The sequence below is a fragment of the Aotus nancymaae genome, unplaced genomic scaffold (assembly GCF_030222135.1).
Source record: "Aotus nancymaae isolate 86718 unplaced genomic scaffold, 86718_ANA_hifiasm-v0.15.2.pri h1tg000020l, whole genome shotgun sequence".
NCBI lineage: Eukaryota > Metazoa > Chordata > Mammalia > Primates > Aotidae > Aotus > Aotus nancymaae.
In genome coordinates this window covers 52,231,915-52,300,542 of record NW_026988432.1, presented here as the reverse complement: position 1 = coordinate 52,300,542, position 68,628 = coordinate 52,231,915, and the positions used below count along the sequence as shown (strand labels likewise).

The window sequence follows — 68,628 nt, the reverse complement described above, 5'->3', positions numbered from 1 at the left end:
CTGTTTTGGTTCCTTTTCTAACATTTTGTTTGTGAAACTCATCTGGGTTGTGTGTAACAAAAGTCTTTTTTTTTTTTTTTTTTAAATTGCATTTTAGGTTTTGGGGTACATGTGAAAAACATGCAAGATTGTTGCATAGGTGCATACGTGGCAGTGTGATTTGCTGCCTTCCTCTCCTTCACCTATATGTGGCATTTCTCCCCATGCTATCTCTCCCCAACTCCCCACCCCCCGCTGTCCGCCCCCTATTTCCCCCCAACAGACCCCAGTGTATAGTGCTCCCCTCCCTGTGTCCATGTGTTCCCAATGTTCAACACCCGTCTATGAGTGAGAACATGTGATGTTTGATTTTGTGTTCTTGTGTCAGTTTGCTGAGAATGATGGTTTCCAGGTTCATCCATGTCCCTACAAAGAATGTGAACTCATCATTTTTGATGGCTGCATAATATTCCATGGTGTATATGTGCCACATTTTTCCTGTCCAGTCTATCATCGATGGGCATTTGGGTTGGTTCCAGGTCTTTGCTATTGTAAACTGTGCTGCAGTGAACATTCGTGTGCATGTGTCCTTATAGTAGAATGATTTATAATCCTTTGGATATATACCCAGTAATGGGATTGCTGGGTCAAATGGAATTTCTATTTCTAGGTCCTTCAGGAATCGCCACACTGTCTTCCACAATGGTTGAACTAATTTACATTCCCACCAACAGTGTAAAAGTGTTCCTATTTCTCCACATCCTCTCCAGCATCTGTTTTCTCCAGATTTTTTAATGATCGCCGTTCTAACTGGCGTGAGATGGTATCTCAATGTAGTTTTGATTTGCATTTCTCTAATGACCAGTGTTGATGAGCATTTTTTCATATGCTTGTTGGCCTCATGTATGTCTTCTTTTGTAAAGTATCTGTTCATATCCTTTGCCCATTTTTGAATGGGCTTGTTTGTTTTTTTCTTGTAAATCTGTTTTAGTTCGTTGTAAATTCTGGGTATCAGCCCTTTGTCAGATGGGTAGACTGCAAAAATTTTTTCCCATTCTGTTGGTTGCCGATTCACTCTATTGACTGTTTCTTTCGCCGTGCAGAAGCTGTGGAGTTTGATTAGGTCCCATTTGTCTATTTTGGCTTTTGTGGCCAATGCTTTTGGTGTTTTGGTCATGAAGTCCTTGCCTACGCCTATGTCCTGAATGGTTTTGCCTAGGTTTTCTTCTAGGGTTTTTATGGTGTTAGGTCTTATGTTTAGTCTTTAATCCATCTGGAGTTAATTTTAGTGTAAGGTGTCAGGAAGGGGTCCAGTTTCTGCTTTCTGCATATGGCTAGCCAGTTTTCCCAACACCACTTATTAAACAGGGAATCCTTTCCCCATTGCTTGTTTTTATCAGGTTTGTCAAAGATCGGATGGTTGTAGATATGTTGTGTTGCCTCCGAGGCCTCTGTTCTGTTCCATTGGTCTATATCTCTGTTTTGGTACCAGTACCATGCTGTTTTGATTACTGTAGCCTTGTAGTATAGTTTGATGTCCGGTAGTGTGATGCCTCCCGCTTTGTTCTTTTTGCTTAGAATTGACTTGGCTATGCGGGCTCTCTTTCTGTTCCATATGAAGTTTAAGGTGGTTTTTTCCAGTTCTGTGAAGAAGGTCATTGGTAGCTTGATGGGGATAGCGTTGAATCTGTAAATAACTTTGGGCAGTATGGCCATTTTCACGATATTGATTCTTCCTAACCATGAACATGGAATGTTTCTCCATCTGTTTGTGTCCTCTCTTATTTCGTTGAGCAGTGGTTTGTAGTTCTCCTTGAAGAGGTCCTTTACGCTCCTTGTTAGTTGTATTCCTAGGTATTTTATTCTCTTTGTAGCAATTGTGAATGGCAGTTCATTCTTGATTTGGCTCTCCTTAAGTCTGTTATTGGTGTATAGGAATGCTTGTGATTTTTGCACATTGATTTTGTATCCTGAGACTTTGCTGAAGCTGCTTATCAGTTTCAGGAGATTTTGGGCTGAGATGATGGGGTCTTCTAGATATACAATCATGTCATCTGCAAATAGAGACAATTTGACTTCCTCCTTTCCTAGTTGAATACCCTTTATTTCTTTTTCTTGCCTGATTGCTCTGGCTAGAACTTCCAGTACTATATTGAATAGGAGTGGTGAGAGAGGGCATCTTTGTCTAGTGCCAGATTTCAAAGGGAATGCTTCCAGTTTTTGCCCATTCAGTATGATATTGGCTGTTGGTTTATCGTAAATAGCTTTTATTATTTTGAGATACATTCCGTCAATACCTAGTTTATTGAGGGTTTTTAGAATAAAGGGCTGTTGAATTTTGTCGAAGGCCTTCTCTGCATCAATTGAGATAATCGTGGTTTTTGTCTTTGGTTCTGTTTATGTGGTGAATTACATTTATAGACTTGCATATATTGAACCAGCCTTGCATCCCCGGGATGAATCCTACTTGATCATGGTGGATAAGCTTTTTGATGTGCTGTTGTAATCGGCTTGCCAGTATTTTATTGAAGATTTTTGCATCCATGTTCATCATGGATATTGACCTGTAGTTTTCTTTTCTTGTTGAATCTCTGCCGAGTTTTGATATCAGGATGATGTTGGTCTCATAAAATGATTTGGGAAGGATTCCCTCTTTTTGGATTATTTGGAATAGTTTCAGAAGGAATGGTACCAGTTCCTCTTTGTATGTCTGGTAGAATTCAGCTGTGAACCCATCTGGACCTGGGCTTTTTTTGGGTGGTAGGCTCTTAATTGCTGCCTCAACTTCAGACCTTGTTATTGGTCTATTCAAGGTTTCGACTTCTTCCTGGTTTAGGCTTGGGAGGAGGCAACTGTCCAGGAATTTATCCATTTCTTCCAGGTTTTCTAATTTATGTGCATAGAGTTGTTTGTAATAATCTCTGATGATGGTTTGAATTTCTGTGGAATCTGTGGTGATATCTCCTTTATCATTTTTTATTGCATCTATTTGGTTATTCTCTCTTTTCTTTTTTATTAATCTGGCTAGTGGTCTATTTTGTTGATCTTTTCAAAAAACCAGCTCCTGGATTTGTTGATTTTTTGAAGGGTTTTTCGTGTCTGTATCTCCTTCATTTCTGCTTTGATCTTAGTTATTTCTTGTCTTCTGCTAGGTTTTGAGTTTTTTTGATCTTGCTCCTCTAGCTCTTTCAATTTTGATGATAGAGTGTCAATTTTAGATCTCTCCTTTCTTCTCATGTGGGCACTTATTGCTATATATTTTCCTCTAGAGACTGCTTTAAATGTGTCCCAGAGATTCTGGTATGTGCTGTCTTCGTTCTCATTGGTTTCGAAGAACATCTTTATTTCTGCCTTCATTTCATTGTTTATCCAGTCAACATTCAAGAGAAAGTTGTTCAGTTTCCATGAAGCTGTGCGGTTCTGGGTTGGTTTCTGAATTCTGAGTTCTAACTTGATTGCACTGTGGTCTGAGAGACTGTTTGTTATGGTTTCCGTTCTTTTGCATTTGCTGAGGAGTGATTTACTTCCAATTATGTGGTCAATTTTAGAGTAGGTGTGATGTGGTGCTGAGAAGAATGTATATTCTGTGGATTTGGGGTGGAAAGTTCTGTAAATGTCTATTAGGTTTGCTTGGTCCAGGTCTGAGTTCAAGTCCTGGATATCCTTGTTAATTTTCTGTCTCGTTGATCTATCTAATATTGACAATGGTGTGTTGAAGTCTCCCACTATTATTGTGTGGGAGTCTAAGTCTCTTTGTAAGTCATTAAGAACTTGCCTTATGTATCTGGGTGCTCCTGTATTAGGTGCATATATATTTAGGATCGTTAGCTCTTCTTGTTGCATTGATCCTTTTACCATTATGTACTGTCCTTCTTTGTCTCTTTTGATCTTTGTTGCTTTAAAGTCTATTTTATCAGAGATGAGAATTGCAACTCCTGCTTTTTTTTGCTCTCCATTTGCTTGGTAAATCTTCCTCCATCCCTTTATTTTGAGCTTTTGTGTATCCTCTCATGTGAGATGGGTTTCCTGGATACAGCACACTGATGGGTTTTGGCTTTTTATCCAATTTGCCAGTCTGTGTCTTTTGATTGGGGCATTTAGTCCATTTACATTTAGGGTTAATATTGTTATGTGTGAATTTGATCCTGCCATTTTGATGCTAGCCGGCTGTTTTGCCCTTTGGTTGATGCAGATTCTTCATTGTGTTGATGCTCTTTACCATTTCGTGTGTTTTTGGAGTGGCTGGTACTGGTTGTTCTTTTCTATGTGTAGTGCCTCTTTCAGGAGCTCTTGTAAAGCCGGTCTGGTGGTGATGAAATCTCTGAGTACTTGCTTGTTCACAAAGGATTTTATTTTTCCTTCACTTATGAAGCTTAGTTTGTCTGGATATGAAATTCTGGGTTGAAAGTTCTTTTCTTTAAGGATATCGAATATTGGCCCCCACTCTCTTCTGGCTTGTAGGGTTTCTGCTGAGAGATCTGCTGTGAGTCTGATGGGCTTCCCTTTGTGGGTAACCCAACCTTTCTCTCTGGCGGCCCTTAGCATTTTCTCCTTCATTTCAACCCTGGTGAATCTGACGATTATGTGCCTTGGGGTTGCACTTCTAGAGGAATATCTTTGTGGTGTTCTCTGCATTTCCTGGACTTGAGTATTGTCCTGCCTTGCTAGCTTGGGAAAGTTCTCCTGGATAATATCCTGAAGAGTATTTTCCAGCTTGGATTCATTCTCTTCGTCACATTCAGGTACACCTATCCAACGTAGATTAGGTCTTTTCACATAGTCCCATATTTCTTGTTGACTTTGTTCATTCCTTTTTACCCTGTTTTCTCTAATCTTGCCTTCTCATTTTATTTCACTGAGTTGATCTTCGACCTCTGATATCCTTTCTTCTGCTTGGTCAATTCGGCTGTTGAAACTTGTGCATGCTTCGTGAAGTTCTCGTGTTGTATTTTTCAGTTCCATCAATTCACTTATATTCCTCAAGTTGTCCATTATCGTTAGCATTTCATCAAATCTTTTTTCAAGGTTCTTAGTTTCTTTGCATTGGGTTAGAACATGTTCTTTTAGCTCATGGAAGTATCTTATTACCTACTTTCTGAAGGCTGATTCTGTCATTTCATCACATTCATTCTCTATCCAGTCTTGTTCTCTTGCTGGTGAGGAGTTGTGATCCCTTGTAGGAGGAGAGGTGTTCTGGTTTTGGGTGTTTTCATCCTTTTTGCGCTGGTTTCTTTCCATGTTTATGGATTTATCCACCTGTCGGCTTTGTAGTTGTTGACTTTCTGATTGGGTCTCTGAGTGGATGTTCTGTTTATTGTTGATGAAGTTATTTCTGTTTCTTAGTTTTCCTTTTAACTGTCTGGCCTCTCTGCTATAGGACTGCTGAGGTCCACTCCAGGCCCTGCTTGCCTGGGGATCACTTGCAGGAGCTGCTGAACAGTAAAGGTTGCTACCAGTTTCTTCTTCTGCTTTGTCCCAGAAGGATACCTGCCAAATGTCAGTCTGAGCTCTCCTTTATGAGGTGACTCTTTGGGGGTTGGGAGCTGCTTGAGGAAACAGTCCTTTATATTAGCTCAGGTGCTGAGCTGTGAGCTCCATTGTTCTTTCATAGCTGCTGGGCTGGTAAATTTAAGATTGCAGCAGCAGAACTCATAAACCCCTGCCTTTTTTTTTTCCCCAGGTGTTCTGTCCCAGGGAGTTAGGGCTTTATGAGTTTCCGCTGTACTGCTGCCTTTTTTTTTTTCTTCAGGGCTGCCCTGCCCACAAGGAGGCAGCCTAGTCACTCTCAGCCTGCAGAGGCTTCGCTGAGCTGCTGTGGGCTCCGCCCAACTGCGGTTTGAACTTCCCTGCAGTCCTGTTTATATGGGTGTAGTTAGAGCTGCTTCTGCACTGTTGGCCCGCCTCTGTAATCACGGACTTTCTCTGTAATGGCAGGTTGCCACAGCAATGGCAGGCTGCCTCAGTAATGGCGGACGCCCCTCCCCCACAGAGCTGGACCGTCCTGGGTTCAGCTGTGCTTGCTGCGAAACTCTCAACTGAGCTTTTCCAATTGCTGTTTTTTTGTTTTTGTTTTAGTTTTTGTGGAGGGTGGGACCAGCCGGGCCTGATCTCCTGGCTCCCTGCCTCAGAGCCTTTTATTTTTTCATTGAACGATCGGCTCTCTACCAGGTGACCTGGTCGCCTGTTGAATAGGCGCTGGGATCCGTGTGATTTCCCCATGCGGCGACCCACTGCGTCGCTGAAACCGCGGCTCTGAGATTTGTGGTGCTTTTTTTGCCTGGGAATCTCCTGGCCTGGCTCCCTGTTTCAGCTCTCCTTGCTGCCTAAGTGGGAACACAGTCTCGTTTACTCTGTACCGGGAGCCGCTGTGCCGGGACACAGGCAAAACAGCCGCGCCGGCCAAAACAATGGCGCTGGCGACCCATGGGGCTCCTCTGCCTGTGAATCTCCTGGTCTGTGGGCAACAAAAATCCGTCTGGGAATGCGGCGTCCACTCACCCTCTGCACTTTCACTTGGAGCTGCAATCCTGAGCTGGATCTAACCATCCATCTTCTTGGTTTTTTTTTTTTTTTTTTTTGAGACGGAGTTTCGCTCTTGTTACCCAGGCTGGAGTGCAATGGTGCGATCTCGGCTCACCGCAACCTCCACCTCCTGGGTTCAGGCAATTCTCCTGCCTCAGCCTCCTGAGTAGCTGGGATTACAGGCACACGCCACCATGCCCAGCTAATTTTTTGTATTTTTAGTAGAGACGGGGTTTCGCCATGTTGACCAGGATGGTCTCGATCTCTTGACCTCGTGATCCACCCGCCTCGGCCTCCCAAAGTGCTGGGATTACAGGCGTGAGCCACCGCGCCCGGCCTTCTTGTTTTTTTTTTAAGAGTTGGAGTCTCACTGTGTCACCCAAGCTAGAGTGCAGTGGCATGATCATAGCTTACTTTAGCTTCAAACTCCTGAGCTCAAGCAATCCTGCCTCAGCCTGACAAAGCACTGGGGTTACCGGTATGACCCCAGCTTGTACCTGGTCTAATTATTTTTTTCTTTTTTCTTTTGGTACAGAGTCTCTCTATCACCAAACTGGAGTGCAGAGACATGATCTTGGCTCACTGCAACCTCCCCCTCCCCGGTTCAAGCAATGCTCCTGCCTCAGCATCTTGAGTAGCTGGGATTACAGGTGCCTGTCACCATGCTGGGCTAATTTTTTTTTTGTATTTTTAGTAGATACATGGTTTCACCATGTTGGCTAGGATGGTCTAGATCTGCCTACCTCGGCCTCCCAAAGTATTGGAATTACAGGTGTGAGCCAACGTGCCCGGCCAATTCTTTCATTCTCATCACTGCATAGTTTTCCATTGAATGAATGTGACAATCTATTTACCACTTCTATTTACAGATATTTGGGTTTCCAGTTTGATGCTATTACAGTTAGTCCTGCTATGAACATTTTTGTACATGGCTTTTGGTAAACAGGTACGCATTTCTATAGGATATATGCTCAGGAATAAATTTGCTGAGTCATAGAATATGTGCATGTGGAGATTTGGTGTATTCTGCACAGGCATGTGCTGGGCTGGGTGCTGATTTGTAATGTTTGCCTAGTTTCCATGTGTAAATACTCCCATTCTCTCCACTTTCAAGCTACCAAAGTGAACTCAGTTGGTTTACAAAATAGCTAAAAGTGTTAACAGTTGCTTCTGTGAGCTAGTACAAACCAGCTCCAGGACATCCCTCATACTGCCAAGCAGTTTTCCAAAATCATTATACCAATTTACACTTCTGCCAGTAAATGAATGAGAGTTCGAGTTGCCAGACGTGTACTTTTGGCATTATCGTTTTATTTTCATCATGCTGTGTGGTGTGTAGTGCATCACTTTGTGGTTTTAATTTGTATTTCCCTGATGACTAATAAAATTGAACACATTTGGTTACTACATTTTATACCTGAGGTGACTGAATAATCTGAAACTAACATTTTTTCTCCCAGGGATAGAAAGATAAGAGCTTGTTATTGAGTGTGGTTCAGATACAGAGAAATAAGATTACAATTTTGCATGTCTTATGACCTAGTCTGTAAATTTCAACACTTCATCACCATCCCACTGGTATACTGTCCGTGAATTTATCTGGGAACTTCAGCTTTGTTTTTGCCCTTATTTTTCTAATTTGTAAAAATGTGGGTTATAATTCCTTCCAGTCTGGGTTAGTTATGGGGATTAAATAAGATTCCTTCTATGGTGCTTAGTATATAATAAGAATTAGATAAAGTTGTACCTTGTATTTGAGATGAGCTATTTCTGAGGATTTTAACAGTACCTAGAATTTTTTTTTTTTTTAGGACAGTCTCACTCTGTCACCCAGGCTGGAATGCAGTGGCACCATCTTGGCTCACTGCAGCCTCTGCCTCTGGGGTTCAAGCAATTCTCCTGCCTCAGTCTCCCGAGTAGCTGGGATTGCAGGGGCACTCCAGCATGCCCAGTTAATTTTTGCATTTTTAGAACAGATGGGTTTCACCATGTTAGCCAGGCTGGTCTTGAACTCCTGACTTCAGGTGATCCATCTGCCTCAGCCTCCCAAAATGTTGGGATTACAAGCACGAACCATCACGTCCAGCCAGTACCTAGAATTCTAAGTTGACATTGGGGTTTCCAAGTTCTTAGCCTCCTTTAGGGAGACAAGATAGTGTAAGAGCCAGGTCTCTGACTTAGGTTTGAATCCCGTGTCTGCTTTTTTTTTTTTTTTTTAATTCTTTAAGTTCTGGGGTACTTGTGCAGAATATGCAGGTTTGTTACATAGATATACACATGCCATGGTGGTTTGATGGATTAAAAATTTAAACATAAGACCTAACACCATAAAAAGCCTAGAAGAAAACCTAGGGAATACCATTCAAGACAGGCATAGGCAAGAACTTTATGACTAAAACATCAAAAGCAATGGCAACAAAAGCCAAAATAGACAAATGAAATCTAATTAAACTTAAGAGCTTCTGCACAGCAAAAGAAACTATCATTAGAGTGAACTGGCAACCAACAGAATGGGAGAAAATTTTTGCAATCTACCCATCTGTCTGCTTTTTAGTAGCCTTGCAAGCTTCGGCAAGTTATCTCTCTCCTCTGTACCCAGTTTTGCAAAGCTTATGAAGGAGTTAGGTGGCTACTATTGATGACACTTGTTTGCAAATGTCATCTTTGCATTTTTCTTTCCTATTGTCCTGCTAGGCTGATAGCAGGACAGAACAGATCACCGGTAGGACTGGGAAGTTATTGAGGATGTAAGACTTAGCACGCATATCTAAGCAGGCCGTGGGTTGGTACTGAGACTACTTAGGGAGAAACAAGGGAGAACTCTGGATATAGTCAAGAAGCATAAACCAGGGATTGACACATGTTTTCTGTTAGCATCTAGATATTAAGTATTTTTGGCTTTGTGGGCTGTGCGGTTTGTCACAGCTATTCAATTTCTTTCTTTTCTTTTCTTTCTTTTTTTTTTTTTTTTTTGAGACAGAGTCTTACTCTGTTGCCCAGGCCGGAATGCAGTGGCACAATCTCTGCTCACTGCGACCTCTGCCTCTCAGGTTCAAGCGATTCTCTTGCCTCAGCCTAATTGGGATTACAGGCGCCTGCCACCATGCCGGCTAATTTTTGTGAGACAGGGTTTCACCATGTTTGCCAGGCTGGTCTCAAACTCCTGACCTCAAGTGATCTGCCCACTTCGGCCTTCCAGAGTGCTGGAATTACAAACAGGAACCACCATGCCTGACCATAGCTACTCAGTCTTGTTGTAGTGTGTTTGGATGTTCCTTTGAAATGTTATGTTGAGCTGTAATCCCCGATGTTGGAGGTAGGGCCTGGTGGGAGGTGATTGGATCATGGGGTGTATCCCTCATGAATGTCACCAACCCTTTGGTGATAAATGAATTCTGGCTCAATTCACACAGTGTCTGATTGTTCAAAAGAGTCTAGGACCTCCCTATTCTCTATTTCTTGCTCCCTCTCACCATGCAACTTTTTGCCTGCTCCCGCTTCACCTTCCACCATGATTGTAAGCTTCCTGAGGCTGTCACCAGAACCCAAGCGGATGTTGGTGCCATGCTTGTACAGCCTGCAGAACCGTGAGCCAATTAAACTTTATGAATTACCCAGTCTCAGGTATTGCTTTCTTTCTTTCTTTTTTTTTCTTTTTTTTTTTTGAGACAGAGTTTTGCTCTTGTTGCCCAGGCCGGAGTGCAATGGTGCTGTCTTGGCTCACTGCAACCTCTGGCTTCTAGGTTCAAGCGATTCTCCTGCCTCAGCCTCCCAAATAGCTGGGATTACAGGCATGTGCCACCATGCCTGGGTAATTTTTTGTATTTTTACTAGAGACAGGGTTTCACCATGTTGGCCAGGCTGGTCTCTAACTCCTGACCTCAGGTGATCCACCCGCTTTGGGCTCCCAAAGTGCTGGGTTTATAGGTGTGAGCCACCATGCCTGGCCAGGTGTTTATAGTAACACAAGAACAGCCTAATACACATGGCTATGTTCTAATAAAACTTTTTGGAAATGTTTGAATTTCGTATGATTTTCATGTGTCATGAAATATTATTCTGTGGATTTTTCTTTTTTTGAGACAGAGTTTCGCTCTTCTCGCCCAGGCTGGAGTGCATGGTGCGATCTTGGCTCACTGCAACCTCTGCCTTCCAGGTTCAAGCAATTCTCTTGCCTCAGCCTCCCAAGTAGCTGGAATTACAGGCATGTGCCACCATGTCCAGCTAATCTTGCATTTTTAGTAGAGACGGGGTTTCACCATGTTGGCCAGGTTGGTCTCGATCTCCTGACCTCAGGTGATCCGCCCACCTCGGCCTCCCAAAGTGCTGGAATTATAGGTGTGAGCTACTATGCCCAGCCAGGTATTTCTTTATAGTAACACAAGAACAGCTTAATACACATGGCTATGTTCTAATAAAACTTTTTGGAAACATTTGAATTTCATATGATTTTCATGTGTCATGAAATATTTTGCTGTGGACTTAGTTTTCAATTACCTAAAAATGTGAAAGCCATTCTTAGCTCATGGGCTAAACTGTGTCTGTGGGCTGTAGTTTGCCAACCCCTGGTGTGGACCATGAAGGAGGAATGTTGGCTGTTCAGCCATGGTTCTCAACTAGTGGGATGTGTGGCAGGGTGTGGAGGAGAAGCCTCAGAGGAATCTTGTCTCCTTTCAGTGAGATAGACATCTGTAGAGTCATACAATAGCACAACTTGAAAGCAAGGGATAATTTACATTTAAGACAGGAAGGGACTGTCAAAGAAGGAATGCTGGCAGGATTGAATAATTTGACAGAGCTAACACTCTAGAATGTATAGAAGAAAAATAGAGTTTTGAAGCAGATGTTCAAATGGTATCATGGAGAAGAAAACAGAAAGGCTAGACAGCTGAGACCATAGTATGGATAAATTAGACATCAGTATTGACTCTTTTGGGAAACTTTTAAAAAAATTGAAGTTTTTCCCTTTTCTTTTGATTTTTATCTCTGGCTTGCTGTAGCAAAAAAAAAAAATGCTTTAAAAAGTAATAGGATCCATTTTGGATCCTATTTGGTGTCTGTGACACCAAAACCACGGGCCAAGAAAAGTAAAAATACATAAATTGGATTACATTAAAATTAAAAACTTCTGTGCATCAAAGGACACAACAGAGTGAATAGGCAACCTATAGAAGGGAAAACATATTTGTAAGTCAGATATCTGATAAGGGGTTAATATCTAGAATAAATACACAATTCCTACAAGTCAACAACAAGAAAACCTTTACCCAATGAAAAATTGGGCAAAGGACTTTTCTGTGAACAAATAAACATTTCTGCAGAGAAGATGTACAAATAGCCAATAGGTACACATGCAGATGTTCAACATCACTAATTATTAGGGAAATGCACATCGAAACCACGAGATACCACCTCTACCCATTAGGATGACTATATAACTAGTGTTGGCAAGGATGTGGAGGACTTGGAATCCTTGTACACTGCTGGGAATGTAAAATGTCCAGCTTCCATGGAAAATAATATGGAGAGTCCTCAAAAAAGTTTAAAGTAAAATTATCATATGATTCAACAACTTCATTTCTGGGCAGATACCTAAAAGAATTGAAGACATTCTTGAAGAGATATTTGTATACTTGTATGCCTAGTAGCATTTATTTATGATAGCCAAAAGGTGGGAGCAACCCAAGTGTTCATGGACAGGTTATTAGATAAACGTGGTATCTATACATGAGATGTTATTCAGCCATAGAAAGGGAGGAAATGTGGACATATGCAATAAACCTCAAGGACATAAGTGAAATAAGTCAATCATAAAAAGACAAGGACTCTGTAGTTCTATTTACATGAGTTATCTAGAGTAGTTAAATTTATGTATAGAGAAAGTAGAATGGTGGTTGCCAAGAGCTGTGTTGAGAATAGAATAGGGAATTATTTAATCGGTATGAGTTTCAGTTTTTCAAGATGAAAAGAGTTCTGGAGATTGATTGTATAGCATTGAGTTCTGGAGATAGGTTGTACAGCAATGGTAGTGATGGTATTAACACTCCTGAACTCTATACTTAAAAATGATGAAGGTGATAAATCTTACATGTATTTTACTACAAAATAATAATAAAGTGAATAGGACCCTGAATGGTCTAAGGTAGAAATGGCTTTGTTCTAGCAGTGGTGAAGTGATGTGGCAAGCAGGAAGAAAGCTCTGGTGGAAGTAGCTGATGGAAATTATGCAAAGTTAGGGGCTAATGAGTGTGGAAAAAAAAGCCCCACATGAAATACAAGATCTGAGGAATTGCAGTGGTGGAAGGACCCACCTTACAGTTCATTTCTTTCACTAAATTTATGAAGAACGTTTGCATAAAGGAAATGAAGGGTGGTTGTGGTTGGAGTGCAGGAGGGAAAAGGGAAAGAATCTCAGATTAAATGGAAAAGTTAGGCAGCAGGTCAGTCATGCAGGGTGATGTAGATCCTGATGAAAAGAGCAGAGTGAAACAACAGAAGGATTTGACGCAGAAGAGTGACACAATCAAATCTGTATTTTAGAAAGTTACCTCTGGTTGCTAGGTAGAGAATGGATTGAAAAGTAACAAAAGTGGAGAAGAGGCTATTGCAAAAATATGGCAATTCCATTCTTCAGTATATAGTCAAGAGAATTGAAAGCACATATAGCAACATTATCCTAGTTTAGACTAGGATAATGGCAATGGAAATGAAAATATATTGATGGATTTTAAAAAATGTTTAGGAGGCAAAATTAGAGTCTGGCAATAGATTGGATAACAGGGTGAGCCATTGGTATAGATCTATGTTCTAATATTCTTTCATATCTGTTGAACTTTCTTGGTTTAATTTAAGGGGTTTTCTTGATCTTCCTATTTCGTAGCCAACAAACACATGAAAAGTCATTCATTAGGGAAATCCAAATCAAAACCACAATGAGATACCACTTCACACCCACTAGGATGGGTATTATAATAATAACAATAAACAGAAAATAACCAGTGTTAGCAAGGTTGTGAAGAAATTGGAACCCTTGTAACATTGGCTTTTACATTAGAATAAAATGGTGCAGCTGCTTCAGAAAACAGTTTGGCACATCCTCAGAAAGTTAAACATACAGTTGCCATTTGACCCAGCAATTCTACCCTTCAGTATATAGTGAAGAAAGCATGACCACATAAAAACTTATACATGAATGTTATGGCAACATTATTTATAATCACCAGAAAGTGGAAACAACCCAATGTTCATCAACATATGAATGATAAACAAAATGTGGCCTATCCCTACATTGGAATATTATTTAGCAATAAAAAGGAACGAAGTCCTGATTCATGCTACAACATGGATGAACCCTGAAAACATGCTATGTGAAAGAAGCCAGTCATAAAAGACCACATGTTATATGATTCTATTTATACGAAAGGTCCAGAATAGGCAAATCTGTAGAGACAGCAAGTAGATTTGTGGTTACCAGGGCCTGAAAGGTAGAGGTGAGGGAAAAGGGAGTGACTGCTAATGGATATGGGGTTTCTTTTGGAGGTGATGAAAATGTTCTGGAATTCAGTTACACAACTTTGTGAATATATAAAAGTCACTGAATCATATATTTTAAAAGAGTGAATTTTATTGTATTTGAATTATATGTGAAAAGTTAAAAATCAAAGATCTATTTGATTGTCAGCATCTTGGACAATGGTTTTATAAAACATAGATATGAAACTTCTTGAGTCATATGTTTCCAAATAATTTGCAGTATGCATCCCATAAAGTAGCTTTTTAATTAAATTATAAATCAATCCCCAAAACATACTGAAAAGCATATAGAAATCATATATCTGATATTTGAAACATGAATTTCTGAAAAGTTTCCTTGTTGAAATGATCTAAATGTTCAGCTTAAATAAGCATCTAGTTTTACAATTTCACATGTAAGAGAGAAAAATGATTACATTCACATTCCAATGAAGAATTTATTTTAAAATACCATGTTGGGAGTTACTCTGGTTTCATTTCAATATTTTGAAAACAAGAGACAAGTGCATGTATTTGTAGTTGCACATGCTACTGAGTGGCTACTGTTTGTATTTTTTGTAGAGGTGGAGTTTTGCTGTGTTGCCCAGGCTTGTCTGGGACTCCTGGGCTCAAGTCATCCACATGCCTGGGCCTCCCAAAGTTCTGGGAATTACAGGTATGCACCACTACTCCTGGTCATTATAGGTTTTAACAGTTTGTTTCAAAATCCTTATTGACATACTCTTTTATATATATAAATGCAGCGTGTGTGTGTGTGTGTGTGTGTGTGTGTGTACACACAGTATATATGCATTATGTGTGTATATACATATACACATACACATACACATATACACACATACTGCATTTATTCAGCTGGAAGGCTTATGTGCAGGATAGTACTTGCAGTTTTTAAAAATGTGTGTTATAGGGGCTGGGCATGGTGGCTTACGCCTGTAATCCCAACACTTTGGAAGGCTAAAGTAGGCAGATCACTTGAGGTTGGGAGTTCAAGACCAGCCTGGCCAACATGGTGAAACCCTGTCTCTACTAAAAATAAAAAAAAAATTGCCAAGTGAGATGGCGGACATCTGTAATCCCAGCTACTTGGGAGTCTGAGGCATGAGAATCTCTTGGACCTGAATCTCTTGGAGGTTGCAGTGAGCCAAGATCATACCACTGCATTCCAGCCTGGGTGACAGAGTAAGACTGTCTCAAAAAAAAAAAAAAAGTTTGTTATAAAATATATACATATGTAGACAGGTATGACTTAAAATTGGGTTGATTTTTATTCTGACAGTATGAAAATTGTTTCTCATCTTTTTAAGGAAACCCGAATGAGTAGGAACTCATTTACCATTCTCCTCCACTATCACTCTTTTTTGCATCACTTGTTAATAATTTAATAAGAGGTGCTAGGATTTTTTTTTTTTTTTTTTACATTTTCCCACAGTTACAAAGTTCTTTTCAAAAATAGCCAATATTTATGCTTAGTCAACTTTCAAGATTGCTTTTGCTGTAACACAAGCAGCACAGCAGTTGTTTTATGTAATTTTATAATTTCAGCATCTAAAATCAGAGACTCTACAGAGCATTTGGTGTGAAGAAGGAAGGAAAAAAAGGCTGATAAATACATGGCTGACTTGTCCATAGTGTCAGATAAGGTACAAAAGTAAACATTATGACTGCAACCATTGTAGAAAAGATTATGAAGGGGCACTGAGTGCCTCAGCCCAGAAAGTCAATAGGGATTGGTTCTCTGTACTGTGTGTGATAATCTGTACTACTTTTTGTCATTTCCTGTAGGAAGAGAAAGCAACCAGACAGCTGTGAGGATCTTGCCTTGTGGCCTTAGGTTGTGGGGAATTGTCTTTATGAAAGCTGGCTGCCAGATAGATAACATTCAGGAAAAAGAATAATGAGGAATCATTTTGGGTCAGATATCATTCTCTCTTACATTATGTGAAAATAGACCTGGTGTAGCTGCAGAACATTCTAGATCTCTGTTTGAACTTACTTACGTGTATTGAATCTTACTTGTAAGTGTCAAATCTTTTTCTATTTTTCTAACTTGTGTGGCAGCGTTCCCCCACTGCCTTCCTTCTCTATCACACCTAATATTCCTAACTATTATTTTAAAATACTTATGCTACCTTTTTTTTTGAGAGAGAGAGAGAGAGGGTCTCTCTCTGTTGCCTAGTCTGGAGTGCAGTGAACAATCTTCCTACCTCCACCTACTGAGTAGCTGGGACCACAGGTGTGCACTACCATGCCTGGCTAATTTTTAAATTTTTTTGTAGAAATGGGAGTCTCTGGCTCACGCCTGTAATCCCAGCACTTTGGGAGGCCAAGGCGGGTGGATCACGAGGTCAAGAGATCGAGACCATTCTGGTCAACATGGTGAAACCCCGTCTCTACTAAAAATAGAAAAAATTAGCCAGGCATGGTGGCGCGTGCCTGTAATCCCAGCTACTCAGGAGGCTGAGGCAGGAGAATTGCCTGAACCCAGGAGGCGGAGGTTGCGGTGAGCCGAGATCGTGCCATTGCACTCCAGCCTGGGTAACAAGAGCGAAACTCCGTCTCAAAAAAAAAAAAAAAAAAAGAAATGGGAGTCTCCTTGTGTTTCTCAGGCTGGTCTTGATCACCTGGGCTCAAGCAGCCCTCCTGACTCAGACTCCCAAAGTGCTGGGATTATAGGCATGAGCCATCATGCCTGGCCCTCAAATTCTGTAAATAAAAATAAATACATATAATTTAACCCCATCAATTGTCTATTATCAGTTATCTTCCTAAGTGAATTCACTATACAACATAATCTGTTTACATAGTCTGTTATATAATCATTGACATTAATGTTCAAAAGGTCATGATTAAGCCCTTTTAATCAAGACTATTAAACAGTTACAGGCTGATATGGTTTGGCTGAGTCCCCCACCCAAATCTCATTTTGAATTCCCATGTGTTGTGGGAGGAACCCGCTGGAAAGTAATCAGATCATGGGAATAAGTCTTTCCTGTACTGTGCTCATGATAGTGAATAAGAGATCTGATGGTATTACTAGGGGTTTCTGCTTTTACATCTTCCTCATTCTCTCTTTGCCTGCTGCCATCCACGTAAGACATGACTTGCTCCTCCTTGGCTTTTGCCATGATTGTGAGGCTTCCCCAGCCATGTGGAACTGTAAGTCCAATTAAACCTCTTTTTTTAGTAAATTGCCCAGTCTCAGGTATGTCTTTATCAGCAGTGTGAAAATGGACTAATACAGTAAACTGGTACCAGTAGAGTGGGGCGTTGCTGAAAAGATACCTGAAAATGTGGAGGCAACTTTCTAAGTGGGTAACAGGCAGAAGTTGGAACAGTTTGGAAGGCTCTCAGAAGACAGGAAAATGTGGGAAATTTTGGAACTCCCTAGAGACTTATTGAATAGTTTTGGCCAAAATGCTGATAATGATGTGGACAATGAAATCCAGGCAGAGGTGGTCTCAGATGGAGATGAGGAACTTGTTGGGAGCTGGAGCAAAGGTGACTCTTGTTAATGTTTTAGCAAAGAGACTGGGGGCATTTTGCCCCTGCCCTAGAGATTTGTGGAACTTTAAACTTGAGAGAGATGATTTAGGGTATCTGGCAGAAGAAATTTCTAAGCAGCAAAGCATTCAAGAGGTGACTTGGGTGCTGTTAAAACATTCAGTTTTATAAGTTCAGAACATTTGCAGCCTGACAATGCAATAGAAAAGAAAGTCCCATTTTCTGAAGAGAAATTCAAGATGGCTGCAGAAATTTGCATAAAAAGCGAGGAGATGAATGTTAATCCCCAAGATAATGGAGAAAATGTCTTGAGGGCATGTCAGAGGTCTTCATGGCATCCCCTCCAATCATAGGCCTGTGGGTCTAGGAGGAAAAGATGGTTTTGTGTGCTGGGCCCAGGGTCCCCATGCTGTCTGCAGCCTAGGGACTTGGTTCCCTGTGTCCCAGCTGCTCCAGCTGTGACTGAAAGGGGCCAACATAGAGCTTGGGCTGTAGCTTCAGAGGGTGAAAGCCCCAAACCTTGGCAGCTTCCACGTCATGTTGAGCCTGTGAGTGCAGAGAAGTCAAGAATTGAGGTTTGGGAACCTCCACCTAGATTTCAGAAGATGTATGGAAATGCCTGGATGCCCAGGGATAAGTTTGCTGCAGGGATGGATCCCTCATGGAGAACCTCTGCTAGGGCAGTGAGGAAGGGAAATGTGGGGTGGGAGCCCTCATACAGAGTCCCTACTGGGGCACTGCCTAGTGGAGCTCTGAGGAGAGGGCCATAGTCCTCCAAACCCCAAAATGGTAGATCCACCTAGAGCTTGTACCATGCACCTGGAAAAGCTGTAGATAGTGGATACCAGCCTGTGAAAGCAGCCAGGAAGGAGGCTGTACCATACAAAGCCACAGGAGCAGAGCTTCTTAAGGCCATGGGAACCCACCTCTTGCATCAGCATAACCTGGATGCGAGACATGGAGTCAAAGGAGATCATTTTGGAGCTTTAAGATTCACGGTCCCACTGGATTTCAGACTTGCAGGGGGCCTGTAGCCACTTTGTTTTGGCCAATTTCTCTCATTTGGAATGGCTGTATTTACCCAATGCCTGTATCCTCACTGTAGGTAGGAAGTAAGTAACCTGCTTTTGATTTTACAGGCTTATAGGTAGAAGGGACTTGCCTTGTCTCAGATGAGACTTTGGACTGTGGACTTTTGAGTTAATGCTGAAATGAGTTAAGACTCTGGAGGACTGTTGAGCAGGCATGATTAGTTTTGAAATGTGAGGACATGTGATTTGAGAGTGGCCAGGGGTAGAATGATATGGTTTGACTGTGTCCCCACCCAAATCTCATCTTGAATTCCCATGTGCTGTGGGAGGGACCCAGTGGGAGGTAATTGAATCATGGGGGTAAGTTTTTTCCTGTACTGTTCTCATGGTATTGAATAAGTCTCATGAGATCTGATGGTTTTAAAAAGAGGAGTTCCCCTGCACAAACTCTCTCTTTGCCTGCTGCCATCCATGTAAGACACAACTTGTTTCTTTTTGCCTTCCACCATGATTGTGAAGCTTCCTTAGCCATGTGGAACTGTAAGTCTAATTAAACCTTTTTCTGTAGTAAATTGCCCGGTCTTGGGTATGTCTTTATAAGCAGCATGAAAATGGCCTAATGCAGAGGCTTTTATATACCAAATAGCAATTTACGATTAAATGATATATTAAAATAATTTTATTTTAGTCCAAGATCTATTGGTATTGCTTGGAACCTTTAACTTTAAGCCCTTAAGTATGCTTGAACTTTGAGTTAAAGATTCATCTTGCTAGTGTCAAGGGGAACATAGCAAGAGTCTTAACCTCCCTCATCAGGTATTGGACTATGCCTACTGATCGCCAGCATGTTCCATCTCCTTCAACAGACAAGGGACTAAAACCATTACCATACAGAAGCTTTTTGGCAGGTTTACACATAGGGATGAAGAGGAAGTAGAAGGATCAGGCTGTTTGACCAGGCTATTCTTTTCTGGTTTTTCTTTTTTTTAGGACAAGGTCTTGATCTGTCACCCAGGCTGCAGTGCAGTGGCATGATCATGGCTCACTGCAACTTCAGCTTCCTCAGGCTCAAGTGATTCTCTGACTTCAGCCTCCTGAGTAGCTAGGACTACAGGCATGTGCAACCATGCCCAGCTAATTTTTGTGCATTTTGTAGAGATGGGGTTTTATCATGTTGCCAAGGCTAATCTCAAACTCCTGGGCTGAAGTAATGCTCCTACCTTGGCCTCCCAAAGTGCTGGGATTTCAGTTGTGAGCCACCATGCCCAGCCCAGGCTGTTTCCTTTCTGAGAAATGTTTCATTTTCTATTGCAGCTATTTTTTATTTTCTTTATAAATTTTCCCTTCATTCTTTTTCACATTTTGATCTTTTGTCTCCCTTTTCTTCTTTACGTGGCCTTAGCCTTACTTTTTCTGAGTGATTTTCAGTTTTGTGTATTTAATCCTTTTTGCATTTCTAAAGGAGCAACTACTAACACTTTTTTGTTATGTAATGACATCAGGTTTTGCCACTGCCTCATGACTCTAAACCTGGTAGAGAGCTTTGGGAAGACCATGTAGAGAACAAAACAGCTGAAAACAATGATCACCCATACATACACAGGAAGGAGCCCACTGTGATGTACAGAAGGCCCAGCCCCTACATCTCCAGGGCTGGGAGCTCTCCTCAGTCTACTCTCTCTCTAGTTCCTTGGCAGCTTCTTTCCTGGAGCTATCTCTTTATCTCTTCATCATTCATCCAGTTTTGGAGAATCATCAAAGGTAAATGTGTTACTAGTAAAGAATTGAATGAGCAGGCCTGGATTGTCCAAACCTTGCACATTTCAAGGAAAGTTTTGGCCCTGAACCAGCACGTTGGAGATAACCTCTAAGCTCGTGATATATCTTGCCTGTTAAAAATGTTAGCATGGGACCTTTGCTAACAACGTGATTCATAGTGGGGGCCTTGGCTTTGTGATTGCAGTTTGACCTCTGAGGGGGCTGGTAACTGAGTAAGGTTACCCATGTGGGCACTGCATACCTACAATACCAACCTGCAATAAAAACCCTGAACACTAAGGTTCAGGTGAGCTTTCCTGATTGGCAATACTTCAAGTATGTTACCACATGGAGAATTAAGGACTGTGCATATGACCTCACTAGAAGAGGAAAACTGGAAGCTTGCACCTTGTTTATCCTTGACTCTGCCCTATGCACCTTTTTCCTTACTGATTTTAAGCTGTAACCTTTTGCTGTAATAAATCATAACTGTGAGTATAATGGCTTTTCTGAGTTCTGTGAGTCCTAGCAAATCATTGAATCCGAGGTAGTCTTGGGGTCCCCCAGTAATAGTAAGGCAGCCCAGTCAGTCTTTCTGGCCCCCTCTTGAGCTCCTTTGTACTGAAATGAAGTAGTGGGAGCCTGACTAAGGCCCATACACTCACTTGTTACCTACAATACTGCTTTGACACTGTGAGATGTAGAGTTAGTTTTGATCAACACAGTAATATTCTTGCCATACCTAAGGATGTGGGTAACCTGTCTCTTACCCCCAACGACCTCTGCTAGAGAGGTTTACCCTAATCTACCTTAACCTGTGTATGAGTAAGCCACAGATTCTGCATGCAAACATGTATATGATACCAATTGTAGACTGACTGGACAATTAATTACTAAGATATGGCTTTTGTGTATGACCCCAAACCCATCTCACATTTTCTTCAACACCAGGGAGTGGTTTTATAGAAGCTTGCTCTTGCCATTAAATATCTACTTTGCACACATTGGTCGCAAAAGCTAGAACATACTTGTCAGCATGTGAGCAGGACCCGAGGCTTCACTTGCATTTCTAAAGGAGCAACTACTAACACTAGCTGTAGTGTCTGGGCTTTCAAGATTCTTAGTTCCCTTAGCCTTTAGAACTTCTACCAAGCGTCTAACCCAGGAGTTGGCAGGCTTGTTCTGGAAAAGGGTCAGATAGTAAATATTTTAGGCTTTGCAGGCCATTTGGTCTCTGTTGCAAGAGGAAGCAATCCTGCATAAGCTTTCTCAACAAAGTTTGCCCTTCCCTTTGGAATATCCACTCAGCTGGCTCACCACATCATCAGCTGTATCACTGAGGGCACAGTGATCTCTGTCACATTGCACTTACTCTGTGAAGATGTTCTGAGCATCCTTATACCTTGAGTTAGTCCAATTTTATTCCTTGGTGTCTTAATGCTAATAGATTTGTGTCCATGGTAGCACTGGGTAGGGGGTGGCATGTACCTATTTAGATAGCTCAGTTCTAGGACATGAATCTAAAGTATGACACAGCTAGACATAGCACCCAAATTCAAAGATCCCATGTGGAACCCTTCAAATGTAACTCATGAACCAGAGTCCTCCCCTTGTCTACAAATTGAGTCTCCAGCAACCATCTAAGAAAGGTGAAGTTGGGAAGATGGTTGTCATTACTCTTTGTTGTAGAAAAGCCCTTCCCTATTGAATTCACATTGCTGTCCAGCCCATTATCTCCTTAAGCCTTATTGCTGTAACTTACGCCTGCTGATGTCCAAACTGCCAGCATCAGCATTTCTTTGCCTGAGTCTTTCTTTGGTGGTCCAGGTCTTCTCTGCATGTACACCTCAGGTTGGAAATACCAGGGAAATAATGCCACTCCTAAACCCCAGGAGTCTTCAACCAGTGACTTACAGCTCCTTCATGGTTATGGAAGTAACTCTGAAGGGTGTGTTCTATATTGGCTTCCAGAGTGTCCCAGTGGGATTTTTTCAGTTAACCAAAGTGGTAACTTGCTTGACAGTGTACCCTTATTGACTGTCTTCCTTTCCCCACTCTCCCAGGGTTTCTAGGAATCACTGCTAGATAAACTACTTGCATTTGAATCCTTGTCTGATCTGCTTCTGGGACGGCACAAATTAAGAAACCTGCTAGCTTGACTGCTACTCCTTGCTTCCCTGGGCTCCTCTTCTCCGTTGTTGCTTCTGAATGCAAACTAATTCCTGATGCAGGTTTAGGCAGTTCTTCCTGTAAACCTTCATGTACAGAGTCTAGGCCCAGTGGTGTGGAGAGTGGATTGGATATTATGGTCTTATGACTCTGCCATCTTGTTCTGCCCCCAGGAGTGTACTCTTGCTGTGTAAGCTTCCAGAGGTGGCCCAAATGTACACTCTCTCAGCCTTCATTTTCAGTTTTTCTTCTGCCTGTTCTTTGAAGTCTTATTTCTTTGAACTCTCTCTTTCTTACTTGAATCCCTTGCCCCTCTATTTCCTGGGATTTTTCACCCATCTGTGAAAGAAATCAAGTCCTAGTATCTTCTCCCATCTTGCGGTTTCCACTGTGCTTGCTGCTCCAGTCCTAGGACAGACAGTGGGGGTGGGGCAGAGGAGATACACATGAGAAATTATGGCTGCAACTGCTTTTTTCCTAAAATAACTGCACTAATGGTGACAGACAGGGTTTGATTGCTGAAGAGGACTTGCAGGAACCAAAATGACAATGGTTTGGTTTATTGCAGGAAAAAGATCTAGATTAGCACCGGCATTAAAGTTAGGAAATTTGTCTCAGAGAAAGGCTGCCTTACCACAAGGAGTCTGAAGAAGCGAGGCCTGACCTCCAGTATTCTCTCCTTGTAAGGGCCACACATATGTATGTCCTCTGTTGGACTGGGAACCACTGACGTGCATGAAACACCCTGAATCCAGGGAGCATAAAATGGAGCCTCAGTTGAGGTTTCTTATGCCTTGCTGGTCACATAAGCATATTCTTGCTGTCATCAGCCCCAGTGGCAGAGCCCTCTTGGGGCTCATGAAGACCAGGTGCAAATCATCAATCTCACTTGTATCAATCAGCAATGCTAAAAGCTGGAACAAACTGCACTGAAACTCCCCAGACCCATGTTACAAAGCATTGTGGTTAGTCAGTACATTTCATGTCTTGATAGGGGTCAGTACATTGCAGGTACTTTATAGCAAAACAACTCAGCCTTCTGGAATGAGCCTTCACAGCATAGTTCACTGCCTCCGCTACCAATCATCAAGGCCTTTTTAAGACCAAATGATAACTCTTGGTTTGAGAGCAGTTACTTGTATTACAGCATCATATAATCAAATCACATAGACAATCAAAATGCACATAATTCCAAACATCTATAATACCTAGTAAGGGGTTGGTACGAATTTAGACAACTGAACGGTTCAGTAGTGCTAGCACAAAATGGAACAAACTTGCTCATTTTTGGACTACCTTTTTAATTCTATTTCTTCTCTGATTTACAACTCTCTGCTCTCTCAGGTATGCATCTATGAGTGATTGAAGAGTGGCAAAAATAATTCAAGTCTAAATCTTCTTCAGGCCAGTTTTATTCCACATAGCAATAGTGTTGTGAGGCAGTTTTAATTCAATCTCAAAATACATTTGATCAACTACCTCAGTACTATTATAAGTTTTATTAGCCTCTACAATATTAAATTTACCTGTGACTTCTGTATTGTAGTACTCTAATATATGGTATAATATAAATCAGACATAATGACATATTATTTTGTCCCTCCCAACAAAATATGCCTTTTCTCATGGGAGTGGAGGCTAGAGGCCATGTCTCTGTTATTTTAGGATTCCAAACCTTTTGTAAATTCCTTTCTCTGGGCATATGGTTTGATGGATAGCATTTTCCTGGGAGGAGACATGTCCCCCAGCAGGGCCTATTTAATCCTCATTGGAAGTCATCTAGTCCTATTTAAAATGTGTGTAATACCCAAAAGTTACACTATAGAAAAATAATAGTACTCACTTGTGGCACTAAAGTTGTTGAAGAGCACCTCAGTATGTTGTATTCTTCAATTACAAATTTCTATAGGCTGGGAAACACATCAGCCTCCCCTAAGTGTGTATCCTGTGCTTCTGCTGTGAGAATCCCAGGCCACTGTGCCTGGGATAGCTTAGACTCCATTTGAATGAAGATATCTTGTAACCCAGCTGTGTGACATGCAAGCCCACTCCCATCACTTGGTCGGGCATGTGGTCTTAGTGTGTACTCTAATGCAAAACTGTTCCATCAATGCTGTGTTGTCATTTCAGTTGCCATCCTTGTCATTCTTCCTGGAGGAGGATGTCTTGCAGTTTCTCCATTCATACCAGAAGTCTTTTTTTTCCCCTCTTTGAAATATCTTTCCTCATAGAAAAGGAATTCCTCTTCACCAATTCCTCTCAGCCTAGCTCTGAATTCTCAGAAGTTTCCCTTATTTTAAGTGGGCCAGTGAAGTTGGATCCACTAGACCCACTCTTGATGTTGAGTACTAACTTCTTTCTTATAATTAGGAAATAAACTTGGATCCTACAATATTGACTCTCTCAAACTAAAGCCATGTGAGTAGTACTCACTGCTAAATGAATTTTTTGTTTTTGAGACGGAGTCTCACTCTGTTGCCCAGGCTGGAATGCAGTGGCATGATCTTGGCTCACTGCAATCTCCGCCTCCCGGGTTCAAGTGATTCTCATGCCTCAGCCACCCGAGTAGCTAAGATTACAGGCACGTGCCACCAAGCCTGGCTAATTTTTGTATTTTCTGTAGAGATGGGCTTTCGCTATGTTGGCCAGGCTGACCTTGAACTCCTGACCTCAAGTGATCCCACCCACCTCAGCCTCCCAAAGTGCTGGGATTATAGGTGTGAGCTACTGTGCCTGGCCTCTAAATGGACTTTGATTCCAGTATACCATAATGCTTCCAATACCCATTCACATAGAATTCCTGATTTTTCATTCTCAGTACTTGAGCCTGCAAATTAGATTTAATTATTTTCCTTTCTCAGTGATCCAAGTATCTCAATTGTTCCTCCACCTCTTTATGTCTTTCCACCCCCAATAACAGGAACAAGAAGTACTTTTGTACATAATGTTTTGACAGATGTGACATGCCAAAGATGAACGTCTTCCATCATATCCCAGTACCTTCTTTAAAGTTTCATTATCATAATCAATGGTTGCACAATGTTCATTTAGACTAGTGTTCACTGGCGTTTTCCAGATTCGACTATGGATATCCGTAGTTTGCTTCCCAGTTCAGGTTTTCAATCATAGCTCTATCCTGTGAGAAATGGAAACCAAAGGATATAGCCATATTTGTATTTTTCTGAATAGTTATAGTCAGAGCTGCTATCTGTTCATCCATTTTGAGGACGAAGACCACTCTCGGAAGTGTATGTTACATTCATTGAGTTGGCTACTGTCCTGCTTGGTTCTTGATTCTTCAGAAAGAGATTTTAGAAAACTGAATCCTTTACTGCAAGGGCACTGAGTTAAAGGTAAAAGAGAATATTATTCTATTGCTCTGAGATTCTCTCAAGGCACCAAAATTATATTAAAATTTCCCTTTTGTAACATTCATTTATTAACTACCCTCCCCTCAGCAACAATTTCAGCTTTCTTCCATTTATCATTAATTTAAATCCAAACCTTTTCCCCTAAAGTAGGTCCCACTGGTTGAGTCACTGGACTATCCTATATTTTTGGTAGCAAGATGAGATATTCTAGGGTTTCCTTTTGGGGTCATTCCCAATTGTAGGAGATCATATTGGATAAATACGAAGAAAGGGTACTATCCTTCCATGAAGCAACAAAATATTTGCATGGTCAGCCCCACCTTGGCAAAGTGCAGGGAACAGATAATCCATGCCATCAATCGCTTTAGAATTTTTGCATTTAGGTTCAAATTTATCTATCTATCTATCTATCTATCTATCTATCTATCTATCATCTATCTATCTTATTTATCTATCTATCATCTTGTTTTAGAATATTATAAGATTTGGGGATTCTTAATGGTAGCCCTGATTGCAAGGACTACCAGATCCATTGTTGAAAAGGAAAATAGAGGTGAAGTAGGGAAGACATGTATGCAAATACTTGTTTCATTCTTTATCTCTTTCTCCCTAAGTCAACCAACTGATGTAATAATTTATCTAATGGAACTTCACTTTTGGTTCCCTTCACCTTCAGTTGCAAAACATAATGCTATCCCAATGCTCCTGGAGTCAAAAAAACAAAACAAAAAAAACCCCCAAAAACAAACAAACAAAAAACATAATGCTGCAGGCTGGCAGACTAGCCCTTTGATTCTTTGTTATGGCCACCTTCTTAAACAGGTATCTTAGTTATCCATTTCAATTTCCTATTAATCCATGACTTTGAAAGTGATAAATGTAAGTCCATTGAATACAATGTTATTTTGCATATCATTGCCTATGTGAGTGGGAACTGAGTGCCGTCAGTTAACTTTACTAAGATCTAACTGATCTTCAGTTTAGATCAATTAAAAAGGTAGAAATTGGCCGGACATGGTGGCTCACACCTGTAATCCCAGCACAGCACTTTGGGAGGCCAAGGTGGGCAGATCAGTTGAGGCCAGGAGTTTGAGACCACCCTGGTCAACATGGTGAAACCCTGTCTCTAACGAAAAATACAAAAATTAGCTCGGTGTGGTGACACGCACCTGTAATTCCAGCGACTCAGGAGGCCAAGGCAGGAGAATTGCTTGAACCCAGGAGGCAGAGGTTTCAGTAAGCCGAGATAGTGCCACTGCACTCCAGCTTGGGTGACGGAGTGAAACTGTGCCCCCCCCCCCAAAAAAAAAAGAGGTAGAAGTTTTCCAAAATTCTAAGTTTCTCTCAAGTCTGAGGTAGGGGAATGGGATGGGTTGGGAGAGTATCAGTTTGCCTCTTGCTTCCTCAGAGTCTTTCTCCTGTTGGAAACTGCATCTTTCTGGCATTTTAAACTGAAAAAAGATGTAGGTTTTGAACTCATGTATTTGCCTTTAAAAGAAATCTGGTCCTGTTCCTGCTTTTGAAGTGGATATCTAATAAATACATGTCAGTTGGAATTATCTAGTAAAGCATCTTCTGGCTCAGGTTATGATTGGCACATGAGAAAGAATAGTCTGTTTTTCTTCAGTGAAATTATTAAGGAAGGGAAAATGTAATTGATATGGTTTGGCTATGTCCCCACCCAAATCTTATCTTGAATTGTAATCCCCATGTGTTGAGGGAGGGAAGTAATTGGATTATGGGGGCAATTCCCCCATGCTGTGCACTCACATGCTCTCTCTTGCCTGCTGCCATGTAAGACGTGCCTGCTTCCCCTTCCACCATGACTGTGAGTTTTCTGAGGCCTCTCCAGCCATGCAGAACTGTGAGTCAATTAAACCTCTTTTCTTTATAAATTATGTCTTTATTGCAGTGTGAAAACAGACTAATACAATAATTAATTACTTTTTCTCTTCATTTTAATCAATTTACAAGTAAATGACATTAATAAATTACGATAGAATGTAAAGATTTTTAAATAATTTATTAAACCAAACATGGATCACACAGAATGAATATATATGAAGAAGTATTTTATATAATTTTTTAATTTACAATTCCATTTACAAAGTTAAAGTGTGCAAAATTAATTTATGTTTTCAGATGCCCAGATAGTGCTTACCCGTGAGGGCTGAGTAACTTGAAAAGGGAAATATTGAGGTGCTTCTTGATATGGGTGGTGGTTACATGGTTATGTTCAGCTTGTAAAAATTAATCAGTTATCAATTTATGATTTGTACACTTTTTTTTGTGTGTATCATACTTTAAAAAGTAACAAAATGAAACAAAGTGCAGTCTCTGCCATTAACTTATGTTCTATTAAGAGGGCCAGCAAGAAAATAAATCTCCATTTCTGTTGCTCTTCCTTCCTTTGTGTAGAGTCGTTTTTGCATTTGGCATCATTTTCCTTCTGCCTGAAGAACTTCCTTTAACATTTCTTATAGTGCAAGTTTGCTGGTGGTGAATTATTTCAGCTCTCATATATCTTAAAATCCTTTATTTTGTCTTTGTTTCTAAAAGTTTTTTTTTTTTTTTTTTTACTAAATATAGAATTCTAGGTTGACAGTTTTTTTTTTCCTTTCAGCACTTGAAAGATATCGCAGTCACTGTTTTTCTGCTTCTCTTGCTTCTGATGAAAACCCTGCTGACGCCCATATCTTTCTTATTTTGTATGTTATGTGTCCCCTCCAACCCCTGCTTTTCTTAAGCTTTTCTTTTTCACACTGGTTGTGAGCAATTTTATTTGAAATGCCTTGTGTAGTTTTCTTTCTGTTTCTTGTGTTTGGGGTTCATTGAGCTTCTTGGTTTATAGTTCTCATCACATTTTGACAGGTTTTAACCATTGATTCTTTAAATTGTTTTTTTTTTTCTGTCTCTTCCTTGCTCCTTTCCTTCTGGGACTCCTGTTAGACATATATGAGGTCACTTGAAGTTGTCCAGTAGCTTAGTGATGCCCTGTTAATTAAAAAAAAAAAAAAATCTCTTTTATCTTTGTGTTTCATTGTAGATGGATTATATCGTTATGTGTTCAAGTTCACTAATCTTATCTTATGCAGTCTCTGATCTGCCATCAATCCTTCCCAATGTTGGTTTAGTCCAGACATTCTAGTTTTGATTTCTAGATGTTTGATTAAAAAATCTTCTATATCTTTACATATCTTTTTGAAAATATGGAATACAGCTATATTACATTTTCCTTTTTCCATATTCCATCTGACTATTTTAATGTCTTTGTCTGTTAATTCTAATACCTGTGTCATTTCTGAGTTGATTTCCATTGATTGATTTTTTTTCTCCTCATTATGGGTCACATTTGCCTGCTTCTTGGCATGTCAGATAATTTTTAATCGGATTTAAGGCATTGTAAGTTTTATATTGTTGACTACTGGATATTTTTATGTTATATAAATATTCTTGAGCTGTGTTCAGGGTTTCAGTTAAGCTACTTGGAAACAGTTTGATCCTTACAGGTTTTACTTTTAAGATTTGCTAGGAATAACCCAAGAATATTTAGTATAGGGTTAATTATTCCTGACTGCTGAGGCAAGACACTTCTGAGCATACTACCCAATGTCCCGTGAATTATGAGCTTTTTCCATTTGACTAACGGGAGCAGGCACTACAACCAGCCCTCTGTGAGCATTGGGTACTATTCCCTCTAATCTTTTTGAGTGGTTCTTTTTTTTTGCCTGAAAGCATTTCCTCTACACTGTGCTAATCAGTACTCTGGTGAATACTTGAGGGGGGTCCTCTGCAGATTTCTGGAGTTCTGTCTCAGTGCAGCTCTGCAGTTCAGACTCCTCTCTGGTACTCCTGTGCTCTCAACTCCATTTTCTCATCCCAGGAATCTCCTGGGCTCTGCCTGTATTTCCCCTCTCTGCCCATGCCCTGGGAACTCTCATGACAGTAAGCTGGGCCAACTGCAAGCCTCATCCCTTTTCTCAGGGATCACTGTTCTTCCTTGTTAATGACAAGTGCCTTGAAAACCATGTCTAATTTTTTGGCTATTTCAGATGGGACAGTGAAATTCAGCCCCTGTTACTCCATGGTGTCCAGATGAGAATATTTAACTGAATCTACATGAGTTTTAAAAATGGCCGGGTACAGTGGCTCATGCCTGTAATCCCAGCACTTTGAGAGGCCGAGGTTGGTGGATCACTTTGGGTCAGGAGTTCAAGACCAGCCTGGTGAACATGGTAAAACCCCATCTCTATTAGAAATACAAAACTTAGCTAGGTGTGGTGATGTCTGCCTTTAATCCCAGCTACTCAGGAGGCTGAGGCAGGAGAATTGTCTGAACCTGGGAGACAAAAGTTGCAATGAACCAACATTACGCCACTGTACTCCAGCCTGCGCAACAGAGCAAGACTCTGTCTCCGAAAAACAACAAAAACAACAAAAATTAACCTCACGTGAGTCCAATTTATTACCTATATAATGTATCTATTATATTTTATAGATATTATATAATTTTATTTTAATAATGGGAGATGAATGAATCACAGTAAGATGTTTAAGGTAAAACATTTCACCGTTTTTTGTAAGTACTTTTTCAGTATCAGTTAAAGGGAAACTGTTACCACAAGTTTGCTTTATCAAGAATCAGGAAGTATTTTGAGATCAGCATTAGATTAAAACTGTTGTTTTGAGTAGAAGACTATATATTTTAGGTATCTGATTCGAAAACATACTTGTCAGAATTGTCTGGCTGGATTAATTTGCTAATTTGATCTTCTTCATCATTTGATGTGATGTCAGATACTAATAGCACAATTAACTCATCACTAAGTGCTCATATTACTTTAGCATTTTTTATGTCCTTGCTAGCTTTTGCTATAATGCTAGGAAATGCTGTGGTCATTTTAGCTTTTGTGGTGGACAAAAACCTTAGACATCGAAGTAGTTACTTTTTTCTTAACTTGGCTATCTCTGACTTCTTTGTGGGTAAGTTTTATATCTTTATTTAAGACAATTTTTTCCAATTTTAATTTATTTCTAAAACCTGAAAGTAACTTTTGTTGTTTCAGGGTACTGTGTACAACTGGGAAAAAATAAACAAAAAAATGTTTAAGTATTAAATTTTGGAAGGGGGCTATAAGGCACTGTAAGGGAACGTTACGCATATGTAAATCAGTGCTATATGGGAATTTTCAGCTGAAAACAGTTTATTTTCTTTTTATAGAATAAAGATAAGTTCAGACTAGCCCCAAAATTGTTTTAATATAAGAGCTACTTGTTTCTGGTGCTATTTTCCCTGTATGTTTAGAATTATAAGTGTTCCTCTGTAAGTAAGTATCGTTTTCTCAGTATCACAGTATTGGAGCAATAAGAAATCATGTATATGCTAGTAACCAGTACAATCAGAACATGGAATATTCAAATCAATTAAATAATATGGTCAATAGTATTAACTTAATGATATGGTATACAATTTTGTAAAATATACCCAACTGTAAACTACCTTGCACATATCATAGCATTATATAATTGTTAAGAGACCATAGAAATCAGATCAATTGTTCTTTGAAAATATGCACTATGTAATTTTTCACTGCCTGATGATGATTATTTTTAAACAATGCTTATCATAATAAGTAGATGTGCAGAAATGTCAGCTGATGAGGTTGTTTTATAGGAGTTTCTAGTATAATTTAATCTGGCATATTCAGATTATTTTTGTTTATAGCTACATAAGGTTTACATTTATGTTAAAATGAAATAAACACATAAAATACTTAGTTCATTTCCTGGGATACAATGGTTACTCAGTAAGTGTTAGTTCCTTTTTTTTTAAAATTTTTCTGCAGATATGAGTCAACCCCCATCTAGGTCACAAATGTTAGTATGGTATCTACCATGTATAGTAAGTACAGCTAGGTATGCAAACACTATTAGGTAATCAATGGATCTATAGAAGATTAGGTTAGTCTCTTCCAGTAAAGTTTTGATGTAGAAGAGTGGACAAGAGATGTTCAGAAATGACTCTAGCAGCATAGAGTAACATGAGACCCCAAGAAGACCTAATGAGTGCTGTGGTCACTTGGTGGAGGGATAAAGCACGTTTAGTTAGCAAACAATGGCATTTAACATGATCTTTGAAGGATGGATAGAATCTCCATAGGCAGTGATAGGGTGGAGAGGAGTATTCCAAGAACGAGCAAAGGCATGCTGGTAAAAAATCATTGTGCTTATCTTCCTAACGGAGAGCTTGGAGCTGGCTGGTGTGCAGATGGGTGCAAGGGAGCAGTAGAGATGAAGTTGCAGTGTATACAGTGAGGGCCTTAAATACCAGGGTGAGAGTGGAGTGGAATTTATTCAGCAGGCCATGTGGAGATTTAAGGATTTTAAAACAGGTGAGTGGTTGAAAGGATCAAAGCTTTACTTTAGAGGCATCGGAAGAGCCATAGGAAGTGGGAAAACTGGAGTGTGGGGTGGCATGGTTTCAGAGATGATCCTGCAGCAATCTAGGCAGAAATCATGCAGTTAGAACCTGAGCTAGGATGATTGGAAAGGAAGGCCAGCAGGCAGAGCAGCTAAGGGTGGGTTTGGGCAGGAAAAGAGAAATCTGAGTTAAAGACTGGGCTTCTGAGACTAGGAACAGTATGGCACTCTTCAAAGAAACAGGAAGCATTTGGGCAGGGCAGCTATGGTTCTGATGTTGCATTGAAAGTTCTGGAGAGAAATTCTAGTTGAGGAGATTGATTTAGGAGTCATGGCATAGAAATGACAGATAAAGGCAGCTAACCCTTAAAGAAGTATTGAAAAAATGCAACATCTCCCCGTTTGTTCCCTCAGTTCTGTTTCTTCAGGTAACCAACATTTGCTGCTTGAAGTAGATCCTTCCACATCATTCTCTGTGCTCCCATAAACATGTACAAATACACAAGTTTATTTATGTGAACATAGAGAAGGTTCCACTTAAATATATGTATCCCTTGCTTCTTCCTTCTTCACGGAATCCTGTGACTTTCAGATGACAGTCAGCACTTAAAATAGATGATGTGTTTTTACTAATCCAAAGCGAGTGAGGCCCTGACTGCCCCAGTTTTAGGGAGGGACAGGTGAGACAGCTGAGAGAGCCTGAGCCCTGAAACTTTTGAATAAAGATGGTTCTATGTCTGGGCTTGGTGGCTCACACTTGTAATCCTAGCATTTTAGGAGGCCAAGGTTGGCGGATCACCTGAGGTTAGGAGTTTGAGACCAGCCTGACCAACATGAAGAAACCCCATCTCTACTAAAAATACAAAATTAGCCGGGCATGGTGGCGCATGCCTGTAATCCCAGCTATTCAGGAGGCTGAGGCAGGAGAATCGCTTGAACCTGGGAAGCAGAGGTTGCTGTGAGCTGAGATCGTGCCATTGCATTCCAGCCTGGGCAACAAGAGCGAAACTCTGTCTCAAAAAAAAAAAAAAAAAGATGGTTCTAGATAAAAATGTCTCCATATCTGGCCCAAGGCCAGCATCATGGCAGTCCCACCCTCAAGGACTTAAGTTTATCTTTGGGAAATGGCCCTGCAGATGTAGTTATTCAGCAGTCCTGGTGGTCTCCTCCATCAGCAGGTGGGTGAGGAAATAATTCAGATAATTTATTTTGCTCCTGATTAAAGGAGTCGGGTGCAGGTCAGGTCAGAGTCTCCATTCATCTGCCAGCCTCATCCCTCACATCTCTCCCGCCTGGTGCCAGCTTCATCCAGAGGTCTGTATATTTAACGCAGGGCTCATCATGACACAGTCCCTGGGAGCTTTTTGTAACAGGATGCAAGTTTTCTGCCAATGCTGTTCTTTCTCCTTTGCCATGCTTAGAAGTGAACCTTTTGTCTCTGAGCCTGGAAGAAGGCATGGAGGTGGTGAGCGTGCAGGGCAGAACTCATAAGAGGTTTTCTGCAGCTGTAAGCCATTGATTTTTAACATTTAGAGTCATGAGATCCAGTGCTCCAGAGCCATGTGACAATGGCAGGGCAGATTAGAACCTCACATGTGGTTGACACTGTGGCCTTTCTTTCTGATTGCCCTCTTCTCCCACGTTTCAGAACTGGCCCTCTGCGAATAATCTAAATTTGTGGCACCCAAACTGCTAGCTTCTCAGTCTGAATTTACTGTTGAAAGCAAAGATTTATTGAGGAAACATTCTAGTACTAGCTATACCAGATGATATATAAATAACACCTCATCTGTACACTATTCTGAGAAACACATACTATCTATATCTATGAAAGTGTTATCATGTGACTGGTGTTTCCATTTATGGGTAGTTTCTTCTCATCTACATGTTGACCTGGCATTTGTGGCCTATGTGACCATGTGACAGATGGCTGGATAGGATCTTCAGGGGATAAAGGTGGTTGCTGCTATCAGAGCCTGAACCAAATGTTCAGGAGGGCAAAGTTTATCTTGATGCCTCTATGCCGGAGTTCAGGACTCTTTCCTGGCCTTCTGCATTCATCTGCTCAGGCTGCTGTAACAAAATACCCTAGACTGGGTGGCTTAAACAAGGGACATTTACTTTCTCATAGTTCTGGAGTCGGGGGCATTTCAAGATTCTGGCCAATTTTGGTTCCTGATGAGGACTCTCTTTCTGGCTTGTAGCTGGCTGCCCTCTACCTGCACCCTCAGGAGGCCTTTCTCTGAGTGTGCACAGAAAGAGAGCAAGTGAGCTCTCTGCTATCTCTTCCTATAAGGACACTATTGGATCAGGGCCCCACTCTTATTAACTTTTTTACCTTTAATTTTTTCCTTAAAGTTCTTAGTTCCAAATATAGCCACATGAGGAATTAAGGCTCCAACATGTGAATTTGGGGAGGGTACGTACACGTTCAGGCCATAACACCCTCTGTGCACTCACCGTCATCCACACATTCCTCTGGTGGCCCAAAAGATTTACTTGGCATTTTAACTCCTCCCACCTTTAATTGCCATTTTCTCATGCAAGATGTAGCTTCTTAGCTGGCTTAGAAAGAAGGGACAATACCAGATGGATGGCAATTTTAGAGCAAACTGGGCTTCCCCATCCTTATCTATTTGTTCATCCAACAATCATTTATTTTAAAGCAGGCGCTTTCTGAGGTGCTGGGGGTAGAGCAGTAAAAATACAGGTGGAAATCCCTGCCCTCGTGATGCTTCTATTTCTACTGGGAGCAGGGGCATGGAGACAGACAATAAACAAGAAAAATCAGTAAGTCAAATTATATAGTATTTTAGAGGTTGATAATTGCTACTGAAAAAAATGCAGAGATGAAGCAGAGGGAGTGTATTGGGGGTGGGGCTGCAATTTTAAACCTTGGAGCTAGAATTTGCTGAGAAAGACACATTTGAAGGCCAGGAGCTGTGGCTCACATGTGTAATCCCAGCACTTTGGGAGGCCAAGGCTGGTGGATCACTTGAGGCCAGGAGTTTGAGACCAGCCTGGCCAATATGATGAAACTCTTATCTCTACTAAAAATACACAAATTAATTGGGCATGGTGGCACATGCCTGTAATCCCAGCTACTCAGGAGGCTGAGGCAGGAGAATCACTTGAACCCAGGAGGTGGAGTGCTACTGTACTCCAGCCTGGGTGACAGAGCCAGACTGGACTGCCTCAAAAAACAAACAAAACAAAACAAAGCGAAAAAGAAAGACATTCGAGCAAACAGAAGGTGCCCTTGGGGGAAGAGCATTTCATGCCAAGGAACAGCAGGTGCACGGGATCTGAGGCGGAAGGGTGTGTGGTGCACTGGAGGCCAGAGGGACTAGGGTGGAGTGATTGAGGGGTGAGGAGTAGGAATGGGACTGGGAAAGTGGGGCATATAGTTTGTTTTCTTTCAGTTTTGTCTTAATCTATTCAAGAAACTGGCTCTTAGTTTTACTTATCAACTCCATTTGACCCAAAATCATAATTCCAGAATTGAAGGTGTAGAAACACTTTGGAGTAGGTATATCTGAGAAATAGTTTAGGTTCGCTTTTTTTACAACTTCTCTGGAATGAGCCACAGACATCTCTGTTGCTCAACCAGACAGAGGAAATGTGCATGACACAAGTAGAGAAGCATTACATAGAACGCAGGGTGACAACACAGCGCAGGGGTTATGAAAATCAAAGGAATACCCTAGAGCCTGTCTCCAGCCAACCACTGTTTCCAGCAGCTCCTACGCTTTCAAACACAACCTTCCTCTTTGGTGTAAATCAGAAAGCGTGTGACAAAGAGCATTTACCTCCCACCTCTCCCCTGCACCTCTCAGTCACTGGTGTCTAGAATGCATGACTGGCATCTCTCTTCTTTTTCATTTCTGTGGATGAAATGAGTGCCAGTGTAGAAAATCCTCATGTTAAGAACATTGGAAGACACAACCGTGGGCTAAAATATAACAAATGTCTCTGTTTGGTGGATACTTTTATTTCCTTCAGTGCAGATCAGCTTAGATTAACAATTAAAATGCCCGTAGTCTCATATTTTTCAAACTGCTAGTCTTGACCCGTTATTGGTGACCTACATTATTTTATTTATTTATTTATTTATTTTTGAGGCAGGGTCTCACTCTGTCACCAAGGCTGTAGTGCAGTGGCATGATGATGGCTCACTCCAGCCTTGACCTCCCTTGCTCAAGTGATCCTTCTGTCTCAACCTCCTGATTAGCTGGGACTACAGGCATGTGCCACTATGTCCAGCTAATTTTTGTATTTTTTTCTTTGTAGAAATGGGTTTTTTCCATGTTGCCCAGTCTGGTTTCAAACTCCTAGGCTCAAGTGATCTACCTGCCTCAACCTTCCAAGGTGCTGGGATTACAGGCATGAGCCACCAAGCTCAGCTAGTGACCTATTTTATACCATAGACATACACACACTCACCCTGGAGGAGATGAAAGGCACCCCAAGGAAGTTTACATATCATTGAAAATATAACTGAAACATGAAACAAACAGGTTATTTGAAATACATATAAGAATTGACCACACAACTCTTCATCTCTATGGGGTCTTGTCTTTCATCTTTGTATGTAAACCTAGGGACAGAATACTAGGGTTTATTTAGCACTACCTTCCACTGGTTCTGAAACCATGCCATTATAGCCTCATGGAGTCTTATTTTTGAAGAATGCAGGCTTTCCTTCTTCCTTTCCTTTTCCTTTATCTTTATTATTATTATTAATGATAGACAAATTTGGTTCTCATATGAAAAAATGGGAATTCCTGGAAGTGCCTGATACATTTGAAGAAACTCAACAAAATAAGATTTTATCTGAGCTTCCACCTAATCGATCATATTCTCAGCAACTAATCACACCTTTGTGAAATGCCAATGCAATTAATTACCCCTAAAAGCTAAAGGAAAAGGAACCTCGTTTTGTCACTTGTCAGTTAAGCAGTTTCTGCGCTGAGCTGAATCACTGTGGTAGAGCTTATCTATTTGTTCATGCAGTGAAGAGTCATAGGTAAAGTCAGAGGTTCTGAAATCGAATTGCCTGGTTTAACATAAATCTTCTCCACTTGCTAACTGAGTGGACCTTGGTCTAATTGTCTCTTTTCTGAGCTTCAGTTTCTTTAAGTGTTATCTCAGCATGGTCCCTTCCTCACAAAATTTCTATGAAGGTGAAATGAGGTGACACTTGCAATGCACACAGCACAGGGTCTGCCATATGGTTATTGTGCAAAACATATTGGCTATTATGAATTTAAGTCAAATGTACAAGTCATTGGCCATAGAGGTTGCAGGAAACACAGACATTGATTTGTGAGATGGCCCTAATCCTCAGAAGAGACAGACTCAAAAGATGACCATGATATAAAAGTAGAAGTAATTAATGTATGAGAGAGGGAAAGATGAGCAAAAGACCAGGAAAGTGCAGAGGACAGAGGGGTCACTTCTGCTCAGGAAGCTCCCAGAAAGAGGAGATGGAGGAGGTCACTTTTTGGTCTTAGTGAAAAATTAGAAGGAAATGAATTGACTATTTATTTTTTATTTTTATTTTTTTGAGACAAGGTCTCACTCTGTCACCCAGGTTGCAGTGCAGTGGTGCAATCTCATCTCACTGCAACCTCCATCTCCTGGGTTCAAGTGATTCTCCTGCCTCAGCCTCCTGAATAGCTAGGATTATAGGCGTGTGCCACCATGTCTGCCTAATTTTTGTATTTTTAGTAGAGACTGGGTTTCACCATGTTGGGCAGGCTGGTCTTGAACTCCTGACCTCAGGTGATCCACCTGCCTCAGTCTCCCAAAGGCTGAGCCACCGTGCCCAGCCTGAATTGACTTTTTAGTAGAAGACAGTTGGACATTTTAGGAACAAAGAATGATGTTGGCAAAGAAAAAAGGGATGTGAAAATGTGCAATGTGTTTGGGGAAGGGTGGTCCATCCTGTTTGGGTTAGAGCATGAAAAAAGTAAACATGATTTATGCTGCCTATGGCTGGAAATACAAGACCTATACTTAATTTGGAAAGTAGAAAGGAGCCATTGAAAGTACAGTCACCCCTTGGTGTCCGTGGGGGATTTGTTCCAGGACTCCCCTTAGATAGCAGAATCCAAGAAAACTGAAGTCTCTGATATAAAATGCTGTAGTAGTTGCATGTAACCTATGCACATCCTCCTGTCTACTTTATTACTATTTGTTATTATTTTTAATAATAGAGATGGGGTTTCATCATGTCACCCAGGCCAGTCTAAAAACTCCTGGTCTCAAGTGATCCGCCCACCTTGGTCTCTCAAAGTGCTGGGATTATAGGAGTGATCCACGACTCCTGGCCCCTCCCATATACTTTAAATCATCTGTAGATTACATATAATACCAAAGACAATGTGAGTGCTATGTAAATAGTTGTTATACTATGTTGTTTAGAGAATAATGACCGGAAGTCATTATTAGTCAAAGTCTGTACATGTCCAGTACAGATGCAGTTTTTTTGCAAATATTTTCTCTCTGTGATTGGTTGAATCTACAGATGTAGAATCCACAGATAAGGGAGGCCAGCTGTACAATGTTCATGACCCTTCTTACAAAAATGGCATTTAAGGAGTGTGTAGAAAATCTGTCCTGAGCTGCTTGATGAAATACTATGCATTTCTAAATTAGAACCAAACCATTTGTAGTGAATTCAGATATGTCATGGTGTTGTATCGCCATTAAAACATGCCCCTTTGTGTTCATTGATGTGCACTAATTTCTTGCACTTCTGTTTTTCCTGTGCAGGTGTGATCTCCATTCCTTTGTACATCCCTCACACACTGTTCGAATGGGACTTTGGAAAGGAAATCTGTGTATTCTGGCTCACTACTGACTATCTTTTATGTACAGCATCTGTATATAACATTGTCCTCATCAGCTATGATCGATACCTGTCAGTCTCAAACGCTGTAAGTCAAAACATTAATTTATCCCCCTTAGAAGATTATGTAAATGTACATGTTGGATTCCCAAGCAAAAATTCTTTTAAGCCTAATTTTTAATTTAATTGACAGACCTTGGAGGAGCCCTCTCCTTTTGTTGTCTGGCATAAAGTTCTTGCTGGTTGTTAGTCTGTGTGATTTGGATAATTCACTCACCTAGGTGCCTTGAAATGGGAAGGAATCAAAGAAAACCCTTCTTTGGCAAGTTGTCCCAACTGGTATACTGAGTCTACAGTAGATTGGATGGACATGACATTCATGGTAGGTTTATTGGTTCCACTCCGTAGACATACTGAGACCTGAATATATTCCTTGGAATGGAACTTGGAGGGCAGTAGAAAGAATCCCAGACTTTGAAATGTGATGAGAAAATCAATTCTGAATGGCCAAAGGAAAAGACAGTATACAGGGAAGCTAGTTTACACAGTGGGACCAGCCAGAAAGATCAAGTCCTCATGCCAGTTTAGAACCCGTGCCCAGGAAGCCAGAACTTACTCAAGATTTGGAATAGCCTCATCTACGAGTTAGTGGAAATTCTTAAGTCAGCTAAATTTCTCAACAATGGAACAAAGGAGAAAATAAGGTTGAAGTAAGGACAAGGGGGCCACAGAAATATGGGGCAGTGATCTAAAACCTTTGAGGCCTAGATGGGAAACTTCCTTCACTCCCATCTCAGGGACCCAACTCTTTGGGTGACTACTGTATGATAGGCATTTTGCTGAGTGCTGGGTTACAGAAGTGAATATGCAGAGTCTCTATTTTATTTTCTTTCCAGCTTTTGTTTTGGGTTCAGGGGATATGTGTGCAGGTTTGTTATATGAGTTAGCTGCATGTTGTGGGGGTGTTGGTGTAGAGAATATTTTGTCCCTTGGGTAATAAGCATAGTATCTGATAGGTAGTTTTTTTAATCCTCTTCTTCCTCCCACCCACCACCCTCAGGTAGGCCCCAGTATCTGTTGTTTCTTTTTTTGTGTGAGTCTCTATTTTTGACGAGCATAGTCATCTACATGGAGGCAGATCCAGAAACATGCGGGTTCAGTACAATGGACCAAATGCTGTGCTGGGAGCCTTGAGAGGATAGTGGCAGCTCTAGCCTGGGAGGATTGTGCAGCTGGAGGTTGACAGGATCGGAAGGTGTATTAGATCAGGCAAAGATAAACTACTGTGACAAAGAGACTCTAAAATGTGGAGGCTTAAGCAAGATGAAAGTTTATTTTTCTCTCACACAACAGTCCATGAAAGGGTGGATTCTCTGCTCTAGGAACTCACCCAGGAACCCTGCTGGCAGGTGGCTCTGCACCCTATAGGGCAGGGACTGGCAAACCTTCACTATAAAGAGCCAGATAGCAAATATTTTTGGCTTTGTAGGACCTACTGTTTCTGTTGCAACTGCTCAGATGTACCATTGTATCCCTCAAACAGCCGTAGATAATATATACAAAAAATGTACTTGGCTCTGTTTCAATAAAACTTTATTTACCCAAATAGGTGGTGGGCCACATTTATTTCTCTGTCACCCAGGCTGGAGTGCAATGGCATGATCTTGGCTCACTGCAACCTCTGCCTCCCAGGTTCAAGTGATCCTCCTGCCTCAGCCTCCTGAGTAGCTGAGATTACAGGTGAGCGCCACCACGCCTGGCTAATTTTTGTATTTTTAATAGAGATGGAGTATCACTGTGTTGGCCAGGCTGATCTCGTACTCCTGACCTCAGATGATCCGCCCGCCTCTGGGGGCGGGGTTACAGGCATGAGCCACTTCACCTAGCCCATATTTGTTTCATGGACAATAGTTTTCTGGGCTCTGCTTTAGGTCATTCTCCTCCTCTGCATGGTCAAAGTCAGGTTGTTGTCATACTAGGTTCTGGACAGGAAGGGGAAAGGGAAGAAGTCTAGAGCAAGGGATTTTTCTTTTAATCAAGTAGTGCAGAGTCACACAGTCTTTTCCACTTACATTTTATTGGTGAAACTTAGTCACATGGTCCCATCTTGCCACAAAGGAAGCTGGGAAACTCTAGTTGAGCCACCACATAGGAAGGAGGGGAGAATGGATGTGGGAGGGCAGCCAGCTATGTCTCCCCCTTAGCATTGGGTACTTCATTGGCGCCAGGGTCCACTGCAGTTTGTATTGTATGCAGAGAGTGCAGATCAACTTAGATTAACAATTCAAATGCCTATAGTCTCATATTTTTCAAACTGCTAGCCTTGACCCATTATTGATTTATGAAATCAGTTTAGTGGGTTGTGACCTTTGTTTTCAGTGAAAAAATTTGGAATGTAACAGAATAGAACAGCTGAGCATGGTGGCTCACACCTATAATCCCAGCACTTTGGAAGGCCAAGGCAGGTGGATATCTTGAGGTCAGGAGTTGGAGACTAGCCTGGCCAATAGGGTGAAACCCCATCTCTACTAAAAATACAAAAAAATTAGCCAGGCATGGTGGCGCTCGCCTACAGTCCCAGCTACTTGGGAGGGTGAGGCAGGAGAATTGCTTGAACTTAGGAGGTGGAGGTTGCAGTGAGCTGAGATTGCACCATTGCATTCCAGTCTGGGTGTCACAGCAAGACTCCATCTCAAAAAAAGAAAAAGAAAATGGAATAGAACAAAATAAAAAATTAGAAAACATCAGAGTATCTTGTACGTAATAAAAGTAAATACTCTTTTATGAATAATTCCATCTGTGTGCTTGGTTATGATATATAATATATTTTTTACTTTAGATCACAGTCAAGTGTTTGAAAAACAGTGCTCTAATTCAGAATCTTTCCCATTTGCACTTTACATTTTTTCATTTCTTTCTGGGTTAACATTTCTTTCTAATCTCCACTGGATGTTCCTAGGGCTTCCCTCTCTGGATGGCTCAGCTTTTGAATTTACTCTCAGGTTTGGGGGCAGAAAAGGGACAGCTTACCCAGTTGGGCAAAGTGCTTAGAGGTTACAGAGAGATGATGGATGATACCCAGAGGGAATTAGACTTTCTTTTTGTTTATTATTATTATTTTTTATTTTTATTTCTTTGAGACAGAGTCTTGCTCTGTCTCCCAGGCTGGAGTGCACTGGCACGATCTCAGCTCCCTGCAAACTCCGCCTCCTGGGTTCAAGCCATTCTCCTGCCTCAGCTTCCTGAGTAGATGGGATTACAGGCGTGTACCACCACGCCCAGCAAATTTTTGTATTTTTAGTAGAGAAGAGGTTTTGCCATGTTGGCCAGGGTGATTTCTCTTGACCTCAAGTGATCCGCCTGCCTCAGCCTCCCAAAGTGCTAAGATTACAGGCATGAGCCACCACGCGGCATGTTTTTTGTTTTTAAATCCTAGTCTTGCCCCAAGGAATTCCCCTGGCAATTCAGGCTGTAAACTTGATGAGGGATGGGTTGGCTACATCTTGGGTCCCCTGTGCACAGCACAGAGTAGAATACATAGGGTTCCACAAATGAATGTATGGGTGCTGGCAGGGATGCTCAGGCAGACCTTGTACCTCTGTTGGCAAATAGTTCAAATGCAGCCATGTGAAAACAGAAGGAAGCCTTCAAAGACCACTGGGAGCCCATAGGAAGCAGCAGTGGGGAAGCTGAACCCTTCCTATAGCTGAAAGTAAGAAAGGGGAAAGGGATGGGTGGCCTGGGAGATGGAAATATGACAATAATTTGAAAAAGAAAAGCTCAGGGCAGGTGGAGCACATAATCACAGTCCTCAGAGAGGTTTTCTGGAGGGGCAGATTCCATGTGGCTGAAGTCAGAGTTGGGTGGGGAAGGAGAACAGCAGGTCTTCACGATAGCTGGAGGGAATGGGAATTAAAATGTACATAGAGGCTGGGCACGGTACATAGAGGTGGCTCACGCCTGTAATCCCAGGGCTTTGGAAGGCTGAGATTGGCAGATCACTTGAGGTCAGGAGTTCGAGATCAGCCTGCCCAACATGGCAAAACCCAGTCTCTACTAAAAATACAAAAATCAGCCGGACTTGGTGGCAGGCCCCTGTAATTTCAGCTACTCAGGAGGCTGAGGAAGGAGAATCACTTGAATCTAAAAGGTGGAGGCTGCAGTGAGCCAAAATTGGACCACTGTGCTCCAGCCTGGGTGACAGAGTGAGACTCCATCTCAAAAAAAAAAAAAAAGCCAGGTGCAATGGCTCATGCCTGCCATCTCAGCACTTTGGGAGCCTGAGGCGGGCGGATCACCTGAGGTTGGAAGTTTGAGACCAGCCTGACCAACATGGAGAAACCCCGTCTCTAATAAAAATACAAAATTAGTGGGGTGCGGTGGTGCATGCTTGTAATCTCAGCACTTTGGGAGGCCGAGGCGGGTGGATCACCCAAGATCGGGAGTTTGAGGTCAGCCTGACCAACATGGAGAAACCCCATCTCTAATAAACATACAAAATTAGCTGGGTGTGGTGGCGCATGCCTGAATCCCAGCTACTTGGGAGACTAAGGCAGGAGAATCGCTTGAACCTTGGAGGTGGAGGTTGTGGTGAGACGAGATCATGCCATTGCACTCCAGCCTGGGCAATGAGAGCGAAACTAGGTCTCAAAAAGGAAATTGTACACAGAATTAAGATAGTAAAAGAAAGGAATTGTACACAGAAATAAGGTAGTAAAAGAAGGTTATTTCTTTACTGGCAGGAAAAGAAAGAAACTTGACAGTAAAATCAAGACCACAGGAAATCCTGCCCTGGGAGGACTCTCTGGGACACGATGTTTGTTGCTAGGGCTACCATAACAAGACCACAAACGGGGTTGCTGAAAACAACAGGAATTTATTCTCTCCCGTTTCTGAAGACTAGACATTTAAAATCAAGGTGCCGACAGGGCCATCCTTTCTCAGAAGGCTCTGGGACACCTTGTTCTGTGCCTGTCTTTTAGCTTCTGGTGTTGCCAGTAACGCCTGGCATTCCTCGGCTTATAGATGCGTTCCTCCAGTCTTTACCTCTGTTGTAACGTGGTGTTCTCTCCCTGGTCTGTGTCTGTGTCTCTGTTTTCTCTTCTTATAAGGACATATTGGAGAGAGTGACCCCTAATTCAGTATGAGCTCATCTTGATTACATCTGCAAACACCATATTTCCAAATAAGGCCACATTCACAGGTACTGAGGGGTGTAGGACTTCACCATACCTTTTTGCGGGACACAATTTAACCCACAACAGGCTTTTAGAATGGTCCTGAAATCCATCTCATTATTATCACCAATAAGTTCTAGTAGGCTGCTCAGCCTCTCAAAAAAAAAAAAAAAAAAAAAAAACCTGATTGACAGAGGTGTGGACATTTTATTGGGGTGGGGCAAAAAGTAGGGTAAGAGACTGTCCTGAATAATGGACCTATTCCGTAGTGGGCAAGAACTAGGCCACTGCGGGATTTCAGGGACACCACTCCACGCAGCCTGAGTCCGGATTCAACTAATGCTTGAACTGTCTGTCTTCCAAACATGCTCCCTGGAGATGCAGAGATCAGCATCCTCTTCACAGCTCCTTGGCTGTCCATTATCTCAATTGACCTTATGCATAATGGAAGAGAGATCATTTTCCAACATATTGTGTTGTATCATTACCAAGGCTGAGCAGAGCAATTAGAAAACTAAACGCAGCTTTAGGACCATCTGGGTATTGTTACCATCTTCATAATCATTAGATTTAGTGCAAGAGATGTATTAATTAGTGGCACAGGAAGCAGAAGGCCAAAAAAAAAAGTGTATCGCATATGAGAGCTTGTGGTCAGCACCACATGCATTTTAACTTAGCCTCAGAAAAACACAACAAACCCGCCTCCCTACAGTTTAAAAAAAACCTTAGCATTTTTATTTTTACATTATGAACTAGCTTTCTTTTACCTCCAGCCAATAGAGGTCTTCTCAGCCTGTATGATCCAACAAAGAAAGCGTGCTGGGCAATGTTGCACCCATTTAAAACCACTGCAGAACGAGACTCAAACGCTCACAGAAAAAATATGACACAATAAATAGAAAAAAGGGGGCATGTTCCAGTTACATGGGTAGATCAGTTTTTTTCCCTGTGAGTGAGGACATCTGAGAAACATGGAACATGTGAGCTGAAAGGAACCTTGGAACCTAATTAATTCTTTTTTGAAACCTTACAGATTTAAATAAGGTTCAGAGAGGTTGTCTGTTCCAGGTTGCCTTAAAGAATTCCTTATCGCTTATATACAGTGATTGGTCTTAGGTGTCACATGCTTAAGGATTTTAGGATTGACATAAGGATTTTGGGTCCTGTGATCAGAGGGCAGTCCTCACTCATAGAATCTCATTATCCTTTATAGAAGCCTGTCCTTGTGACCAAACGGAGTTAGAATATTCTTCATCCTTAAAAAAGATGGTGGCACTAGCCACAGTTGTGTCTCTCAAAGTGGATGATCATCACAGCTTTGACATTGTATTTGTCAGGTGGAAAGTCTTGCACAAAGAAGGGACTTGGGTGGGCTGGGTGAGCTCAAGTTTATAATCACAGCATTTTGAGAGACTGAGACACGAGGATCACTTGAATCTAGGAGTTCGAGACCAGCATGGGCAACATAGTGGGACACTGTCTCTACAAATAACAAAAAAATGTAGCCAGGTGTGGTGGTGAACATCTGTGGTCCTAGCCACTTGGGAGGCTGAAGCAGGAGGATGACTTGATCCTAGGCAGCCTAGGCACAGCTGTAGTGAGCTGTGATTGTGCCACTGCACTGCAGCCTGGGCAACAGGACAAGACCTTGTCACAAACAAACAAACATCAGGAAGTGACTTGGTAATGCTTAACAGCAATGTGGTATTTATCTGCAGCAGGTTTAAAAATCTTTTTTGGGCTGGGTGTGGTGGCTCACACCTTTAAGCCCAGCACTCTGGGAGGCTGAGGTGGGCAGATCACCTGAGGTCAGGAGTTTGAGACCAGCCTGGCCAACATGGTGAAACATCGTCTGTACTAAAAATATAACAATTAGCCAGATGTGGAGGCAGGCACCTGTAATCCCAGCTATTCAGGAGGCTGAGGCAGGAGAATTGCTTGAACCTGGGAGGCAGAGATTCCAGTGAGCCAAGATCACGCCATTGCACTCCAGCCTGGGTGACAAGTATGAAATTCCATCAAAATAAAATAAAATAAAATAAAAGTATTTTTGTCTGTGATTAATCTTCTTGGGAGTGATAAGAATCCTTTCTCTTTTTGATTCCACCTTGAAGTCTCAGCAAAAACTACAGAGTAGATTCTTTCTGAATATTGGAATCGGATAAGGCAATGACTTTCAAACTTTTTTGACTGTGACTACAGTGAGAAATGCATTTGGCACTGTGATTCAGAGAAACAGCATTTCTCTTTACATATGTGTATCTCTATTTCCAAAGATATATTGCTTTGTTTGATGAAACATCATCAAATAACACCTGCCCTCACTCTATGTGTGATGCATTCTGATATCAACTACTCTATTTCATTAAAATGCCTCAGCCTACAGATTGAGCAATACTGTGGGAAGATGTGCCCAACTTCAGTTGTTTGACATTCAGATTAGTGTCAATTAGGAAAAACTGCTTTCTTATTTTAGACATTGGCCTTGATATTTTCTATAGCGTCAGAGATTTAACCTTGAAGTTTACAGTCTTCTCCCCTGAAAACCATTAAGAAATTTGCATCTTGGCCCAGGCTCCACTGAAGTCGAACGTCTGCCCTGGTCCACATTATGATACCCGGGTTAGTTAATGTCTCCATCCCTTGCACATCCCCGAAATTTCTAAGGGCCTATGAGATACTTTATACATTCAATATGCATTTATTATATTGAAAATAATTTGTTTGGTCTCTTCTAGGTGTCTTATAGAACTCAACACACTGGGATCTTGAAGATTGTCACTCTGATGGTGGCCGTTTGGGTGCTGGCCTTCTTAGTGAATGGGCCAGTGATTCTAGTTTCAGAGTCTTGGAAGAAAGAAGATAATGAATGTGAACCTGGATTTTTTTCAGAATGGTACATCCTTGCCATCACAGCATTCTTGGAATTCCTGATCCCAGTCACCTTAGTCGCTTATTTCTACATGAATATTTATTGGAGCCTGTGGAAGCGTGATCATCTTAGTAGGTGCCAAAGCCATCCTGGACTGACCACTGTCTCTTCCAACATGTGTAGACACTCATTCAGAGGTAGACTATCTTCAAGGACATCTCTTCCTGCAGTGACAGAAGTAGCTGCATCCCTTCATTCAGAGAGACAGAGGAGAAAGAGCAGTCTCATGTTTTCCTTAAGAACCAAGATGAATAGCAATAGAATTGCTTCCAAAATGGGTTCCTTCTCCCAATCAGATTCTGTAGCTCTTCACCAAAGGGAACATGTTGAACTGCTTAGAGCCAGGAGATTAGCCAAGTCACTGGCCATTCTCTTAGGGGTTTTTGCTGTTTGCTGGGCTCCGCACTCTCTGTTCACAATTGTTCTTTCATTTTACTCCTCAGCAACAGGTCCTAAATCTGTTTGGTACAAAATTGCATTTTGGCTTCAGTGGATCAATTCCTTTGTCAATCCTCTTTTGTATCCACTGTGTCACAAGCGCTTTCAAAAGGCTTTCTTGAAAATATTTTGTATGAAAAAGCAACTTCCACCATCACCACATCGGTCAGTATCTTCTTAAAGACAGTTTTCTCACTTCTGTAAATTTTAGTCTCAATCTCACCTAAAGGAATTGGATCTGGCCTTTATTTTATCCTTTCCATTCTACCAACAAATCTGTACTTTGAAGTCAATGGAAAATTACTCCAGTGAATAATAGCAGTATAATGAATTGATGATAATTTTGTAAACTTGTGGCCATAATAGTACTATGTTGTTCCTAGTCATCACCTCTTCCTTATCTTTTAGATGTTAATATCATGTTGATTACAAAAAAAAAAAAAAACAAAAAAAAAAACCCCAAAATCCAGTTTTTGTTTTCTATGTTCCATGTATAACACAGTATTAAGTGAATTTCTCCTTTTTATTTTGTAGTAATAGAAACTTATCCAGTTTGAAAATCATTTCCTAAAGCATGCATTAGGAAAAGGAGTCTCCTGGTTGGGACTGCCCAACTCTTCTGGTCAGTGGGTGGGCGAGGTGGGGTTTGAGTTGACAAGAGCAGGGAACAGGAATGTGCCCAGGTGAGCTCCTGTGTGTTTCCAGATTTTGTATTCCTAATCCCAGGAAGGGAGAAAGCATAGTGTGGGAGAGGAAAGAGCTGATGACTGCCGCTCTCAAAGGTCCTCAGTAAAGTTATTTTGGAGGCGCTGGTGGTCACAGGGTCAGAAAGCAAGGGGTAGACAATGGTCACCAATGGTTGAAAGTATGGCTTGTCCCTTTTCTTCCTGTTCTCTTCTTCCAGCTTCCACATCAGCTTCTTTTTGTTAGAAAATATGGAAGAGGAAGGCTAAGAGATGGTGAAGGGACTACATGATTAAACTAGACAGACCTGGTATACAGTCACTGAACTGGTAGATGTCAATAATAATTATTTAAAAAAATGTTTATTTAAGAGAGTGTCTTGCTCTGTCTCCCAGGCTGGAGTGTAGTAATGCAGTCATAGCTCACTGTGGCCTTGACCTCCTTGGCTCAAGCAATCCTCCTGCCTCAGCCTCCCAAGTATCTAGGACTACAGGTACTCACCACCACACCTGATAAAAAATTATTTTTATAGTGATGAAGTCTCGCTGTGTTGCCAGGCTGGATGTCAACAATTATTATTTTTTAAAACATTAAAAAAAATTTTTTTTTTAACAGATTCTTGCTCTGTTACCCAGGCTGGAGTGCAATAGCATGATCAGGGCTCACCACAACTTCTGCCTCCCAGGTTCAAGCGATTCTTGTGCTTCAGCCACCTGAGTAGCTGGGATTACAGGTACATGCCACCATGCCTGGCTAATGTTTATATTTTTAGTAGAGATGGTGCTTTGCCATGCTGGCCAGGCTGGAAGTTTTTTATTTTGATAAGACAGGGTCTCGTCGTGTTGCCCAGGCTGTTCTCAAACTCCTGGGATGAAACAGTCCTCCCACCTTGGCCTCCCAGAGTGCTGGGATTATAGGCATGAGCCACCATAATAATTATTGTCTGTATGTCAATTATTATTTTAAAATATTGTTGTATTTATGTAATGTCTTTAATGCATTTGTTCAATATTTTACATTGCATTGTTCAGAGTTATTCCTTTATTATTTGATAGTATAGGTTATATTTTACTGATGAAATCACATCACATAGTTTGGTGATGTTTTGTCCTTTTTAAAAATTTTCTTTTGAGATGGGGTCTTGCTCTGTTGCCCATGCAGGAGTGCAGTGGTGTGCTCTCAGCTCACTGCAGCCTTGACTGCTGACTCCAGCAGTCCTCCTACTTCAGCCTCTGGAGTAGCTGGGACCAGGCACTTGCCACCACACCCCACTAAAAATTGTTAAATTGTTCTCTTTCTTGAAGTGTTCTCTGTCTTTGTCACAAAATTTCATTTTTTTCTCATAGTTAATTTCATCTTTCATGTAAGATTTTATTGGTGTTTCTTTTATAACTTTGCAGTTCTTACAAAATTTAGTCATTTTTGTGTTTCTTAGAAACTTTAAGCCATTGATTAACTTCAAACACTAAAATACGAAAGTCTTGTAAGTACATGAGTGCTTAGAAATGCATATAATTTTTATATACTCTTATGCCTTACATCAAAGTTCAATATGAGAAATACGTGTTTAACATTCAATAGTAATTTGAAAATTTTGAGAAATAAACTCTCTTAAGTGCACACATGTTTATAAACTTGCTACTTGTCTGCTGTTGATTTTAACATTTAAATAAATTAGTAGTTGTGGATTTCATGTGATCACTGGGGGCTTGAATGTTCATGGAATGGAGTGGTCCTATGAAAACTTTTCCCAGTTGAACCCTAGTGGGGGGCGCATGCCTAAGTATTTACTTGTATTTTCTACAGTATATATAAAATATAATATGTATTATATTTCATTCAATCTAAGATGCTGTCAAGAAAAGACATATTGTTATTTTATTTACTGTATTAGTCCATTTTCATGCTGCTGATAAAGACATACCCGAGGCTGGGAAGAAAAAGAGATTTAATGGACTTACAGTTACATATGACTGGGGAGGTCTCACAATCATGGCGGAAGGCAAGGAGGAGCCAGTCACTTCTTACATGGGTGGCGGCAGGCAAAGAGAGAGAGCTTGTGCAGGGGAACTTTTGTTTTTAAAAGCATCAGATCTTGTGAGACTCATTCACTATCACAAGAACAGTGCGGAAAAGACCCACTGCCATAATTCAATCACCTCCTACAGGGTTCCTCCCACAATGCATGGGAATTGTGGGAGTTACAATTCAGGATGAGATTTGGGTGGGGAGACAGCCAAGCATTATAGAAGAGAAAATGCTGCAAATTGTCTGATACAATACTTTAAAAAAATCACATTGATGATAAGCTTCATTCTGATTTTAGAGTTCAGAAGTGGACAATATGTGTCTTAGAAGTGATAGAATATGATATATGTGTGATAAATGAACTGAATGAAGCTAATCTATGAAACGAGAGTTTGAAGAATAAATCCTATGATGGTACATGTGTGTATTCATTAAACAAGTGTTTACTGAGGGTCTATCATGTATTGGCTACTTATTGTAAAAATGCCTGTAAACCATGCCAGTAAGGTTTAGATTCTCCAGGGACAGGAATTTTACTTTGGGGTTATTTTAGTACACTACCAGCCATGCCATAGATGCTCAGTAGATGCTTACTGAAAGGCATAGCATACTTGAGGCATTTTCATTCAAATGGAAGGTGAATCCCAGCTTTAAAATGCAAATATTTAAAATTTGCACTAGAGGAACTTAAAATATGTTTTCCATTATAATAAAAGCAATGTGTACTTATTGTAAGAAGAAAAGACATTACTAAAACAATTTCTATATATAAGGTGTAGCCATAATTATTAGTTCAGTGAATGTATTAGTTTGTTCTAGCATTGCTATAAAGAACTACCTAAGACTGGGTAATTTATAAAGAAAAGAGGTTTAATTGTCTTACAGGTCATTAGGCTCTACAGTAAACATGTCTGTGAGGCCTCAGGAAGCTTACAATCATGGCAGAAGGTGAAGACGAAGCAGGCATGTCTTACATGACCAGAGCAGAAGGAAGAGAGAGAAGGGGAAGGTGCTACACACTTTTAAACAACTAGGTCTGTTGAGAACTCACTCTCATGAAACCAGCAATGGAGGAATCTGCCCCCAAAATCCAGTCACCACCAGGCCTCAACTCCAACACAGGGGATTACAATTTGACATGAGATTTAGGCGGGGACACAAATTCAAACCGTATCAGAGTAGATGTTTCTAAAGAAAAAAAACCATAATGTAATCTCGTTTTTTTGGAAACATATTTGCACATATAAATTTCTAAAGATATCTTCAGGCAAATGGTTTCATAAAATGAGGTCTTCTGTTCTAGAATGAGTAATCACTGCCCTCTCCCCCAAACATGGCTGGCTTATAAAATCTGATTTTTAAATATTTATTTGCTCATCTTAAATCCAGATCCAAATCCACTGGCATAATAGGCAGAATATTCCTAAGAATATTGGCTCCTAAGTATTGGCTTCCATTGGTATGTATAGAAATGGACTCCTGAAGAGTGAAGAAGGGCTTTGGGATATAAATGCTGATTAGAAATGACACTACAGGTCAAGTGGGTTTTTTTTGTTGTCGTTGTTGTTGTGTTTCAAGACAGAGTCTTGCTCTGTTGCCCAGGCTGGAGTGCAGTGGTGCGATCTTGGCTCACTGCAATCTCTGTCTCCTGGGTTCAAGCAATTCTCCTGCCTCAGCCTCCTGAGTAGCTGGGATTATAGGTGCCCACCACCATGCCCTGCTAATTTTTATATTTTTAGTAGAGATGGGGATTTGCCATATTGGTCAGGCTGGCCATGAACTCCTGACCTCAGGCAATCCACCCACCTCGGCCTCCCAAAGTGCTGGGATTACAGATGTGAGCAACCGTTCTCTACTGGTCAAGTGTTTTTATGAGTCATGAAGCTTTCAACATAAGTAGCTGAAGTAGCCTAAGAGCGATTTTTTTCTTTTTTTTTTTTTTGAGACGGAGTCTCACTCTATTGCCCAGATTGGAGTGCAGTGGTACAATCTTGGCTCACTGCAGCCCCTGCCTCCTGGGTTCAAGAAATTCTGCTGTCTTGGCCTCCCTAGTAGTTGGGATTACAGGCACCTGCCACTACACCCAGCTAATTTTGGTATTTTAGTAGAGAGGGAGTTTCACCATGTTGGCCAGGCTGGTCTTGAACTCCTGACCTCAGGTGATTCACCCACCTCGGCCTCCCAAAGTGCTGGGATTACAGGCATGAGCCACTGCATTCGGCTCTAATAGGGATTTTACAGAGCTATTTTTGTGGCTTTTTGGTAACAATTTTCCTGTAGTAAAGATCTTTGTATTTGAAGAAACTCTTTTTTACATTATGATTTCAGAGAAAGAAATTCTAGCATACAAAGTAAAATTTTATTGTAATAATTGCTATCAAAGTTGAATGAATGAAAGAGAAACCATGTTAATTATTTTAAGCAGAAGGAATTTAATACAGGGAATTGGTTAACCCAGAGATTAATACTTTGAGAAAACAGCTAACATCTTTAGGAATTGAGAGAATATAAGGGGAGAAATGATGTCAGCAAAATCTAGGATCTTGGAGAAGTCTCTGGAGGACTGATGCTTGGATTTCTGATTGATTCGTGATGCTTTGTGGTTAGGGGCTTGGGCATCCCAATGGGTGGGGCCAGCTAGTGCTCAGACTGCCACGTGGGGTTGAGGAGACAGTTTTGGCGGCTGCTGCTGGTACCTCGCATGGGGTACACTGAGGTAGGAGGCTTTCTGTGCACTGCTGCTGAAGGGAAGTCAACTCGCTCTGGAAGCGCTGTTTCTTCTCAGTACTTCCTGTCTTCCTATTTCTTGCCAGTGTTTTCCATTGGTGGAAGTTAACTGAAAGCCAGCTGACAAGAGAGACTGAGAAATAAGATGTGACTCCTAGCTCCAGCCTTATGGTGTGGTGTCTAAAAGCGGGGTTGAAGCTTATAGACAACAGAGAAATAACTGGCAGAAGCATCTCGTGTTTAAGCATAATAAAGTAGAACTTTGGCCTTTAGGGATTTCACACCTATAGTTTCAACTGTACCATAAGCAGCCTGCTACTCCATAACATATTGTAATTTGTAGTTTTCTTTTTCTTTCTTTTTTTTTTTTGAGACAGAGTTTTACTCTGTCACCCAGGCTGGAGTGTAGTGGCACAATCTCAGCTCACTGCAGCCTCCGCCTCTCGGGTTCAAGCAGTTCTCCTGCCTCACCCTCCCAAGTAGCTGGGAGTACAGGCATGTGCCACCGTGCCCAGCTAATTTTTGTATTTTTAGTAGAGACAGGGTTTCCCTATGTTGGCCAGTCTGGTCTTGAACTCCTGGCCTCGAGTGATCCGCCCGCCTCGGCGTCCCAAAGTGCTGGGATTATGAGTGTGAGCCACCACACCCGGTAAGTAATTTGTAGTTTTCTTAAGACACATGTTCAAATCATGTTCCATTAGGTAGGTATGCCGAGTGACTTGGCTGCCAAACCCAGCACCCTTGTTCCAGTGAAGTTTTCTGTTCTTGTCAGCAATGCTTACTACGTGTCTAACATTTTTTTGTGTTGGTGATGGAGGTGAGGGAGGAATGAGGAACTCAGCTCAGCTCTGAAATTGGGAGTTCACGCTACACTTCATAACAGGGGTTCCGAACGAGTGGTTCATGGATGTATCTGGTCAATACAATGACTTGAATTTGTTGTCATGAATTATAAATTGAACAATTTCTCCTTAAAATTGGGATTTTAGCTTTTTTTCTGCCTGAAAATATTGGAAGATTCAGTAATATTGGGCCCACATTCCCTCAAGAAAACAGTTTGCTCTGTAGCCCCAGCTACTTGAGAGGCTGAGGGAGGAGAATTGCTTGAACCTGGGAGGTGGAGGTTGCAGTGAGCCAAGATTGCGCCACTGCACTCCAGCCCGGCGCCTGGGGACAGAGCAAGACTCTGTCTCAAAAAAAAAAAGAAAAAAGAAAACAATTTGCCTGTCTCTTCCCTTTCGATATCTAGATTGTAACCCCTACTCTACAAGTAAAAGGAAAGTGATTCACGACATTACTTTAGTGAGTTCCCTGGAAAGTACAAACATTCCAACAGAAAGTTGGACATTTTATGTTCTGTGGGGTCCATCCATTAGGATTCCTTTGGTTACAAATGACAGAAACACAATTTGAACAACCTGGGCAAAAGTGAGCTAATTGGCTTTTATGACCAAAGTACATGAAGACAGTGGTGGGAGCTGACCCCAGGGATGGCCAAAGCCAGAGACTCCAACAACTTAATTTTCTCATGCTGGCTTCTGCACAGGGCTGGAACGATGGATGCCTGTGTTCCTTTTAATCAGAGAGAAACAAGGTCTCTCCTAGTAACCGCGAGCAAAAAAAAAGTGCTGGAAAAAATCAATGGAATGCCCAGCTGGTATCTTGTGCATGTCTCTGAACCAGTCTCTAGAAGGGGAGGGTGGATTGAACATTATTATGCAAGAGAACAGACTTGTTTTAAGGCCACGGCTACTTCTCAATAGGAACATTTATTGAGAAATGATTTAGTGGTAAAGATAATTGATTCTGAAATATCATAAACTACGAAACATAACAATAGAGAGGCACCCAAGAGAGTAAAATTGTACTGAGAGAATGGAGGAGGATGAGCATGGCAGGGAAAAACAAGCCGTTCTTAGCTACGAGCGTCTCTCCCTGAATTACCTCATTCGGCCTCTTCACCGTGTTAAATCATATACTACAACCTAAGGACTGGTTATGTACTTTGTATTAACTATGAAATAGTGCCTTTAAAAAAATTGCCTTTCTCCTTGCTTATGCTCATAGCCATTTCTTCACATGCTTCTACTTCTGCGAGGGAATAAAAGGAGAAGAGAGGGGACCTTAAAGAGAACCAGCCTGTTTGGTTCAAGATGTAGCTCTGTGAAAGGATTAGCAGGATTCGGCTTTATTTCTCGTTTCAAATTTGCATACCGCCTGTTCTCTGCTCTCTTACTAAAGGTCACAGTTGACCATAAAAGAAAACATCCTGCAAAAAAAGTTTAGGGTAATTCTGGAAACGTTTTTCCGATGTTCACCCTTACTGAAAGTTTCTAATAGGCAAGACAAAGATGTAAGAAAAAGATATGCTTTTTTCCTCCATGGGAAGACACTTATCTGTTTCTTCTTAGATAACTGGAAACCAATGTTTTTAAAATTACTACTGTGTCCTTCCTGTTTCCTTGCCCCTCGTATAGGGCATCTGGGTCATGGCCCAGTTAGGTGGGTGGCTGCATGTTCTGCGTTTCCTGGCCTCTCATTTCTGGAATCAAGTTGGTGTGAGTGCAATTTTTTTTTTTTTTTTCTCCATCTAGAGTCGCATGGATGACCTGAAATTCTGAAAGCCATATTCTTCTAGTCCATTCTCGAGACTGAGGATAATGCCTGCTGCTTTGAGACAATAGCCCCTATCCAGGTTCATAGCACAGAGTGGGTATTGGGGGACGGGTAGGCAGAGCCCTTGCCTTTAAGGAGTTAGAGATCGCCTGGCATGGAGTCAACAGGAACTTGAGCATGAATGTGCGCCACAATGAAGTGACATAGCTTGATTAATTGTTTCTTTTATAGTAATATTTGTAGGGATGCAAGAGAGGGCAGTGCTCCTACAGCTGTTCTCCCCTGCAGAACGGCCGTGCTTGGCCCTATATCTTTTCAGGCAACGCAGTCCTATGGCAAGGCCATATACCTGATGTCCTGGACATTGTATAGACAAGGCTTTGACTGAAGAAGGCTGAAATACGATTTGCATGGATAATGACAATGCAGAAATTTAGGTACGGTGCTTACTCTGTCAGCACAGGATTAATGGCCTCATTCCTTAGAAACGAATGAATGAAGAGAGTAGATGACTTGCTTCGATCAGCGGGTGCTGAAGCTAGAACTTGAATTCAGGGGTCTGAAACTCCGTTCAGGCGCTGAAGCTTCATCCCACACTGTCTCTCCACTCTCAGAAGGCTCTGTTCACACCATTCTCACACAAGGAAGTTAATAAGACAGAGCTTGTAGAAGGAGGTGACTGGTAAGTGGACCAAACAAAAAACCGAATCAAATCAAATCAAATCAAATCAAATCAAAAACCGCCTGGGCGCGGTGGCTCACGCCTGTAATCCCAGCCTTTGGAAAGCCAAGGTGGGCAGATCATTTGAGGTCATGAGTTGGAGACCAGCCTGGGCAACATGGTGAAACCCCGTCTCTACAAAAAATACAAAAATTAGCCATGCGTGGTTGCGGGCACCTGTAGTCCCAGCTACTAAATTAGCCATGCGTGGTTGCGGGCACCTGTAGTCCCAGCTACTCAGGAGGCTGAAGTGGGAGGATCAGTTGAGCCCAGGAGGTCGAGGCTGCAGTGAGCCAAGATCGCTCCACTGCACTTTAGCCTGGTCCACAGAGAGGGACTCTGTCTCGAAAAAGAAAAACAAGAAACAAAAAATATCAAACAAAGCCCAAACAAACAAAACAAAAACCAAAAAGCAAATCTGAATCAACAAAATTCCATCCTAAGGGTCTTTTCCCCCATCCACATCAGCAGTCTCTATGTCGTCCACTAGATGGCAGTAGCTCCACATAGTTTTTCTCTGTTCTAGTTCTGTCCGGGCAGCCACTGAGTACACAAGTAGGGTTGTTTTGTGTTACAATGTAAAGCAGTCTGATCACAGCCCCCTCACTTCTCAATATTTTATATTAAATTAAACTCAGAAAATCAGTTAAGGCTACATACACGCTCTATAAATAGGACAAAACAATGACTTCTCCTTCTCCCCTGCTAGAAGCTCCCCTTCTCCTCAGGGGCTCACATGAGGGCATACCTGTGCGCACACACTCCACTACATCCACCCCCACACCTGCCCTCTCCACGCGTGATCCACTCTGCTCGTCCACACAGACACAGGCTCACACCAATCTACACATATCCACTCAATATCCACTCCACACACCACACGACCAACCCCCATCCACCTCCCTCCTATCCACATTACACACACACACACCCACACACACCCCACTGTCCCGAGACATTATTCAGGAATACCTTAAAATCCCCTGAGACTATAAGGTAGGTAGAAAAGTTTTTCTGTACCTATGTCTTTAGTGTCATTCGTGAATCTTTCCTAACAATATTAAAATCTACTGGCCTTTTTTTTTCTTTGAGACGAAGTCTCTCTCTGTCGCCCTGACTAGAGTGCAATGGCACAATCTCAGCTCACTGCAACCTCTGCCTCCTGGGTTCAAGCGATTCTCCTGACTCAGCCTCCCGAGTAGCTAGGATTACAGGCACCTGCCACCACGCTCTGGTAATTTTTGTATGTTTAGTAGAGGCAGAGTTTTGGCACATTGGCCAGGCTGGTCTCGAACTCCTGAACTCAAGTGATCCACCCCACCTTGGCCTCCCAAAATGCTGGGATTACAGGAGTGAGCCACTGCACCCCGCCTAAAAGCTTTTGGCTTTTAAAAAATCGCCACACTCCAGGACCTCCAAAATCTTAACAAAATCTTACTTCCCCAAAATCCACTGAAAAAAAGTACTTCTTATCTTACCCATTCACAAACCTACGCTCAACTTCCCTAAACAATTCTTCTGTTGGCTTTTCTCTTATATCTACTCTTACATCCCCAGTTCCCAGTGATCTCTCAAAGTAGCCGTCTATTTCTTAGTAAAAAACACATGTCCAAAAGTATCCAATAAATTCAGGCTCTCTAACTTCAAATGTCTTCATAAAAGCTAAATTTTCGACTTCCAGTCTTTTCTTCCCTTAAGAAAGCACCATCTACTGGCTAAAGTTGGTATTGCAGCTCAGTTCTAGTTAATGCCCAATCCCAAAAGAAGCAACAGAGCTTCTTTGGTAATTGTATGATCAGGGTATAAAGAGTGATATTATTTTTATTACAAAAATAGTTTCAAATTTCAAATTACATCATGTTTCATGACTCTAATTACACATTTTATTTGTTTATTTTGAGACAGGGCCTTGTTCTGTCACCCAGGCTGGAGTGCAGAGGCACAATCTCAGCTCATTGCAGCCTCGCCTTCCTGTGCTCAAGCGATTCTCCCATCTCAACCTCCCGAGTAGCTGAAGCTACAGGCACGCACCACCTCATCTGATTAATTTGTGTTTTTTGTAGAGACAGGGCTTCATCATGTTGCCCAGGCTGGTTACCAACTCCTGAGCTCGAGTGATCCTCCCGCCTTGGCCTCCCAAAGAGTTGGGATTACAGATATAAGTGACTGCACCCGGCCTCTACACATTTTAAATGTTTATCTTTAGCCATGGGGCAACTTCCTGCCTGGTCACCAAGGCAGTGCATGCATGTTGGGGTGACCTTTACTGTTTCTATAAGTTGTATCAAAACATCTACTAACCTCTTACATTTGTACCACTCCTTCACATAAAGATATATGGTACTCCTTCCCCAGAACATCTTTAATCTTACCCCACATATTCTATATTATTTAAATTAGGGCATCTCTTACACCCAAATTTTTGCTTTTATGAAACTCTGTCTTTGATAATATAATAGATGCTAATAGGGAAATTATGTACCTTTTGGTGAAAATTGTTCCAAGGTCAAATTTTCAGGATCGATCTATTTCATATTGTAGGCATTATTTATAATTCACAACATAAACCTGTTTCTCTTTTTTTAGGCAGAGTGTCACTCTGTCACCCAGGCTGGAGTGCAGTGGTGCCATCTTGGCTCACTGCAACCTCCACCTTTCAGGTTCAAGTGATTCTCTGCCTCAGCCTCCCTCCAGAGTAGCTGGGATTACAGGCAGGTGCTACCACGCCCAACTAATTTTTGTATTTTTAGTAAATACGGGGTTTCACCATGTTGGATGGGCTAGTCTCAAATTTCAGACCTCAGGTGATCCACCCACCGTGGCCTCCCAAAGTGCTGGGATTACAGGCATGAGCCACCGTGCCCGACTTGGCTTTTTAGATTTATTAAAAGTTGTGACTGACCAGGGAGAGTCCCAGATAGTGTTAATACAGTTAATACCTCATTCCATCTCTATGAATATGTGTTTTGTACATTAAAAATCTTATGCGATTTTGTTCTGTAACTTGAGAAAGAGAAAGAAATTTATTTTCAGGAAGAAAATCTGGGAAGAAAAGTGGGGAAACAAAGCTGGGAAGAAAGAGGAAGAAAAAGAAAGCAATGGATAATGTAATTATCTTCTTGGCTTATGTTTGAACTCCTCTCGATAGAAGAATAATGACCAGAAGTTATGAAATCATTTTACAAATGCAGAAGTTGATAAAACCTTTCAAAAGACACTTTGTGATTCTCTTGGCAAAACAGAGCTGCCTTAGTGACCAGATGTCACAAGGTGACACAGAGCCAGAGAGGAAATCGTTTTTGTCCATGAGGCAAGGAACCCGGCATTTTGACAACCCATTTGGAGTGTTGAGCTCCCGTCGAAGAAACGTGTCATCTGGAAGCCTGCATAACCACTGGATTCTCCAGATGGGCACTGGCAGCGCTGGGGCTTCCCCACTCAGGAGGCCCATGTGGTGGACAAAGACAAGGGAGAACCAGAGCCATGACTTGGAAGAGGGTGGCTGCTTCTGGCTGACTTCCCTTGATAGACTGGTTTATGGATGTGTGCAAGGCCTTCTCTTTGGGAACTGTCAAAAATAACAGGACAGGTACAAGAAGGTCCACATCTGGAAATCAGACGAAATGGGCTTAATTCATTGTAACTTTGTTTGCTTTTAAAAAATTAAATCTCTGTCTATATGTGTATATATATATGTATTTTAGATACATATATTTAAATACATATATCTATATTTTAAATATATATTTAAATACCTATATATTTTATATATACATATATGTATTTATTTAAATACACGTTTAAATATATCTGTATTTTAAATATATTTTATTTAAATATATATTTTATATATACATATATTTATTTAAATACATATATATGCATTTAAATATGTATTTAAATATATATTTAAAATACGGATATATATATTTTAAATAATGAATGAGGTATTTGAACTATATATAAAAATAAAATAAATATAGGTGTTTACAATGTATATATAACTATAAAAAACACATATGTATTTTAAATACCTAATGAGGTCTGGGATATTTGGGCAATGTCTATTAGCATAACTAACAGCTTCAGTGGTAACCCTTATTATCCATGGTAAGAAACGAGCCGGTGTAACATGGATAATTACCATGTCCAGAGGAAATGGAGAGGGTATGGAACCCACTTGAGTTTCCATACTCCAATTACTTCCGGAATTGCGCTGTTTACACCTGGATAAATAACATGGGTGTAAACAGGGAAGAGGGGCTGAGAATATTTTAAAACCCATGCGTATAGCTTGACTGATTGGTTCTAGAAGTTACTAGGGCGTTGATCAGGGTTAGTGGAGCACTTGGCTGATCCTTTCTGCAAAGCACACGTTAGTTTTCACACTTGCATGTGAAACGTCTAGAGCCATATCAGAACTGAGACAGGAAATGAAAGGTGATAAAACCACAGCCCCCCACTCCAGCTCTGCTCTGCTCCGTTTCTGCTCACAGGCCAACTTCAATGGAAGCTCGATGCGTGCAGAACTGCCCAGGGACCTGGCCTCCTCACCTCTCATCACATTTTGAGGTGGGCAACACCAGCTTTTGAATCAGGAAGCAATTTGAAAATCAGTCATGTTTGGATCCCTCAGGCCTGGTTTCATCTGCTTAATAAGCTCTGCTTTCAAGGCTCCCCCTGGACAGTCTCCCTCCCCAAACCCACCCTCCAAGTGTCTGCAAGCCGACTCCTCGGCTCCCTTTTGAGCAAGTTCAGAATAGGAATCGGGCAGCCTTACCCAGAAGGACTAGCCCAGCGCTGGCTGACCTTGCCAGGAGGAATTTCTCTCTCCAGCTTGAATTTCCTTCCTGCCTACCTTCAGGCCTTTACTGCTGGCCACGCTCCCCTTTGACCACCCAGAATAAATCTCTCCTGCATCCCTGACAGCTGCTGATTTGGCTTTTCTTATTTTTTTTTTTTTAATTGAAAGTAAACCTTCAAAGTGGCCCAGCCACCTGAGAAGCTCGGCTGAGCGCGGCAGCTGGGCAGTGAACCTGAAACAGAGGCGCGGCGTTCACCGGGTCCCCTCCCGCTCGGGGCAGAAATCATGGGGCTTTGTGGGCTGCCAGGGCCGCTTAGCTTTCAATTTAGCTTTTGCATTAGAAAAAGGGAATATGGACATGGGTCAAATGATTGTGGAGTGATTTTGAAAGTAACTATGTAACAGGCGAGAGATGGGGGCAGGGGGAGGTTTGATTTGCAGGCAGAATGCAAGTTTATTTATAAGAGAAATCTAGGGGTGTCTTTGTGCTTTCCTGTTAGACTGTTGGAAGCACTTTGTAGAAGAAGTACATTTTAAAAAGCATATTCAAATTTAACAATCAGTCTTTAACACCAGGAAGCAGCAATGTACAGGGTGGCACAGAGAGGGTCAAGATGGCTAGGTTTTTATTTTAGGGTCTTCTCCTTAGTTACCTTGTCATTTTAAGCTGGTCACTTCAACTCTCTATACCTTCCCCCAAACACATTTTATTTTTGTTTTGGAAAGTTTTAAATACGCAGAAAAGTTGAAAAAAATAATAAACAACTTCATATCCACCATCTAGATTCAACAATGGTTAACATTTTTTCCTTATTTGTTTTATTTTTATCTCTATGTGTGTACACACACACACACACACACACACACACACACACACTTGCTGAAACATTAGAAAGTGAGTTACAGACAGCATGACAATTTGCCCCTAATTAAATACCCCAGCATGCATTTCCTGATACAAACATTCTTCTAAATAACCCCAATACAATCACACTTAAGATAATGAAAAAGAATTCCCTAACAACCTCTAATATCCAGGCTGTATTAAAACTTCTCCAAGTGATTCAAAACTGTCTTTAATAAGTGTTTTTAGTTGGACCAGGAGCTAGTCAAGTTTCACCCATTATGTTTGGTCATTGTCTTTTTAATCTCTTGCTCTCTCATCTCACATTGAGGTAGATAGAACCTACATACAAGTGTATAACCTTAAACCTGTACCTCAATGAATTTTTACATACTTATGTAAAAATTTTGGCCCCTATGTACCATCAAGCCGGTTGACATATGGAATATTTTCATCGCCCCAGAAGGTTACCTCAAGCTGTTTCCCTGTCAATATGACCTCTTCCCCATCCCCTAGAAGGGGCAAGGATATAAAACAACCAAACCTCCCAGATCCTTTGACTGAAAGTGCAAATTGGTTGAACCACTTAGGAAAATTTTTGGCAGTATTTAAAACCCTTCAACAGATACTGACTCTATGAACCAGCAATTCCTCTTTTTAGTCTACACCCAAGAGTTGCACATGCCATCAAAGACCCATGCAAGAATGTTTACAGCAGCTTTATTCACAACGTCCCCAAGCTGGAAATGTCACAGATATCCATCAGCAATAAAATAGATAACTGAATTGTGGCATATGCGTACAAAGGAATGCTACACAGCAACAAAAGGAAAGAGATGTTGCATCTTGAATCTCAGACATGTTGAGTGAAAGAAGCTTGATAAAAGCACAGACTGTATGAATCCTTGTAGATGAAGGTCAAAAAGAGGCAAAAACAATCATCGACTATGACAAAAATCTTTAGACTCCTTTAATTAATAATCACCATTTTCCCCCCATGATACTTTCTCTTTGGAGAAAGTAGGTGAGTTGTTTTGTAGAATATGTCAAATTCTGCATTTGTTTGATTATTTCCTCATTGAACTTGACCCTTCACAACCAGGGACCCATAAGAAAATTGAGGTGTATTTTCCAAAGGCACCCATTTTATGTCCCGAATTAACTTCTGCCCCATGCATGTAGAATGGTACTAGTTAAGTTCCATTCTTAGGAGAATTGACTAAGTCATCACTCAACTCATTTTCTGTGGATCCGTGGTTCAGTTGAGGAACTAGCTGAGAAAGAATTACTGGAAGACATTAGGGTCAATTAGAATCAAGTCATTTTGGGCAAGATTATTTCACAGTTGGTGCTGTCTACTTCCTACTGTGTCATGCTGGGAGGCATCTAACATCAGGTTGTTACACCATTGGTGATGTGGGTGTGGAGTCTGATCCTTTGGTTAAGGTAGTGACCCCACCTCAACTGCTTCATTGTAGAGAATGTTCTCCTTGGTCTCCATGGTTTAACAACCTTATTTGTCAACATGCAGCACTCATAGGCCTGTATCTCTCACTTGATGGAATGGTTTATTCCCAGCAAATTTAGCTGCAAGGTAAAATTATTCAAAGCAAAATTGTTATTTCACCTACAAGAGCTTCACTCTAAAGTAGGAGCTTCATATCATAAAAACACAACTGTAATAGGACATTTATAATCTTTTAAGATTTTTAGGTAACATCAAATGAATTCACTTCTTACTTGAGATAATATGATAAAGATGATATTTATGATATTAAAACTACTTAGATTTAGGACACATGATTCTGCATTTGTATACATTTGGTGGTGATAAATATTATGATAAAAAATAGTGTTTAAATCATTGGCAGAAACTAAATGAAGGATTTCATGTATATACCTGGATCTCAGAGCTGGAAGAGATGTGTTTCAAAGCACTCTGTAGTAGAAAAAATTATTCTTAAGAACTCACTCTGGTACTCTAACTTAAAGGAGGGAAAGTGGTTTAAGCATGATTGTCAACAGACTTCATGGGAAGAAAATCATTTAAAGTGACTTGGATGGACTTTAGTGCATAATAATCACACCAATCCAGAAATTTCGTGGAGAAAACCAAGAGTCACATCTCTGAGTAAACATGGCCAGCTACTCCAAGTCTTGACATCCTTCAGGCAGATTAAAGATGGAGACAAATTGGGTGACAATCTTTCTTTCAAGAGATTGTGTCCACGTCTCCTTTCCTGGGAGATTGGTAGGCCCTGCAGCTGCTTTGATGAAGAGCATACCGTGCAAGGGAAGATGTGCCGGATCCTCCACCCAAGTCTTAAAAGACTAGAAGCTACCTCTTCCTATCTTTTGAAACACCCACTTCTGGAGCCTAGCCATTGTGCTGTAGAAAGTCCAGCAGCCCTGTGAAGGGGCCCATGTGGAGAAGAACTGAGACCCCTTGCTCAAATCCCTGACTGAGATCCCAGCTGATAGCTGGCACCAACTTGCCAGCCATGTGAGGGAACCATTCTTGGAAATGAATCCTCTAGTCTCGTTGGGTCACCTCAAATGATGCTTCATGGAGCAGAGGTGGCCATTTTTGCCAAGCCCTGAACATAATTGCAGATGATGGAGTAAAAAAAATAAGTTGTTTTTTTTTTTTTGAGACTGGGTCTCGCTCTGTTGCCCAGGCTGGAGTGCAGTGACACGATCTCAGCTCACTGCAATCTTCTCCTTTTAGGCTCAAGTGATTCTCATAGTTCAGCCTCCCAAGTAGCTGGAATTATAGGCGTGCGCCACCACGCCAGGCTAATTTTTGTATTTTTAGTAGAGACTGGGTCTCACCATATTGGCCAAGCTGGTCTTGAACTTCTGATTTAAAGTGATCTGCCCACCTCGGCTTCCCAAAGTGCTGGGATTACAGGTGTGAGCCACCACGCCCAGCCAAAATGAGTATTATACATAAGCTGCTAGGTCTTGGAGTCATTTCTTAGGTAGCAAAGATAATGCAACAATCCTTATTTGTTATATAGTGATAAACCTACTTATCTTGTATACACAGAGAGGGTAAAATACAATAGGGTATTAGAGGTGGTTTTCAAACTATAGAGCAATTCTATGCCAATGTAAGGTGTAAGTCTCTGCAATAACCAGTGGAAGAATTCTGTAAATACTACTGGTTTGAAGTTGGCATATTGCTCTAATTTCTGTGGATCCCACCTCTTGAAACTGGAAACAGTACCAGTTCCTTTTTCCCTGTGGTAAAATATGCATACCAAAATGTACCATCTTAGTAATTTTTAAGTGTACAATTCAGTGGCACTCAGTACATTCACACTGTTGTGAAACCATCGCCACCGTCCAGCCATCCAGTTCCTTTTGATAACAGGAAATACATCTTCTTAACAAGTATGATTTTCCATTCTAAACTTGAAGTGAAGCTAAATCATCTCAGCATCATGCATGAGAATGATAATTTAAGGAACGAGGCCATGTGTGCTAAAGACAGGTTTTCTGAGAGACTCTGAGGAATGGCAGCCCACCGTCTGCAATGGAGTCTGAGAACGCTCTCCTTCTCAGAGCTGGTCCCGTTCCCTGAGAACTTCAATTACTCATTAGTCAGCATGGGGATGGGGGAATATTTAGAGAAAAATGAACACTTACTAAAAAGGGCCAAGAGAGCAAGTTTTCAAAGCTGGATCACTCCAGCAAAACCATTTTATATGCAAGCAGGCCCTCTGGAGTTAGCGCACATATCTGCACCTGGACCCCACCTGGACATAATTAGTTTCCCTGAGCTCAGAACAGAGCAAACCCTGAAGAAAATGATGTCAAAAAATGGAGCAATCTGTCATGATCTGTGCTGCACAATTAGATCGGTGTGCGTTCTGTAAGAGTTATGTAACACAGATGACACAGTATTTAGATAGCCAGAACTGGAAAACCATCTGCTTATGTTCTGCTCTGCAACGATGATGTCTGTCTCTTGAACTGTGCTGTATGCCTTGGGATGAGTATCACAGAAAGAAAAGATGAAATGCTCTTGGTTGATCCATAGGAAGATCTTTTATCTACTTGAAAATGAACACGGCTTTTAAATTCCAAGAAAGCAGAATCCTCAGTGCTTAAGAATCAAAATGTGAAGCAGCCAAGGACTGAATAGACCCGCAAATCACAGCTGCACGGTGGCTAGTGTGCCATGAAACAAACGGGAAATGTATTCGGCAGACAAATGTGAGCCATTCCTGTCTCTCTCCTCCTGGGCCCCAATTCCCCGGGCTAGCACCCCATCTCCTCTGCGGTGAGTTCATCTTATCAGACTTTCTACACCATCGTCCTCTTGCTGTGAGCACACAAGTTGAAACTAGGCCAGTATTCCCCTCACTAGATGATTTTAATATTAAGTCAGTGCTTATTGACCAACAATGGAGTGTCTAGAAGTCCTAGTTTCTTGGGGTCACACAGCAATCACTTAGAAATAATTTATGAATGAATCCAGAAAGATAGGTTTACAAGGCCAGGTACGGTGGCTCACATCTATAATCTCAGCACTTTGGGAGGCCAAGGTTGGTGGATCACCTGACATTGGGAGTTCAAGACCAGTCTGGGGCCAACATGGTGAAACCTCGCCTCTACTAAAAATATAAAAATTAGCTGGGTGTGGTGGCGGGTGCTCAGAAGGCTGAGGCAGGAGAAGCGCTTGAACCTGGGAGGTGAAGTTTGCAGTGAACCAAGGTCGCACCACTGTACTCCAGTCTGGGCAACAGAGTGAGACTCTGTCTCAAACAAACAAACAAACAAAACAAAACAAAACAAAAAGAAAGGTAGGTCCACGGTCAACAGTAAAGGTAGACTGATTATCAAAGTTCACTAACGTGAGGCAGAGGGGATGGGGTGTCTGAGGTTGAGCTGCATTCACTGCAAAGCTCTCCTTCCCTCCAGGGAGGTCATCGCACACCCACCTCCACCACAGCACTGTTAACTGCCTGCTTCTGGGGACTGCATTCCTGAGGACTCAGGTTTTCAGATTCCAGGAGCACTGAATGAAAGTAATTTCCCAACCACCAGCTAAGTGCTGCCCCAGTCCTTATTCACAGCTGTGGGGGAGAGCTGTGTCTCCGGTTCAGAGACAGGGGAAGAGGTCACAGAGAGAACACAAAGTTGGTACAAGGCCAAATGATGGGCCAGGGTTTCAGGTGCAGTGACGTCCTGAGGGTGCTCTCTCTGGAATGCTCAGGGAGTGAGGGCACCCAGAGAGGGACGGGAAGGAGCTGAGGTCTCAGGTGGAGTCTGCCTTGGCCCGCTGAGGGTGGAGGGCTGCAGAGAGGGTCTCTGGAACCCTAATCTGACCGAAAAGTAGTGCAACTTGAGCAAAGGAGTCAGGCTTTTGTACCCCAGAATTAGCCATTATCAAAAGGGGATGGGGCACTCCCAGGGGGCGTAGGTCAAGAAGCTGTGAGTTAGAGGGGACTGCAGGCAACAACCATCACCAAGGGGCTCTGGGTGGGCACCGAGGGAGTCCATCAAGGCCTTGCTGCCAGGGAGTACAGATGCCTGATGCTAGCCCAGATGTGCTGATGTCACTGTGCCCTCCTGGACCCTCTGCCCTCCTCAAGTCTCATTGTCCTGATGACTTCACCAATCCTGCCTGTCCCAGTAACTGACCCATCAGTCCATGTTTGCTCAACAACTTAGTGGAGAGACAATCTGTGCTAAACAAAGGGGAAAAATTTGTGGGAATTTAGGAGAAAGAGAAATTATTTCTAACTAGGAGTGGGGGGTGTGTGGGAGAGAAACCAGGGATGGCCTCACAGAAGAGCTGCTTTTGAAAGCTGAACAGGTGAGGAATGGCCAAAGAGCATTTCAGGTTGGGAAAAGGCACATGGGCAGGAGAGAGGGTGGCATATTTGGAAAACAGTGAATAAACCTTGAGGCTTAGTTTCAAATATTTGGAGGGACCCCCTGGAAGACGGGCCTGCAGACATTGCCTGGGTCAGATCATGGAAACTTTCAATGTACTAAGGAATTAAAAGGTCGTGTGTGTGTGTGTGTGTGAGTGCACATTTTAAGAGGGAATCTTGTTCTGCTGCCCAGGCTGGAGTGCAGTGGCACGATCTTGACTCACTGCAGCCTCCACCTCTCAGGGTTCAAGTGATTCTCCTTCCTCAGCCTCCCAAGTAGCTAGGATTACAGGGCCTGGCACCATGCCCGGCTAATTTTTGTATTTTTAGTAGATACAGGATTTCATCATGTTGGCCAGGCTGGTCTCAAACTCCTGACCTCAGGTGATCTGCCCGCCTCGGCCTCCGAAAGTACTGGGATTACATGTGTGAGCCACTGTAACTGGCCCAAAAGGTAATTCTTTAAAAAAATATAATTTTATTTTTAAGCTCTTCTGTATTTTCAAATTCACTGCAAATAGAAAAAAAAAAAGAGAAAGAAATGTACATTTACATTATAATTGGGTGAAGGTAGGTGGCAGACTTTCATAGGTGTTGGTTCAGAACAGTTGTTAAGAAGGCTCCTTCTG

General features: G+C 41.5%; 1 protein-coding gene across 2 annotated transcripts; it reads left to right on the top strand.

The window, feature by feature from the left end:
• Positions 1–30,569: 30,569 nt before the first annotated feature.
• Positions 30,570–49,996, top strand: HRH4 (histamine receptor H4). Of its 2 annotated transcripts, XR_010343591.1 has the most exons (4): positions 30,570–30,850; positions 39,065–39,228; positions 47,056–48,864; positions 48,987–49,996. XR_010343591.1 is itself a non-coding variant. In XM_012444998.2 (3 exons), the coding sequence occupies exons 1-3, from the start codon at positions 30,658–30,660 to the stop codon at positions 47,866–47,868; spliced, it is 1,170 nt and encodes a 389-aa protein (XP_012300421.2). In that variant the 5' UTR covers positions 30,570–30,657; the 3' UTR covers positions 47,869–49,996. The 2 variants fall into 2 exon arrangements, 1 of the variants encoding a protein (XP_012300421.2); XM_012444998.2 differs by having other exon boundaries at positions 47,056–49,996.
• The last annotated feature ends 18,632 nt before the right edge of the window (positions 49,997–68,628 follow it).

Bases quoted from the DNA above. Each gene is read 5' to 3' on its own strand.
- HRH4 (XM_012444998.2), top strand. From the start codon at position 30,658: ATGTCAGATACTAATAGCACAATTAACTCATCACTAAGTGCTCATATT. The intron at 30,851-39,064 runs GTAAGTTTTATA...TTTCCTGTGCAG, and splicing joins TATCTCTGACTTCTTTGTGG to GTGTGATCTCCATTCCTTTG. The intron at 39,229-47,055 runs GTAAGTCAAAAC...GGTCTCTTCTAG, and splicing joins ACCTGTCAGTCTCAAACGCT to GTGTCTTATAGAACTCAACA.